The sequence below is a fragment of the Amphiura filiformis genome, chromosome 2, assembly GCF_039555335.1.
Source record: "Amphiura filiformis chromosome 2, Afil_fr2py, whole genome shotgun sequence".
Taxonomy (NCBI): Eukaryota; Metazoa; Echinodermata; class Ophiuroidea; order Amphilepidida; family Amphiuridae; genus Amphiura; species Amphiura filiformis.
This window is the reverse complement of record NC_092629.1, coordinates 50,843,425-50,915,513: the sequence shown is the minus strand read 5'-3', so window position 1 is coordinate 50,915,513 and position 72,089 is coordinate 50,843,425. Positions and strand designations below refer to the sequence as shown.

Here is a 72,089-nt window from a genome sequence, read left to right as displayed (position 1 = left end):
GGGGCTAATTAGGTATTCATGCGGCCATATCTCGGGCCCTCATGATCCGATTCCCACCAAATTTGGACTGTGGATGTTTATCATGCTCCACCGATATATGGTATTCAAAACGCTGAAATGCAAAAAAGTTTTCTGTGACGTCATCACTTCGGTACTCTATACCATAAACGCATGCACATATTTATATTTTTATTGCAACAATTTCTATTGTCCTGACTATGATCTCTCACATTGTACCAATAAGCATATTGTTTTTGCTTCATTTTGGAAATGATTTTGATTATTGTGTCTACCTTGTGTGCTCGTCTCATGATTTTCATACCACTTTTGGTTGTTGTTAAGGTCAGCTGGGGCCAAATCTTAGAATTTCAATAGCTGGACATCTGTAAGGGGTACGGGGCTCAATCTCGGTGACAACAAACCTCGTGACCAAGGGAACATGATGGAACATTTTGCAGGGGTCAGGTCAAAGGTCATCTGGGGTCAAATCTTAGAATTGTGTTATCTGGACATCTGTAGGGGATACGAGGCTCAAACTCGGTACAAACCTCATGAACAGTTTTGAACAGTTTGCAGGGGTCAGCTCAAAGGTTATCTGATCTGGGGTCAAGTCTTAGAATTGCGTTATCTGGACATCTGTAAGGGGTACCCGGCTCAAACTCGGTGACAACAAACCTTGTGACCAGGGGCAACATTCTGCAGGGGTAAGGTCAACCGTCAAAGGTCATCTGGGGTCAAATCTTAGAATTGCATTTTCTGGACATCTGTAAGGAGTACGGGGTTCAAACTCGGTGACAACAAACGTCATGATGAGGGGAACATTTGTGGAACATTTTGCAGGGGTCCCATACTTTCCAAAAACCAACATGCCCAGCAAGTAAGTTATTTATCTTATTTAAACTTTCTTTAGGCAGGGTAGCCCCTTCAATGACAAAGCACTGCTTTCCAAGCAAGTACATAACACTATGTACTTGCTGGTCAGTTGGAACCAATTTTCCCTGTTTTTATATAATTAAAGCGATAAAGCAAAATGTGAGATACTAGAGAGATTGCAAAATTTACGTGAAACGTGATACGGGAACGCCAACCGCATGCTACACTAGTCGAAAATTAGTTAGTATGCCCTCTAGAGGGTGAAAGCCATTGTGAATTGGTCAATCGTGGAATTCCCGTAAGGCGGTTACGTTGCGGTTGTTAGCAAAAAAATGACGTTCCAAAATGACAAAAAAAGGCATTTCAAAATGAAGAAAAATCATGTTTGTCGTGTTATGAAGCAAATCAAAGTATCCAAATAGAGCAAATAGAGTCCGACATGTAATGAAATCCATTTTTGGGGTTACAATTTGACCTAGTATAGACAAGAAGAAGTGAATAAATTTCGTTTTTTTCCGATGCGAATTAAACGGGCAGATTCCCTATTCATTTGTGTGTGGAGAATGCCGTACAAAAATCATCCTGCTAAAAGGCGTTTTAGACAAGATCGTGTCGTCTTACGGCATAATGTGGTAATGAATTGTCTGTTTTGGACAGGCAACAGATGTTCGTGCAACGTCATTTTTCGCCATTGCTATTTCGTTGCGTTAAACAGCTGTCAAAGCGAAATTGTATATGGATACTATTCAGCAAACACCAAAATGTTTTTGAAACATGATAATGCATGTGTTTTTGGTTTTAACTAAAACATTTTGATAACATATCAATGTCGTTTTTTTAAAAATAAAAATCATGAAAACTCTTTTTTAAAACCTAGAAATTTTCTACGTATGAAAAGCATTACTATTGGTAGTATTGTTGTAATTTCTAAGATCTATATATATTAAGCTTTCTTAGGAATTTTAGATTTTAGAAATTAGACGTTTCTAATAGAAGTACAAGATATTGCATAAAAATGGTGAATTCCGAGTTTTGACAAAACAACCTATTCTGAAAATCTGTAAAATTACTAACCGTTCAGCACAACTATGAAGAGATGAAGATGGATTGGTGCCACCTTGAAGGACTCCTGCTGATATCTTGAATGGTTCAGTTTCTCCGTTCTTCAGGAATTGTCATTAATTACCTTTATAGCACTCACAATGATGTCAGGAATACCATATGCACGTCGAACATGCGTTCACGATGAACCAAGTCAAATGCTTTAGAGAAGTCTATGAAAACCATTGCCAATGGGAGATTCCTTTCCCTCATTCCCTTGATTATTGTCCTCAATGCAATGATCTGGGAGATGGTTGAGCGTTTCTCTCTAAAAGCCATTTTGATTCCAATGAAGAAGGGGGTCTACATGAGTGCGTAATCTGTTCAATAAACATACGATTGTATATCTTTGCTTCTATGCAGGAGATGCTGATCCCTCTGTAGTTAGCTAGTTGAGAGATATCTCCTTTCTTGGGGATAGGAATGATGGCACTGTATGACCATTGACTGGGGATCTTATGGTAAATCAATGCTCTGTTGCAGATATCCATAAGATGGCTTCTAAACTGACTTGACTTCCAAAGTTCAAGAGGGATGTTATCCAAACCCAAGGCTCCTCCTGGTTTCGCGTTTTCTTCTAGTGTGAATTCACTGATGTTAATCGGAAGGGAGCCTTCATACACTGGATGACATCAAAGTCAGTGTCAGAAGCTGAAGGTTCTTTTCCTAGGAGGTTCTGAAAGTGAAGCAGCCAGGCAGCATTTCTCTCTTCTGGTGTTGTTTCTGTCTCATTTCTCCCAGTAATGTCATTATTAACTCGCCATGCCTCAGTGCGCTATTTGAATAAGAACCATTCTGTATCTGTGAAATCTTCTCATCTAGCAGGTTTCTCTCTTCAGTGAGATATGCTTCCTTAGGGTTTGATGATGGCATCTCCGTTATCAATTGCAGTTTACTTCTTGCTGCTTGTATGGTCTGGCATTGGGATATGCTTTTGAAGTTCTTCTTGGGTTTTGTGGGTAGTATGTCTTTGGCGACATCCAGACAAGCTGCTGCCAGGCGGTCGTATTTCTCCTGTGTTGGTAGAGTCTTGTGTTCATCCTGTAAAGGATTTAAACGATTGGACACCTCTACAGTATGTCTTTCATGGAGCTGCTTATCCTGACACAAGGCTTTGAAATTCAAGGAGCGAGACCTACTGGTTTTTACTTTCGGAGCACGTAGACCCAGGCGTACCCATGCTGTCACAATTATTCTGTGGTCAGATCCGCTGGAGAAGGAGCTGTATGCTTCCACATTACTGATGGAGTTTCTTTACTCCCTTCTTAATAAGATAAAATCTATCCCCGGGGGGCACTTCAATATGAAATGGATATAGGTGTAGGGCTGGCACTTTCGCACTAAGGGGCATTCGGTGAGAGCAAAATGTAAAAAATATGGGGTCATTGGGTGAGAGCATTATTTTTGGCATTCTTTGAGAGCAAAATGTAAAAAATATGGGGTCATTGGGTGAGAACATGACCTTTTTTTAAATGGAATCTTTGGGTGAGAGCCGAAACAGCGTCACAAAAACCTCGAAAATCGAATTTCTAGTTCTAAATGGCTTCAAATTGCATTGTTTTTTCGAAATAAGTAACAAAATCAGTGATAAATGAAAGTTGCTGTTCAAATTGAACTTGTAAGGGTCTTTGGGTGACAGATCAAATGGAAAAATAGAGGGTCTTCGAGTGACAGAGCATGTGTTCGTAAAAAAATTATGGGGTCTTTGGGTGACAGCGATGCTGAAAAGGGGGGTCTTAACAGCCCTACATACGCGTCACCTCCAAAGTTGGAGTGCCCCCCGGAATCTATCTAAGCTTTGGTGTGCTGGAATGTCTATAACTTGCATGAAGGCTTTCTGAAAGTACTGTTGCATGCTACCGAGTTGAATTTGTTCATGAAGTTGCATAAAAATTTTACATCATCTGGAGCCAACTTAGCGTTGTAATACATTCGGGCGTATTTCTAGTACATTTGGGTGTATTCCGAATGCATTTATAGGGTGGTATAGGGCGCTAAGTTATGGGGCTCAATATTCCTAATATAAGTGTATTCCTATGGCATTTGGGTGTATAATCCTATGACATTTGGGTGTATTCCTATGACATTTGGGTGTATTTCTATGACATTTGGGTGTATTCCTATGACATTTGGGTGTATAATCCTATGACATTTGGGTGTATTCCTAATACATTTGGGTATATTCCTAATACATTTTGGTGTATTCCTAATACATTTTGGTGTATTCCTAATACATTTTGGTGTATTCCTAATACATTTTGGTGTATTCCTAATACATTTGGGTGTATTCCTTATACATTTTGCTGTATACATTTGGATGAACAAACCAATCACATTAAGCCGTTTTGTCTACCAACAACTCTACATTTTATTGTCCATAAAAAATACAGTGCAGTTATAGTACATTACATTTCATCATTTTGTTGCCCTCACAAAAATTCAACTTCTTACGAAAATGCATTGTTGGGCATAAATAATCTATTAATCAATACCAGAGTACAACAAATAATATTAAAGGTAAAGTTCAAATTACATCAATAAGAGTTCAAATTTCAATTAAACTGGGTTCTTCCAGTTGAAATCCATACAATCACTATGGAAGACATGGCCTTAATCTTCTACACAGGGAGTGTGAATTTCAAATGGAGTTACCTGACTCCATTTGAAATCTACACCCCCTGTGTGGGAGATTAAGGTCATGTCTTCCATAGGAGGAGTAAGTATTTCAACTGGAATAGCCCATTAATGGTAAGATTTTTTGTTACACAATATGTTCAAACTTCAAAATGAATGAAAGGAAAATAATATTTTCAAACATACTCAGATTTTAACCTAAATGAAAGATTATATTCTTATTTCTACAGAATACAATGTTTACCATTTTAGCCCAATATAACATTGTGCCCAGTGATACTCATAGGTGAAAGTGTACAAAATAATGCATGCGTACTGAGATGTTAGTGTGTCTAATCAGAGAAGATGAAAACACAAACAGATGCATCAACATCTCAATGGGTGTATTCATTTTTGGGTGTATTCCTAATACATTTGGGTGTATTCCTAAAACATTTAGGTGTATTCCTAATACATTTGGGTGTATTCCTAAATACATTTGGATGTATTTTTAATACATTTGGGTGTATTCCTAAAACATTTAGGTGTATTCCTAATACATTTGGGTATATTGATATTCCTAATACACTTTTCCCAATATATTTGGGTGTGTTCCCAATACATTTGGGTGTATTCTTAAATACATTTGGATGTATTCCTAATACATTTGGGTGTATTCCTAATACATTTGGGTGCATTCCTAACACATTTGGGTGTATTCTTAAATACATCTGGGTGTATTCCGTATACATTTGGGTGTATTCCTAATACGATTCCTAATACATTTGGGTATATTCGTAATACACTGACTTTTCCCAATATTGTTTTCCCAATATATTTGGGTGTGTTCCCAATACATTTGGGTGTATTCCTAATACATTTAGGTGTACTGTATTCCAAATACATTTGAGTGTATTCCTAACACATCTGGGTGTATTCTTAAATACATTTGGATGTATTCCTAAATACATTTAGATGTATTCCTAATACATTTGGGTGTATTACTAATACTTTTGGGTGTATTCTGCATGGGGAGTGCAGTAGACCTATCAACATCTTCGTACTAATGCATAATTTTGTAAAATTTCTCAAGCAACAAGTTATTACGCAGTTTTTTACCTATTTCATACACGAAAACAACATTTTCACTAAAAATTAAGGAAAATATGAGCAAATATAAATGCATCAACCCGCAAGGAAAATTAATCACTCTTAAGCAAAGGGCACTGCATGTAGTACACAGAGTGCATTATACACTAAAACTTTTCCAGCTGTTACATGATTTTATTAACTATAAAGCTCTTTCAGTGCGCAAACAAATTCAGGTACCAGTTAGGTTTACCCCTGTATATCCTAAAAGACAAATATGTCAAAATTAAAACAAACAGCCAATACCTGTACTTTTTAGCTCTGATTTAAGACCTCATTTGTTGAAATTGATCGAGAATTAAAGAAACAGTGATCTAAAACCTAAGGAAGGAACAAAATCAAAAGCTGCACTTTTATGTTCTAATCAATGAAAGCATGGCGTTAGTTTTAATGTGCTAATCAATAGTTCTCTTGTTCAAGAATGCTTTGTGTACAAATAAATAGAGTATGCAATGGAGCAAACTGCAACTTCTGAATTTGCACCTTCCTTGCTGGATCCAATTATGACATAGTTATATCTGTCTTTGTTTAGGATATACAGGGGTGAACATATCTGCATGGAACCTTAATTCTTTTGAGCATGTACAATTACAAATGTATATCACTGGATTATCACCTTTCCTTTCTGAACATGATACTGCTATCACTTTTCCAGTTGAACTATTTAAGGCTTATTCAGTGATTCCATTCAACAACTCGACAAAGCCTCATTCCATATTTCACCCCATGAAAATATTCTTACCATTTTACTCATAAACATTCAATATTTGTATACCATACATCAAAACCATGACCTTAATTTTCCACACAGGGAGTGTGAATTTACAATAGGGTTACCTGAATGGGTGACTCCATTTGAAATGTACGCCCCCTCTGTGGTAGATTTAGGTCATGTCTTTCATATGGGGTGTATGGATTTCAGCTAAAATAGCCTCAATCCTTCATCCTATATACTTTCATATTAAGTTAGTAATATATTATTTTGATATGCACATATAAACAGCAAATAGTTCCACCTATTATTTTTAAAGTATTACCATAATTTATTGTGAAAATATTTGTATGAAGTTGTTACCCACCCATTCTTTGCATATTGTAGACCTGAAACCTGATAGTGATTAAATTATGAGCCCATTATCGACTTCTAAGGACAATTTTGATTGGCTACAAAGAGGGCTATATCACATATTGAGCCAATCAGAGACATGGTAAGAATAGTCAGTAGGACTGAAGGACTAAGAGATGTTATTTCATTGGTTACTCGGATGATTATGTCATGTAATTAACTTCCACAAGACTGACGGTGCCAATCGATGATCAGATCATCCTTCGCCACTCAATCCCAGTCTTGAGTTCGATCACTCCACATTAGCTAGGCTTGTCCTAGGAGGATTGTGTTGTGCATATGTGACAGAAGGTGCTCAAAATGTACAATGTGCAAGTAAAATCCAGGGGTGTGTTTCTTCAGGATTTATCCAGATTTTATGTGGCCAAAATTTACGTAATGTTATTGATTATCTGCCCGTTGCCGGGGTATTTTAGCCCAATTTCATTTTCTACTTCTCCCTGGATATTTCACCAGCTTTAAATCACACCCCTGAAAAACCGATCATGTCTCGTGGCTTTGCCGCTCACCCCCATGATTGTGAGTAGTCTTTGAATTGATGATAGGCTGGGGAGATCCTCTGACCCATAATATAAGACTTAAGGACTTAACCATTATTATGGACCAAATTATTTATTGCATGTATGTTATGCATCTTCATTACTGGATAGTTACCATGGGTACCCATCAGAGAGGGCAGTGACCTCTGAAAAATAATGAGAGGTAGTTTGTTATTGCTCCATCATCGATCGAATATCATTCTATTTGATTGTAGGTTTTTTTTGCTGTGTACATGTATTAGAGTCAAGCGGTAGCATGACCAGCAAGTTTTAAAAAAAACGACTGATAAAGAAGAATAAACAGATGCACCGCGGACTATATTTACACGAAACAAAACGCTATTGTTCTGTGATATTTTTCGCTGGGTACAAAATATATCTAAAACCATGCTAAATCTTATTTACTGCCCAAAATGTAATATTTTAATAACTCATTAATTCAAAAAGTTACACCAATCTTACAGTCAATCCGATTGTTTGTTAATAAACAAACATTCTTGTATTATTTCACGCGGTATTTCATAGCCAAAATTAGTGTAAAATCATAGCTAATCATAGACAGTGACAGCCATACATGGCTGTCACTGTCGTACTACTTTTTGAGATTCACTTTCAAAATATACCCTAGCATTTTCCTGGATACCATACATACAAATTCTGGATCCCATTCGCCAAAAAATCAAGTTTTTCATAATTCTTTTATTCTTTCCGGACCACAGCATACATTCATATTAATAAATACTCCACTTTCACACGTCGTTATATCGGGACGTCCCCGTGGCGAAGTGGTTAAGGCCATGGACTTCTAATACACTTATGAAGTTTTGCCCAAGTTCGAAACTTCCCACCACCTTTTTTTTAATGTTTTATTAACCAATTTATTGTCATAAATCAAGAATAACACCATTTCGATCATCCATTGCTATTGTGATATTATTTTTTTTTTCATCAAACAAACATGTTTGATTTTTTATTCACATTTAGGCCTAGGCCTAGAGCCTACTTTCACCATCCAGATGCTTTCACCATGCCTGACTATCATGATATCTTCGTCATTTAAAACACATTTATCAGTGGCTCTGTTCACAGATCAGACTGAAATTATATTTGGAATAAATATTATAAATTGTCACAAGTTAAAATCACAAACAGCGAAAGATCGCTAACAACTGCCGCTGAATATTGTTATCCAACTAGATTTCCCCACAGGGCTATAGCCTAAAGAACCACAAACCGCGAAATTTGGATATATACTAGATTGCCCTGCAGGGCTATAAAGAATCACACACCACGAAATATGGATATCCAACAAGCTTAAACTATAAATTACCTCCCGATAGAGGGCAGGGCTTGATAAGGGAAATTAAAATCACAAACCGCGAAAGATCGCCGACAACCGCCGCTTAATAGGGATATCCAACTAGATTGCCCCGCAGGGCTACAAAGAACCACAAACCGCGCAATTTGGATATCCAACCAGATTTCCCACAGGCCTATCGATTATAAAGAACCACAATCCGCGAAATATGGATATCCAACAAATTAAGACCACAAACCGCGAAAGATCAACAACAACTGCCGCTCAATATTGATATCCAACTAGATTGCCCGCAGGGCTATAAAGAACCACAAACCGCGGAATTTCGATATGCAACTATTGCCCCACAGGGCTTCAAAGAACCACAAGCCACGAAATATGGATATCCAACAAGCCAGATTATAAAGAACCACAAACCGCGAAATATGGATATTTTATTTGTTTTATGGAGCACATCCTAACCTGATGACATTCCAAGCTTGGAGCTGCTTGGCTACCTTCATAAAAAGAAAAGAAATCTACCAAAAAACGTTGACAACGTAAAGAAATCAGCAAGTTTAAAAAACACACCTCGGCTCACTTTTTGAAACTTGGTCCCATTTTAAACACCAACAGCAAATCAGTGTTTTATTTTATTTCAACAGAACACAGCGTTTCCAACAAGATTACAAGCCTACGTGTTATTTGTTTAATTCAATCATTAATCATGATTATTATAAAACAAAACACAATAGGATATTGGCTTACCATGCAAGAACAAGATAATAACCTTTCAGGTCGTTCCAGAAAGCTTACAAATTAATATCGCATCTGCACATTAAAGATACCTAACACTTCTGGAAATGTTTTAAATTTATATAAATATGATAAAGTTTAAATCAGTAACTTTTACAAATGGGACCAAGTTTCAAAAAGTGAGCCGAGGTGGGTTTTTTTAAACTTGCTGATTTCTTTACGTTGTCAACGTTTTTTTGGTAGATTGTACATTACACTACTCAAGAAGTTTAGTACCGGACACATTATTTATTTTAGTTATTTGGACAAATCGACATTTGTGCCCTAATTATTTGAGATTTGGGAGGTATGCAATGTAACGCATACTGCAAGTTTCCACAGAGCACTATTTTCCAAATCATAGCGCACCATGCCATGCGATGATGGGTAACAAACTCTGTGGAAATTTACCGGGTGATACCGTTGCTGTATGCTTTTTGTCTGTATGCATCTGTTGTCGGGCATAATACATCATGTTTAATATATCAAAGCGGACAATGTTCGCTGTGGAAACAAGGACTTTCCTTTGCGCATCACAGGAATTGCTATCCTGACTTCTGGGTCTTCAGTAAAAAAAACGTACATTAAAGAAAATACATAATTTTTGCATTCAGTGGAAATATGAAGGATAACGGTTTTTGGCATGTCCGTACCCAAAAAATAGCAGATAATTATAATCGTGTGTTAATCAGAGTCCCATTTCTGTATTTAAAATGATTTAAAAAAAGTTGATGGTTAAAATAACAAGCATCGAAGCAGTATCAATTCATGGTCAATCCAAAAATTGAATAAATTTGGTTCTGGTGCGTGAGTGAAACTATAGGTCAGTTAAGAATGGAAGGCGCACCAAATGTTGATTATGTATTTTTTTATGTTTTTAAATTGCAATTTTGAACTAGTTCCAGTTTTGCTATAGATAGGGAGGGCCCGGGGGAAGGAGGGCACTCCCATTGTGGCCTGTACACCATCCGCGATAATCAACTTTTGGAAAGCACCCTAAAGAAGGATTTAACCCTTGGTTAAAACGATACCCTAAACAGGTAAACGCACCTGTTTTCACACCCTAAACAGGGATTTTATTCCTTGCATCAAATTTCATACCTTAAATTTCATTTCCGCATATTAGCAATTGCAATTTTGCCACCCTTTTTTTTCAATTTTTCATGTTTTTGACACCCTAAACACGATACGCGCGTATCGTGCCTACCCACAAAAAATACCCTTTTTACGAGTTTTTATTATCGCGGAGGCCACAATGGGAGTGCCCCCCCCCCGGGGGCAGGGGCATCTAAACAATACTTAGTTACAGTCATAGGGCTCCACTGTCAATTTGTTTTACAAGGTAATCCAATATAATGCCTGAATTTGACAATGAATGAATGCTTACCTAGAGCTATGAATTCAGATTCATGTATGCAAACTTTTGAGACCATGTTTCAGCTATTTTCTTAATGGTTCTCCGAGAGCATACTAGAGGGTACTTTCTGCACTTTTGGGGTTCCTAGTGCATTGGCCAAATATCGTGTCCAGTTCTTATACGTCAGAGCGGCACAGCTCTCGAGTTGACTTGAATTAAACTCGTAGCGATTCGCCGCTTTGGGCAAAGCAGTGGAGTGATTGATATATCGGCTTGCCGCTGGTTATTCAACTACTCTTTCTACCCCTTAAATCTGAATAGTATCGCTCAGAACATGTAAACCATCAGAAAGTGACATAACATTCTGGAAATTAGGAAGAATTGTTGTAATTGTTACATACCATTTGAAATTAATCAAAGAAAAAAAAAAGATTAAACAAGGTCTGAAACTAATGTGCAACATACTCAGTCAAATAATGATGGCATTATTGGATGCTTTATAAGTTACATTTTCCCTTTTCATTCCCATTGTTCAGAATTTTCAAAATGCTAACAGTGATGCTTTACAGCATTTTACCTAAAGCCACGATTTCTCCATGTTACAAAATTTAAAATCTGTGTTACAAATTGGACGATTTCTGTGATTGTCCGTTTTTTCACTATTAAGCACTGAAAAGTTAAAACAAACATGTTTTAAAATTGTCTTTTGTCTTAACTTTTACTGTAATATGGCTAGAATCTTGCATCGCAACCCTAAAAGTATCAAAGATTGGATTGTTTAATATTACTGCTAAATAATCACTTTTCTTTGTTTTATTTTGCAAATCAACACAAAATTTAGATATTTTACAGCAAACCCAGAATTCCGTGAATGTTTCTGTTTTTTCCGTATCGCGGAGAAATTGTGGCTTTAATTTTACCCTCAATTGCAAGATCTGTTGCTTACAAAATTGGATCCTTTTCAGGATTGACGTATGTAAAGCATTGCTTGAAAGTGGTGCTTTAGACTCACAAAACTTCCATCAAACATGCTCAAAAGATAAACACATTTAATCCTAATATTACTGTATTTATGCTCTGATGGTTCCAACTTTGGATCATTGTGAGTTTTGATCTTTGTTAAGCAGGGGTGTGATGCTTTATTACGGTTGGGGAGGGGGGAGATCTCCAGTTTTGGCTATCCCAAAACTTCCATCAAAATTGCTCAAAAGATAAACATGTTAACCCCAAATATTACTGTATAGTGTGACTGTGTTGAAGAAAAATGTGTGTAATTTATTTTTTCCAAAATGTATTACGAAATGTATAGAGTGTGTCACCATTGACAGTTTTTGTGTCACCCTATATATCACTGTATATACTATAATAATGTACATATTGAGTGGAAAGTACATACACAGGTCAAAGGTCATAACTTTTTGTGCAATTACATGTTTAACCAATGTATATATAATATGTATATATATATTATAGGACATAATGCAACTCGTATATTATACATGTATATGTAAATAGCTATATTAATATTATACATAGTCTTTGGATTTCAATACTGAACATTTTATGCTTCTTTTTGAACGTTTCTTGTGATTTTTTGTTCAAACATAATGTGTTTATATTAAAAACTAGTTTTTGGAATATACTGGCCACAAGATTCATTTGGCTCAGTAGAAAGAGTTGATACCCATCATTAACAGCCTAATAGCGGTGAGATTTTCACTGGTCACATTTTTCGGCTAGTGTCAAGTGTTTATTGTAAAGAAATGAGTGATAATAGTCAAATAATCTTATTGTATTGTATTTTATTTCCATCAACATACCAAAATAATCAAAAATACAACCAAATCAGACGGAGTAGTCATAATCTGACCTCAAAAAATAGGGAAAATGTGAGTGGCAAAAATGCATCTTGCGCAGAAAAGAGTTAAGGTCATACAGGGGTCAAATTTCAAAATTGATCAGATCTTGTTATACACGCCAAAGTATTGCTCAGATCATAACGATTCAGAAAAAGTATCGTTTGACCTATGTGAGATGCATGGTTATGGAGTTATAAGCAAAAGCGTCAAAGGTCGCATTTTGGATTGGGGTCAAAACCTTAAAAACACTCTGATTTTCAAAAAAATGGTCTCTAATTGTATGATTTTTCATACCAATTCAAATTAAGAATAGTTTGCACCATCTAGAATGCCTCGTTACATAAGTAACCAGGTGAAAGGGTATGACCTTTGACCTTTTTGCTTGTAAATCGAGAACTATAAGTCGTAGATATGCCAATCAATACCTTATCTGAACCATTCGTCAGCCTGCTATGGTAATTACCCAAGTCATTTTTTTGCAATTTTAAGAAACAATCTGGTTCAGGCACGCATCTGTACATAATCACCTTAATTCGGATTATTCCTTTTCATTTGTATCATCATTTGTTTTTGTGCAAAGATTGGTGAATGTTTAAATGAATGCTTGAACCATATTTTGTACTTTCTCAAACTTACCAAAAAATGACTTGTCAGTTAGCGTAGCAGGCTGCGCTGACGCATTGACACTAGAGGAATATTTTTGTATGGTTTGAACAACATTTGACCAAAATACCCATTGGACCTTGACCTATTTGGCGATGTTCCCTTTGTAACGATACACCCTAGATTGTTCAAACTATTCTTAAATTGAATTGCCTTTCCAAGATGAACAATTTGAAACCATTTTGGTTAAAATCTGAGCATTTATTTTTAGGTTTTGACCCCCCATGCAGCACTAAATCCTTTTTGCTTATAACTCGGGAACCATACATCACAGGTAGACTTAAGTATACTTTTTCTGAATTGCTTTGACCAGATGAATACTTTAATGTGGTTTTGAACAAAATCAATTTTGAAATTTGACCCCTCTGACATTAAGGTCCGTATGCACAAAAGAGTTAGATCCGGTCTAAAGTTAGACCTGGTTTAAATGGAACTTAGTTCCATCAGGAATGATCCTTTACTATTATTTCAATAAGTTCAATAATAATACAAAATAACTCAAGCAAATGTAAAGGAAAATGTCCTTTCTCCTGAGACTAAATTCCACTTAGACCGGGTCTAACTTTAGACCTGGTCTAAATCTTTTGTGCATACGGATCTGAGAGGCTATAACTCTTTTTGGAGCAAGGTGCATCTTTGCCACCAAAGTTTTTTTCAGGTAATTCAAGGTCTTCAGCAGAGTTATAACTTGGTTCCAAGCCTTAATCACAAAACTTACACGGCATATGAAAACGATACACTTTGCAATTGGACGAGAGTTGGTGCAACTGACAGTAATGCCTGAAAATTGTTGCACTCCTTTGTACTAATCAAATTATTAATTTGTATTAGGTGTTGCTTTTAATATACACTATTTACAGAAGCTCTGTGCTTTGTTCAATCATAATTTGAGAGCAAAAACTCTGCTGCAGCATAATATTTAAAGCCATAATGTATGTTTTTTGTTTGTTTTTGTTTGTGTTTTCTCAAACCTATTTTTTTTGGCATATTTGTAATGTTTACACATGTGCCAACTTAGACTTAAAACGGAATCATCCAAATTTGTTGTTTTTTAATTAGGACCAGACGATAGCGCAATTTTTAATTAATGTAAACAATTAAATGGCTTTAAATTGACACAGACGACCTTCCTAACACTTGTTACTAATAACTTTTTATAATTTTGGCAAATAATAATAATAATAAAATAAAAATTTGACCAAAAATCAAGTATTATGGCTTTAAGGTTTCATTAAAAGAATTCCATTTTATGTTTATCTCTAGTCCATGCTCAAGGCAAAAGCATACAAAGGGACAGCAGTGGTACCATCATTCTTACAGGGGAAGTAAATTACATGGTCAAAAATTTTAAAATTGTCCTAAAAATGGGCAAGTATTGTCTACAATAGTGTAACTTGAACCTGTTTTCTGGGTGAAACTGGGTAAAGCCTAAGGAGGTTCCCCCATGCTCCCTAACTGGCGGCATGACTACTAGATAAACAAAAATCACATCTGAATTTCTATAATTGAACTCTATGTACCTGTACATTCTTGTGATTATATTGTTCATTAAAATAATACCAAGGATAACATAAACAACAACTTTTAATATGTGAGTTTCTTTACTTAAGTTGATTAGACCAACAAAAGAAAGGTATATCTTAGTAGGCCATGTGTGTAGCTTTTCAAAATCTTATTTTAACACATTTCTTCTTTTTTTTGGATGTTCTTGATTTGATTTGATTTTTTGTTTTTGTTTTTTTACGCAACACGTCGAAGGTGAAAAACCAAGTTGCTCTCGCATAGCCTTATTCATCTACAAGAAATGAAGTGCTACAGCTTATGCATTTGGCATTTTCTTCCGAGACATACTTTTTTGTTGGTCTGAGGGACTCAGGGGACACACTTTGGTACAAAGAAGATAGTTACAACATCAGACATAAAACTGTTTCCCCCCCCCCGCCCCCAAATATTTTTCTTGCCCCCCCCCAGTTTTGAGGCAAAACCCCAAATTACATAAATTTCCGCTTTTTGCAGCAATTTTGCGCAAAACTTGTTGATTTTGCCACCCCAGAAATTCACTTCCCTGCCCCCAATGCCCCCTGAAAAAAATTCCTGGTGCCGCCACTGACCCTACTTGATTTATAATATTGCTATTTTTACTTTAATTAAAAAGTCACAAAATCCATGGTAAAAATGACATTTGAAGTATTGTGTCATCATAATGAAAACGTCCAGGTTAAATTTAACGTTACTACAACATACTAACAGCGCCAGAGGAATATGTGCATATTATCTTTCCCAAAGTTTATCAAGCTAATATAGCATTTGTGATTATAACTGACGGAAGCCACAGAGTTCACACCGAGTATACAGTTCCACCCGCTATCATGTTCCTTATCGAATTCCTCCTTGATGTACTTGACTCTCTCATCGTTACTGCTATACCAATCACATGCTCTCTTACAGCAATCAAACACGTGATACTCCATCTCTGTATCCATTTCACTGTCTCGTATCATCTTGCGATCATATGGTGAGATATGCGGGTAGGCTCTAGGACTGCATTAACAAAACAAAACACAGAAATGTAATTAAAATTAAGACCTCAGAATGTATTCAGAAAAGTAACATTGAAAAAAAAAGAATATTATTAAAATTAAGACCTCTCAGAACATTATTCGGAAAAGTAACGTTAAAACAGAATATTAATTATGGTTTTATCTCAAACAAAATCTTTAAAATGAGTTTATTTGAAACAAACATACTCCTCATCTTTGCATTGCAGAAAAAATATTTAATCAAGGAAATGCTCTTTAAGTTTAACATTTAGATAATGGTCTTTTTGTGAACTTTGAATTGTTTGTTTTAGGTAAATGTATATTATGTGGGGAAGGGATAGTATACATAGTGGAGGAATTTGTACGTTGTGTGTATACAAAGAAAAATGTCTACATAACTATGCTAATGGAACAATTATCTGTTTAAAAAACGCTCCTTTGGGCAGAGTAAGATTTTCCGTATTAAAGGCCTAAGTACAAGTGTAGTAGGGGTGTGCATGAAGGATGTGAGGGGTGTGTTGGTCGGTTGTATGTACGCTTCGAATTACATTTATAATGGCTTCTTTTTGCTTCAAAAACATTTGTGCAGTTTTTCAACTTAATATTTTGTATTTATAACAACTTCCTTCAAATTTTAAATTTGTCATTATATACTCAAAATGCTGAAATAATACTAGTAATAATTTTTGAGCTGAAATAACGAGGTAAAGTGAAGAAACACTGCTTGTTATTTTGGCTGTTTAACACGCAGTTCTATGGGAGGACATAACGTCATAATTTCTTGAATTATGACTTTATGTCGAACTTTGCTCTGTTTACCTACAAACACAACAAATTTGGCGGATTCCATTTAGGTGCAAGTTGTGACATATGTAAACATTACAAATATGCTAAAAAATCAGGTTTGAAAAAAATTAACCAAATTCATATTATAAGATCGTACATTATGACTTTAACAATTATGACTTTAACAACTTGGTAAAATCTATTATGTGATGTCTTACCCGTATCTGTTTTTGGTTTGTGAGTATATGTGGGGTGGGGGTAGGGGTGGTGTAGGTGGGTCTTTGAATACGAACTGTTTCTTTTTTTTAGACAGACAGAATTATGCAAAGGCGAGGCCAGCAAGTTTCCTACTTGTTACTATTAAACCGTTACAAGCTAGACTTACCTTGGTTTTGGTTCTGTACCAATTCTGTATCTGAATAGGTATATGCCATCGTCTCCCATTGTGAATCTTATCTTGCATCCAGGATCACATTCAGTATAACAGGTGTATCCCTTGCCTACAATACAATGCCAGTTTGGTGGTTCGTATTTCTTGTCAAATTCATCTTGGATGTAGTCGGCGATACCTCCCTCAGTCTTGCCTCGTCCTTTGGCGCTGACAGCACACCCTATGGCATAGTCTACCTTCTCGTCATTAGCAGTTGTGGTTGAATGGTCGATTGTAATACCAGCAAAACTAGCATATTCCAATCAATCAATAAACAAATAAATATATATAAGGAAATAAATAAATAAATAAATAAATAAATAAATAAATAAATAAATAAATAAATAAATAAATAAATAAATAAATAAGAAATCTAACATATTTTGGCCCATGTTGCATCTGTCTCTGGTTCATGACTAGGCCTTTTTTTTTTTTTTTTTTTTTTTTTTGTAAATTTGCATTTAAATCTCATTATTTTAGTTCTTGATTTTTCGGTCAAAGTGTAGAGAATATACACATACATGTATACGCATCTGAGTTTCAGTACTATAACTTCACCATGTTCACAGCCGATGAAGTTAATTGAGTATTGACGCAATTTGGAATTCCCGGAAAATAATAATCAAGAAACAGGTCATACTATATCCAAAGAGCGTTATAACTGGGCAGCGTTAAAATAATTATGTTACAATTGCGTTACAATGTGTTACAATTGCGTTACAATGTGTTACAATTGCGTTGCAATGTGCTACAATTGCGTTGCAACGTGTTACAATTGCGTTACAACGTGTTACAATTGCGTTACAACGTGTTACAATTGCGTTACAATGAGTTACAATTGCGTTACAATGTGTTACAATTGCGTTACAATGTGTTACAATTGCGTTACAATGTGTTACAATTGCGTTACAATGTGTTACAATTGCGTTACAATGTGTTACAATTGCGTTACAATGTGTTACAATTGCGTTACAATGTGTTACAATGTGTTACAATTGCGTTACAATGTGTTACAATTGCGTTACAATGTGTTACAATTGCGTTACAATGTGTTACAATTGCGTTACAATGTGTTACAATTGCGTTACAATGTGTTACAATTGCGTTACAATGTGTTACAATTGCGTTACAATGTGTTACAATTGCGTTACAATGTGTTACAATTGCGTTACAATGTGTTACAATTCTCGGTATTCGCAATAAGGGCGCCGCCAGCGGTTTGCGATGTAATCGTGATGTATCATGGGAAAAGGTCGACATCCAAGTCCGCGCAATACGAATATTACCATGCTATTACATAGGAACACGTGACAATATTTTTTAGTTTGTCAAAATAAAGGTGTTACACGCGAATCGATACTCAATAATACTTAATAATGTGATTTGAAATGTGCACAATTAATTTTTCTCTATCGATTTGCGTGTAATACCGTTATATTGACAAACTAAAAAATATTGTCACATGTTCCTATGTAATAGCATGGTAATATTCGTATTGCGCGGACTTGATGTCGACCTTTTCCCATGATACATCACGATTTTCCCATGATACATCACGATTACATCGCAAACCGCTGGCGGCGCCCTTATTGCGAATAGCGAGAATTGCGTTACAATGTGTTACAATTGCGTTACATTGTGTTACAATTGCGTTACAATGTGTCACAATTGCGTTACAATGTGTTACCTATCGAATAAGGTTACAGGTCGGTAGTCCGACGGGTCATTAGTCTAAAAACTCAATAACATAGTATAAACTATAACCTTTACCCAAACCCTAAACTTAGCCCTAACCATATTCTATAACCATATAATCCTAACCTTAAACATAACCCAAACCGAAAACTTTACCAGAACTCTAATCCTAACACTTACCCTAATTTTATACCTAACCTTGTCCTTAACTCTAGTCCTAATGTTTACCCTAAACTCATCCACAATCCTAATCCTAAATAAAATGTCCTCTATTGATTCCAACCGGTGTTATTTTTAACACCCGATTTTATGAAGTGTAGGCCTATATACTCATCATCATAAAAGGGGGAATGTTGTGATTTGAGAGAAATACTAAACATCCCATCACCGGAGGTATGCAAAGAAGGAAAGAAGAAAATAAAGAAGAAACTGCTGAGAATTAATTGATGAAATTGAATAGACCAATGAAGGACAGTTTAATAAAATGTTAACTTTTGAATGAACCCGTTGGATAGAAGGAAAAAAGCACGGAGCCATGTGATACGGGGCCAAAATTTTACCAGTATTTTGACATTCATCACCCTTGTAGCTGTATGAAATGTTAGTATGGTAAGTGTTACGAAAAAAATATTTCAGCTATCAGCTATTTTTGAGGATTTTGGATTTTTTCTTTCTAGCAAAAAAATGTGAAGCAGCACATTCCCATATGCCTCATATATCGTTAAGAAAGAAAGAAACGATAGAAAGAAAGAAACGAAAGAAAGAATCGAAAGAAAGAAAGAAACGAAAGAAAAAAGAAACGAAATAAAGAAAGAAACGATAGAAAGATAGAAACGAAAGAAAGAAACGAAAGAAAAAAGAAACGAAAGAAAGAAACGAAAGAAAAAAGAAACAAAAGAAAGAAACGAAAGAAAGAAAAGAAACAAAAGAAAGAATCGAAAGAAAGAAACGAAAGAAAAAACGAAAGAAAGAAACGATAAAAAGAAAGAAACGAAAGGAAGTGAAGTGAAAGCAAGTGAAAACTGAAAAAAAAATGCTTTTTAAGTTTGCTTCCATAAACGTGGGATACATTAGTGTTCATTTTGTTTTACAAAATATCTACTTACCCAGTAGCCCCACTCATCGTCAACCTGTAAAGATATTAATGTAGGAAACAAATATGACGATCATCAAAAGCGCCAAATAGACGCCGTATTGTAATAAGCAAAATACATATAACCAAACACAACTGTTTAGATAGATATTTGCTTATGTTAGACTTTGAAATGTGTACTTTTCATTTCATTCTACTATCTGTAAGGACAAATACAGGGTCCACAAGATATTATTCCCCTAAAATTGTGGTCGGTGTTATTACTACAATTAGTGTTAAAATACGACACACTTCTCATTTTGCGCTCACGCTCTTAGGTCTGATATTCTACGAGCCACACTCAACTGTAAAATACAACAAAATATCATTCACTGGTCTTCAAAAACTACTGGGTAAGGTACGACAAGTGTTAAGGCCATCATCTCAGCGATTGCAAAATATAGAGCTACTTAGGAACAACCCAAAGTTCGATGAAGCCCTATAAACGAAAGTCCTTTCGTTAGGGGAGGGGGTCAGAAAGTCCGATTACGTTTGTAAAAAAGTAGTTAAAACATCGGTCAAAGGTTATCTTTTTTAAGGATTTAAAATATAATTGTCAAATTTTAGTATTTTCCGAAGTACGATATTCAGATTTTACAGTGGTTTCTTCAAAATGATTTCAAATCAATATGGAGTGCAGTACCCTCAACCCGCAAATTTTTAAAGCAACTGTCCGAGCAAACACAAAACGTTTAACGTTTTAAACATGTTATATTTTCGGGTTTTGGTTTTGGTAAAAACGTTTTAATAACATTAAAATATCGGGTTATATCAGGGAAATTGTGGGATAGGCTTTTACGACGGGAATTCATAACAATTAGTGAGTTTTTTTAGCGGGTTCGCCGTCAGACAAGTTTAGAACTGTCAAGCTTTCGTCAGGAGTAGCTCTGACTTCTTCAGGACAATGAGACATGTAGACCGCCCCTTGCCTACTGATGGCTCTGAAAAGAGCCGTTCACTGAAGACTGTCCCTTGTCATCAGACAACAAGCATATCTCGCCTATCTGCTAATTTAAAAGGTTTTGGTGGCTTTGGAAAGAGCCGTTCACTGAAGACTACCCCTTGTCTACAGAAACAAGCAGACCTCGCCTGTCTGCTGATTTTAAAGGTTTGGTGGCTCAGAAAAGAGCCGTTCACTGAAGACTGCCCCTTGTCAACAGAGATTAAGCAGATCTCGCCTATCTGCTAATTTAAAAGGTTTTGGTGGCTCTGAAAAGAGCCGTTCACTGAAGACTGCCCCTTGTCTACAGAAAACAAGCAGACCTCGCCGATCTGCTAAATTTAAAGGTTTGTTGGCTCTGAAAAAGAGAGCTGTTCACTGGAGACTGCCCCTTGTCAACAAAGAACATGTAGACTGCATATATTGTAATAGAAGTATACGGCTTACCAGGAACAGTTTGGTCATCACTAAGGGGCGCACCATTAGATTTCCAGGGGGGGCATGGGAGTTTTTTTAATAAATAAACTTTGCCCACTAGTGAGAAAAAAAAAAACTTTGCCCACTAGTGAGACGAAAAAAAAATTTTGCCTCACTGATGAGAAAAAAAAAAAAATTTCCCCCACCCAACTTTGAAAAAAAATGTACATTAAAATTGAAAAAAAAATAACTTCGCCGCCGAAGGCGGCGAAAAAAAAAATTTCTGCTCTTCGAAGGCTCAAAAAATAAAATAAAATTACACCGGCGAAAAAAAAAAAATTCTGCCTGACCCAAACTCCCATGCCCCCTGAGAATCTAATGGTGCGTCCCTAATGGACCGATTAGGGAACTTCGAACTTGGCATATCATTTCTTCTCAAATTGTGACCTAGGTCCCGACATTTAACCTGAGCAGTCTCATCTCCTGGTTATATAAACGTCATTTTTACCGTCATGAAAAAACGTTATGTATGAAAACATACTACAAAACTATTTCTAAAATGTTTTCAAAAAGTTATTGTAAAATATTGTTTAAAGAACATTATGTTAGAATATTTGCAGGAGGTTATCAAAATGTTTTCAAATCTTTAATATGAAAATGTTTTTTACCCTTTATATACCCTTTATATAAAGGGTTCACAAAAATAACTCCCCCTTAAAATTACGAAACATTTCTTTGCATAACTTGACATGCTTTTCATTGATTTGAAAAATTTAAAAACCTGTGAATAAAGGAATCATTTTTCTACCCTCCTGAAGTTCTTTTTTTTTAATCTGTTTGTTTTGGCCAAAAATAATCACATTTTCCAAAAATGATGCTTTCAGAAAATGTTGCACTTTTCCACATCCTATACATGTAATGTACAAAAACATTATCGATATAAATGTTTTGATTGATTTAATGGTGTTTTTGTTTTCTTTATTTTTTTATGTATACGATAACCCAATCACCCATGCAATCATCTTGCAATTTAAAACAATCATTCATTGACATGTTCGGGGTATTTCTAGAAGATTTTATTGAGCCGGTGTTTCAAAAATGGTAAAATCAATTTAAGAATTACAAAACACTTCTTTGCATAACATGACTTTCATTTTGTTGATTTGAAAAATTTAAAAACTTGTGAATAAAGGCATCGTTTTGCTACCCTACCAAAGTTATCCCTTCTTAAATTCTTTTGGTTTTGGTAAAAAATAATCACATTTGTCAAAAATGATGCTTTAAAAAATTGCACTTTTCAACATCCCATACATGTAATGTACAAAACGTTCTCGATATCAATGTTTAATTGTTTTGTTTTCCTTAACCTTCTGTCCCTGATCCCTTAGTCACCCATGCAACAATCATGTAATGCAAAATAATGATTTGTTGAAGCTAATTTTGACATAAATGAGGATGATGAAAAGTGCAACTTTTTCTAAAAGCATCATTTTTGGAAAATGTGATTATTTTTGGCTAAAACAAAAAGATTTTTAGAAGAAAAAACCTTGGGAGGGTAGAAACACGATTCTCACAGGTTTTTAAATTTTTCAAATCAACGAAATACATGTCAAGTTATGCAAAGAAATGTTTTGTAATTTTAGGGGGGAGTTATTTTTGTGAACCCTTTATAACCGGACATTTAAACGTTTTCTGGCCACTTTTTCTAACATTTGGCGAATGATGTCGAAAACGTTTTGTGTTTCATACCACATTATTTTTTATTTGAAAATCTAGCAAGTCCTATTTTTTTCCGTGCCAAAAAAGAAAATGAAAAAATATGTTTAAATAGAATGCAATATTCGTTTCTTCCATAAACATGATCAATATCCTAGCATTGTCGCACCCCTCCACAACCCCATGCACCATTATAGCGACGGCCCTGTACCCTACATATGAATATACGGGTTGGAATTTTCGATATTTGTCACTTACGTTAGAGGGGGGGGAGGGGTTAGCCTTCTAACGAAAGGACTTTCGTTTATAGGGCTTCATCGAACTTTTGGGTTGTTCCTTAACGCAAAGAATTATAAGTTCATCGCCTGAATAGTTCAAATAATTAGCGCTGCTCGACTGGTATATCAGTTGTTGTATAAAATAATCATGGTAAATAGAAATAAATAAACCCTTGTTTGATTAAATCATATCTCATCATTACTATTTATGACCCTATCCAGTACAACCAAATGTTTAGCTAATAGTTTAATGCCGATTCCGTTATCTGATAAGTTCTTGAACAAGTTATACAGAGCGATTCACAAGATTATGATATACCTACTTTGCTGTTTTTTCCGACATCTGATCAACGCTTGATGAGGCACCTGCAGTGGACGATAACAACGAAAACAACAACAGCACCAATAATAATAATAATAATAATAATAATAATAATAATAATAATAATAATAATAATAATAATAATAATAATAATAATAATAATATTCAAGCTTAAACTATAAAACAGCCCCTATAGAGGCAGGGCCTAAAGAATGGGGGAATTAAGGAGCAAAAGAAAATGGATGACCTCTAATAGCGATCAAGCTTTAACTATAGAAAATAGAATGGGTGACTGGCTGTCCATGAAATGACTAATAATTAAGGGGAAAGGTCCTACTCGTCCATCTTGGGCAGATGCAGATGATGAAAAGACCTCGCAGCCAGTTCCGAACAGAGTAATGATTGTACACCCTGCCGTGGCCCCTGGGGATCTTGGGAGAACAGCGTTTCAACACTGAATAATTGACACAGCACAGTCTGGACAATCACAATGAATTCATGTTTGTTTGTTTTTTGTTGTTGTTTTTGAGTCCGTCCGAGCATATCAATTTGTAAGCGCTCTTTTAGCAAATTCACAGTTCATTGAATTTACAACCGTATGACAAAACAGGCGCAAATAGTAACTTTTTGCACAAGATTTGCAATATAAAGAGAATTGGCCATTGCTCATTCTAGTGATGCTACTATATGGACAATATAAGTGTGCTTTTTCATTTGATGACATAAAATTTGAAAAAATATTGTAAGGAACACTTGAGGTTTTGACTTTTTAAAACCTACATTTTGGTGGTGAAAAATGTGCTTGGATAGGAAGTTTTCAACAGATTTACCACATTCGCCTTGCTATAACATTAAATTGCGTTTTCTCTTGCTTATCATGTTCATGTCATTTTGTAGTAGTTTAGGTTGTAGTGTAAGTTGTAGTTAGCGCTTAGAAACCTTTGTATTTTGCGCTTTAAAAATGTTGTTAATTATTATTATTATTATTATTATTATTATCTGTTGACCTAGTGACAAAAAATGTTTTTAGGGGGAAGTGTTAGCTTTCGTTTGATATTTTAAAACAAAATCTGATTGGATGAAGGGAACACTTGAGGTTTCGACAAAAACCAATCAAAGAGGCCTATTTTTTAGCTAGAAGCTCCACAGCTCTTCGATGCTATGCACTCAACCGTGTAGTGTAATCAAAGACTGTAGTGGAGACAATCACTGCTTGCTTGCGAGCTCTTAGACGAAAATGTGTGCTCAGGTGTATCGAGGTGGAAACTGTGCGCATGATGGTTTGTAAGAGAATCGTTTTGTATAGAAACTTTTCCATATGGTTGTGGGGGTGATAGACCTTTCTCCCTATTTCCCATCATGGACTATTCCAGGGGGTACTTCCGCCTGGGAGTCGGGTGTCGCAAAACTCAGGTGTACAGAGTTCTGTTCATTACATTCTGGAATACGGACATTTCGGCTGGTGCCGTCATCGGAAAAAGGAATCACGAATAATGGCACACGATGACTAATACCTTTCGGGAGGCAAAAACATTTCTAGGCGTTATTGACATGGGGTTGTCAGAAAACAGGTTCCTCTTATTGAAACCTAACCTTTAGCACGTTTTATAGACCTAGAGGTGAAAAACTAATGACAGGACACGCAGTGACTTTCGGCCGGAGTCCGTTTAATTTTTTTTTTCAGAGACGAAAAAATAAAAAGGAAACAACAAATCTTACACAGATGTTCTACATCGCTCTATAACTGCATCACTCGTGCATTTAATAATTTAATAATTAGCAACATCGATGGTCTTTACGAAAATCCTATATGGAATCAGTATGCCCATATGAAGACAAAATAATTGCCAAGACCATCGGATGCACACGATCTATGAGGTTGATGGACTACGTCATACCACGGAATAGGCCTGGAAGCGGCGCTAGAAATTAGCATGAAGCCGCATTCATATGTAAATAGCATATTGTTATTTAAATTTGCGCCCAGACGTATTGAGGGCGACAGTCATGTTATCCAGACAGAGAATGTCTTGATGCGCCAGGCATGTCAAATTGCTGAGTGAATGTGTATAAATCCCCTTTCTGTATAGGTAATAAGCTAGTATATTTCGTGTTCCAGTTTGTTATAACAAAAAAATAAGTATTATATTAAATATATTAAGTGTATAAACTTTAAAATTGACGTGAATTTGAAATGCAGAGCTCCAAATCTAGCTAAATCGTGTAGTGTGAAATTATGCTGTGTGACCCCCTCTGCGTGGTAGAATTATATTCATAAAACATTGAATTTAACATATAATATGGGCAGCCAACCACGATTTATCAGCATTTAAAAGATATATTAATTAATATTAATTAACAAAGATAAATAATCAATAGTACAAATGACAATTTAACTAGTAAACAAGTCTGAAATCAAGGACTTCGCTCTCAACATGCTCACCCGGCATGCTCAACAAAGGCTATTGATTAAAACGAGTTGGAGCTACTTGTGGGGTCCTAGCGATAAGCTGCTCAAACAACCATTCACAAAACAGATGAGATATTATAGGAGTAACATTTCTGTAAAGGCCAGGCCGACAAACGTCTCGTTCTCAATTTCCCTTACGATGAGTTCAGTACGCTACTTTGATTTTCCACTCGTGTGATAAGCTAATTGTCGGACTAACAATATAGCCGTGTCTAAACCACAGAAAAATCTCTCAAGAAATATAGTGATTGTCAAATAGCGGCCTTTATATAGGTCACTTCATACTCCGACGAGTAGTGCGTGCGTTTTTTCTGTTGTGCGCGACAGACGTCGCTTTTTCGGTTGGTTGTCCGCTGTGACCTTCTGACACTGCTTCTGCTCAAATGATTGCCTTTGTTCGGGACTTTGTTCATCGTGTCGACGTCATCTACAGCGCAAGACAGAACGGACCAATTTTAGCCGCAGCGAAAAACGCTACAGAAAATTAGCCGCTGCATTTGCCGTAAGGGAAAAACGCCAGTATCCTTTATGGCCAGTCTATAGTCCGACAGTGGCGTAGGCAGTGGGGGCCAGGGGGCCGGTGCCACCCGCTCACCCTTGCCGTCGGTTCATCTTAGGGCTTCGGTAGACGACGGGCCTTGGCTAAAAAATAGTACAACAATAGACAAATTTGTGTGCACATGGCACTCAAATACTTCAAATCTTGGATATGACTCTCCTTTTTGGCTGTTTACGTTAGCATGTTGGTTAGTACATTGAAGGATATTGAGATATAAACGCTTTTAAAATTTGTGGCAAATTTTACCCGCGACCCCCCCACACACACACACACTTTTTAGATTTTCGAGGACCGCACTGGCCCAAAAAAATTGGGGTCAACAATTCTCAACTTCAGTCGGCAAAAAATATTTCCGTCGCTACATTTACAAGTTGTGCCCCCCCCCTCCCCGTTACGAAAACCTGGCTACGCCACTGTAGGCTGATGTATTTCCGTTGTGGCAGACGTCGCATTTCAGTTATCCGCAACGATTTTCGGTACTCGGCTTTCGTTTGCCAATTATATGGTTAGCTTTGCTCATTGCCGGCAAAGTTTTTTGTTATTTTGTTCAGCCGATGACATTAGCTGATGCGGAAGACGTTGACAAAAATAAACCTCTGCATCTGTGCTTTCGACCAAATGTCGAATTATTATAGCTTGTCCCGCCCTTAAGGGCCTGCATCATAGTCTAAGGTTTTTGCGGGCGTTCTGTCGTTGCGTCAGACGTCCCGTTTTCAGTCGTCCGCTACGACTTTTTGGTTGTTTCCGCTCAAATTACCAGGTTTGTTTTGGCCTTTGTTCGCCTTATTTATTTTACCCACTGCTAAAAACGATGCGGGAAAAATTAGCCGCTTCGTTTGTCGCAAAGTCAAAACGCCCACAAGAGGTTGGAATATAAACAGGCCATAACGGCAGAGTATAGTCCGATTTTTTGCGGGCGTTTTTCCGTTACCACTGTTCGCTTTATTGACGTCTATCGCGGACAAAGTGAACGGCCAAACGCCCACAAAACGCCGGACTATAGACATGATAGGATGATCTAGATTTAAGCGTATAGTATACTAGTAAAGTACCTGGAGAATCCAGCACTTGAATCAGCACAGCTGTTGGTATCACTGAATTCCTGGCTGATAATGCCCATTCGATAGTTTTGTTGTCTATTGGGGGGTCGATAGGATCGGATCTCCCGATGGTTTGAGGTCCTACTATGAATTGGTCAGGCTTAACCCGAACTTGTAGCACTGTGCGTACGTAGACATGACGGCCCATACTCTGTAGATACATTCTAGATTAAGAAATATGAAGAATATTGAGAATTTGGCAGACCCAAGTTTTCATGTGACATATTGTTATTCAAATGACTTACGGCAATGTAAATTATTACGATCAATGAGTAAACAAAATGGTGCGGGTGTGCAAAACGAAGGATATTTTGCAGGGATATTTATGTAGAGTGATAATTTGTATTCCATGATGACACGAACAACCAGATCAATATGACGCAGCGACTTGTTGCCTCCGGGTTTAGATGTGGAAGGTTGTAGGAATGTGTGGCCGAAGGTTGAAGGTGAAGTGTTCAAAGGTTTCAAAGGTTTCGTAACTTCAAATACTACCTGCATATCTTGTAGACCTATGTCACGCATATCTGATTATTAAATCCCAAATTTGACAAAAAAAAAAAAAAAGTGTTTTCCTTTCAAATTCTTAAACTTTCTTAGCAGATTATTAATATCCGGATTATGCCAGCCCGTTTGAGGGTTCCCTGCAAACTCAAATGAACAGGCAAAGTTTGCTGTATTTTCAACCTTAATCATAGTTTTAAAAATACCTTCCTTTCTTGGCATAGACTTCACATCCGGAATACTTAATGGATGGTGACAGGAAGACTTGCTTTGTATTAAATCCATCTGGTTTACTGTCATCGTTGAAATGACCAGCAACCTCACGTAGGGTTTCTCCATGCATGGTTTTATCTCCTGTCAAATCAAACGAAATATTTCCGTCTAGTTAAAATGGCATTCGACTATGATGCGAGAGCGGTTGCGGATTCGAACCCTGGCGGTAGTTTATACGCTCTCGTGAACAAATTGAGTTAGCTTGAAATTCCCCTGGCCAAGGAACTGAATGCTAATAGTCTCATTAAAACCCGTACGACACTCGGTGAGCTGATCCTGGTTGCAAAAGCTAATTGTGGAATTATTATGGTGTGCGCTATTAAGCTGTTCAGCGACAACCTGTAAAATGTGCTAAGGCTTGTGGTTCAACGTCTAGGCGTAACACACTATAAATTTTCTGTTTTTCCGCGTTTTCTGTTTTAATTATAAACAAACAAAATCAACCTAAAATGTACATCTAAATCGCTTTACATTTTTAATTTACAACGATCGTAATTAATATTAAATGACTCCAATATCTTTGAAACTGTGCGACTAAAGGTCAAAGTTCATCCCCAAGCAACTACCATTGACTCCTGTTGACAACTGCCTGGTACCTGGCACCTGGTAGTCCCAAAGTGACCCGGCATCACTAACAATCATAACATGAATTGGCTTATTTTTCATTTTTCTAAAGAATAATGGTGTAGTGCTTGTCTTTCTATAGTTACATTTACGATTGTATTATCATCACTTCAGTTTTGAATTATAACCTCTTTACAAAGGTTTGCCTACGCACAGTGTCATCGCCCCGATTTCTTCATGGCATAAATCGCCATGGTTGAATCCACAGCCACGCATGGCCATTTTGTTCCGACCTGTTTAATAGTTTTGAGAAACATAATGGGCCGAGGGACATCCGACTAAGGCTATTGACAATAGCCTGGTGACTGACCTCTGTAGATGTCAGTGAGCATGGTAAATACGTCATGACGTCATCTGCTTTTAGACTGCCCCCACCAGTGGCCTACGCTGCGCTATAGTACCGGGTATCTTTCCGTGACCCGAGTGTTTACGAATGAGGGCAGCTGTCGGTATTTTTGTTCGGAACATAAAAAACAGAATTTTCGTCAGTTTTTGAGTTCTATACGCGCTGTTCTTTCTCAATACGCAAGCTAACGACTATCATATTCTTTCAACACATATATTCAAGTGCAAGCCTTGAAATCGGCTTCTTTAGAATAAACAAATTACGGGAGATATTCATCATTTTCTACCCCAGTATCCAAAGATATATCGTCTGAATATCAAATCGTGCATAGCACATACATGTGTATCGATCCCGGTATTGATTTTAGTGTCTCTGCTGTACAATGTAATTATTAATAAATTTTGGATTTATAAAGCGCCTTTCTCCAGATCTTAGAGGACTCAAAGCGCTGTAATTTCGCTGCAATGATGAATCATCACAATCAGATCGCATCAACTAGGTTGCTGCCGAACGGCGCACACCTATCCGCATTTAGATTGTAACATCCACCAATTTTCTGTGCAGCTCCCCAAATTCCATTGGGTGAAGGAAGTTTTGATAACCAAACAACTAATCACCGATTTTTGCGATACAGGAGGAAACCGGAGATCCCGGAGAAAACCTGCGAGAGCGAGCATGGAATCGGGATAAACCAAGTGCACGTGAGTCCTTGGGCCGCGCCGGAGCTTGAACCCGGGACCTCAGTGGTGCAAAGCGAGGGAACTACCGCTGCGCTAACTCGCCCTCCCATTATTTACCAAGCGATGTCGGTGTGTTACGTACGAGCACATTTGATCTTTTTGAGACTTATGCTTGCGGGCTAAATCAGGACGGGGTCATTTCCATGAGAGTGCATACAGGAGATCCACTTTCACATGTCGTTCCTATCGAGGGATAACACCAAAAGGCGGACTTCTTTCTCTCATAATTTGTGTTTACAGCTCACTCTTTAAAACATTTCAATCTCAGTGAAAGAGTAAAATTAATTAAAAGTGTGTATAAATTGCCTAAAAGTGACAAAATAAATCATTAATATTGTCATTTTTTTAAATGAAAAAATCGGCAAAAAAGGAAAACAACAATATTGACAAAGTTGAAGCACCATTCAGACACATATTTTCTCTTAAGTAGAAAAATTATAGAATCATAATATAGAATGTCTTATTTTGTCTTTAATACACAGCTTTCAGCTTAACCACCAGCAGGCTATATGTTAGCACATCTATAATTTTTTCCACTAATAAATGTGCCAAAAGCTGAATTTTGATGACTTTTACGATCCTCCGGATGAGCAAATCACCGAATAAGTCTTTAATAAAGATATTTTGCTCAATCAAAGATGATTCATTTATAAGGTAACATAATGTCAAGGTCATGGGGTGGGATGTGTTAGTGACATTTGGCCTGTAGAGTAGTAATTGCGCTTGCCTGGAAATAGAAGTTCACCGCCCTCCACAATTGGTAGTATTATATCCGGTGCTGTCCCATGAAATGCTGCATTCCATTTCTTGAAAATGTTGAGATGCTCGGCACGTGGTGGCAGGCTGAGCATTATTCTTCCCCATCCTACGGGCTTCGTGTACAAATTATGCGATCCAGGTCCATCCCTAAAGGAATACGACTCCCCTCGTCTCGTGTGGCAATCGTCGCAATAGCATTTGTTGACTCGGCTTTTAAGATCTAGCAGCTTATCTGATGATGTTAAATAATAGTTATGTATATTTAATTATGCGGGAATAATTTATATAATCATCGAATTCTGCGATCAGATGGAATGTTGACTCCTATTAATCAACAACGAGGTCACTTGACCACTAGATCTTGACCTTTGACCTTGCATATGTTATCGTCGCAAATGTTACTGTACCAAAAGTCATTTAGTTCTCAACCCCATCAAAATACAACAACGTATGACGGAGAAATTAGCAAATGTTAACCAACTCTGCCCTAAATAAAAAACAATTACATTACTTGAAACTTATTGACCTATGACCTATTCTAAACCACTTTACATTACATTTCACTACGGCGAAGCATCGAGTCATTGCAAGAAGAAGAAAATAGAAAATTACAAATATTCTTCAACCGTTACCTGATAAATTGAGCATCCGTGTTACTTCCAAGCATTGTTTGTAATAGCTGCACCGAATATCTGAAGAAATGTTAACGAAATAATATAAGAAAAAAACAAGAGAAAACAAGAAAGAGTGTAGGCCTACTGTTTACTAAAATACAACAAAAGAGATGAAAATATCAAAAAACTATTGTTAATAGATTAATATTTCAATAGTTAAATATTAATTGTAATAATATGTTCACTAATATTATTTACTATTTTATCTATAATATTTACCGTTAGCCATCGTGTGTTTTTGTCAATGTCGTGTCTCTACACTGAGTTGTTTTGCAAAAGTTACTAACAAGTCATGAAGGATATAAAGCTGAAAAGAATTATACAAATGTATAAAAATCACACTTCCGACAATTAATGCACTGAGCACACAACTTTGACAACGATGCTTTGACATACTCGAGAAGTAATAAGGATTCTACACGTAAGATATAAACTCGCGGACAACGCGGAAAATGCACCAAATGTATACGTTTTACAATATATGCATATTAATGATATTCAAAAATATCGAACGGGATCTAACTATTAATATGATCCATTTTAGATTCAAAAAGTGGTACATCACTGATGTACCACTTTTTGGCTTCTACCTTTAAAAGCATGTAAGCTATATCGATACCGATGCCACCAATAGAACGAGAAAATTTGCCCTTTCATTTTGCATACCACTTTGTCAATTTTTTTTCTCATTTCTTCACAAAATGCAAACAATTATATTATATAGAAATCAACCCCGGGCCTAATTTTCAACAATTATCCGACTCTTTATTTAATGACTCTCACGCATCTGCATCCGACTCTACGTTCAACTCTTCTGCATCAACCTCATCTACAATACCATGTAATCGAATTACATCCCTTTTCTTTAATTCCCGCAGCATCATGAACAAGTTACCAGATTTCCATACCTTACTAGATGTAGAATCTCCTGATATTGTTGTTATTAATGAAACTTTCCTGGCAGAGCACATATTTGATGCTGAGGTTATCACTTCCCTTATGTAGTTTTTCGCCGTGATCGTAACCGCAACGGTGGGGTGATATGGTTGCAGCCAGAGACTCTCTCAAACCTACTAGGGATCCGGAACTTGAACATGATAATATCGAGCTCATATGGACCAAGATCACATGCCGCAAAGGAACATTGCTTTATGGTACTCTATACAGCCACAAAAACCCTAACTTGGCCTTTTTCAATGATTTAAATGAATGTGTTTAAAAGTTCTCGAGCATGCCAGTTCGTATTTAGCTGTGTTGCTCGTTGTTGACTTTAATATTGATATTCCACATACACAACCATCTGGGAGATTCTCAGAAGGAGATACTAGACTTTTTAATCTCCTTTCGCAAACTTTAGATCCATTAAACCTTACTCAATATGTTGACTTTATCACAAGAAGATACTCTGATGAAGATGTGGATGGTACCATTATTGATCACCTGTACTGTAACAACCCAAATATTATTCAAAGGGTCTCTCCTCATGATGGTATAACTGGCAGTGATCATTTTGGTATTCATCTCACTCTCAGTGTTGTTACTCCTCCCTTCCTCCTGGCACATTTGTTCAATATTCCAAGGCTGACATTGATGGGCTTAGAAACGATGAATAAAATCAATTGGCATGCACTTATCGAGGATAAATCCATCAATGATGCTTGGTGTGCTTTCCGGGACAAATTTCTTGCATGCATTCACAACTTTGTTCCAAAAAGGAAGGCTAAGAGGAATCCAAAGAAACCTTGGATAACATCAATCTTGCCAGAAGGAAGCGCAAGCTATACCGTTCTTACCGTAGATCACCTAATAATGTTACCAAACTCAACAAATACAAGCAGTGCCGAAATAAACTTAAATCCCAAGTAAGAAAAGACTATCATAATTATCTTGTTGATATTGCTGCTGATGACTAATAATGGGACTAAATTCTGGTCCTTTGTCCGGGCATCAAAAGCTAAACAGTGTGCTAACTCGTTTAAAGTTGATAACAATCATATCACAGATCCAACCTTAATTGCCAACACTTTTAATGAATTTTTGCCTCAAACTTTACAGATGCTGATTCTGATTGCAACACCATTTGTGAAGGACACATTGGTTCTCATCAACTGTCATCCATTAGCACTAATGCCAATGAGATTTTTGATCTCATTAACCGCCTTAAATCTGGTAAGGCCCCTGGTTCTGATGGAATTACATCCACCATGCTTAAGATTACAGCCGGTGAGATTGCTTTGCCTCTTACGTTGCTGTTTAACCGCTCTTTAATAGAAGGTATTATTCCGGATAACTGGAAGAGAGCCAATGTTGTACCGATTCACAAGTCAGGTGACATCTCTAGTATCAAGAACTACCGACCTATTACGTTGTGCTCTGTGGTTGGAAAGCTGCTGGAGAGGGTGGTTACAATTTTACAAATCAGATGATTGTTTACATGCGAGACGTAGGTTTAATTTCTAAGCAGCAACATAGCTTTGTCGCAGGTCGATCTTGTACAACCCTCCTCAGCTCAGTTTGCCACCACTGGGCTCAACTGCTTGATGTGAGATCCCATCCAGTTGTTGACGTCATCTTCCTTGAGTAAGGCATTTGATAAAGTCAGTCACTCAATTCTCAGTAAGTTGCACAATTATGGTATTTGTGGCCCCATGTGGTACTGGATTTCTTCATTTCTCAATCAGCGTTTTTAATGTGTTCAGTTTAGAGTGTTTTCTTCTTTGGTTGCCTGTGTTATCGGGAGTCCCTCAGGGTTCTGTTTTAGGTCCTCTTTTATTTAACCTGTTTGTTCTTGATTTACCCAATTTTGTTCAGTCTAACCTCCCCCAGTATGCTGACGACACTCTGCTTTATAGGCCCATCCACTCGGAAGATGATGACTTTATCACAGGAAGATACTCTGATGAAGATGTGGATGGTACCATTACTGGGCTCAACTGCTTGATGTGAGATCCCTCCAGTTGTTGACGTCATCTTCCTTGATTGGAGTAAGGCATTTGATAAAGTCAGTCACTCAATTCTCCTCAGTAAGTTGCACAATTATGGTATTTGTGGCCCCATGTGGCACTGGATTTCTTCATTTCTCAATCAGCGTTTTCAATGTGTACAGTTTAGAGGGTTTTCTTCTTTGGTTGCCTGTTTTATCGGGAGTCCCTCAGGGTTCTGTTTTAGGTCCCCTTTTATTTAACTTGTTTGTTCTTGATTTACCCAATTTTGTTCAGTCTAACCTCCCCCAGTATGCTGACGACACTCTGCTTTATAGGCCCATCCACTCGGAAGATGACGTCACCATCTTGCAGAATGATCTTGATAATATAATTTCTTGGTTTACCACAAATAAAATGTGTTTAAATGCAGCTAAATGTAAAGTAATGAGGCTAAGTAAAAGGTTACGTGTGATGGCACTTCTCCTTCATACAAAATTTCCAACTCAAGTTTAAGTGTTGTTCAAAATTATAAGTATATTGGTGTTATTATTTCCTCTAATCTCAAGTGGAATGACCATGTTAATCATATTGCCTCTAGAACATTTCGGCTTGTTGGTTTTATTAAACGCATTGTCCGTTGCAATGACCCTGTTATTTTAACTAGGCTTTTTAAAACCCTGTGCCGCCCCATTCTTGAGTATGGTGCTCCTGCATGGCTGCCCTATCAACAAAGTCAGATAAACCGTCTTGAAAATGTTCAGAAGAGGTTGGCACGTTCATGCATTCCAGCACCTAGGGGGAGCTTGCTTAAAATTCAGACTGGAAAAACTAGGACTTTCATCACTTGAAAACAGATTTCATTACTTAGCCATAGCTTTTGTCAGTAAATGTCTCTATCGTGTGTATGATGTGGATCCTTTTGTTTATGTTCAAATTAACACTCGGCATACTGACACTACAAAATTTCACCACAATTTTGGTAGGACAGATTGTTTCAAATATAATGTTTATACCCGTTTTCCCGTGCAATTCCAATCATTACCTCTCCACATTAGAGATAAGTTGAATATCAGTCTTTCTAGCTTTTTATCTAACTGTAAATTACATTTTAAACAATCCAGCTGGCTGGTTGATTCTTAACTAAATGTAAATGTAAATATAATTTATTATGTGCAACATCATTATTTTCTTTTTCTTTAGATTTGGAGCCTTTGGATGAGATGGTTGGAGAACAGCATGCATGCACTTTTGTTCTGTTTCGAAAGTGGCATTTGCTGTTATTTGGTCCAGGGCACTCTTGTTCTTGTTCGTCCCTATGTTCTTGACTTGTATCCTGTTCATCTACACACCTCACCCAAATGCTCCCCCTTTTTGCTGTTGTTATTTTATTGGTAGGAATGTCAATTTATTGTTTAATTAAATTTAATGATTGTATTTAATTTAAAATCGATTTCCCTCATTATTTTCATTTTTTAAAGTATTTTATCATGATTGTATTGTACTTTTATATTGTATGAATTTTGTTTTGTATTATGTGTTTTTTTTCTGGCAAATGAAATGAAATGAAATGAAATGAAAAAATGATAATCACTGTAGGGTTTCATCAATTTACTATTGATTTTGTTTTGTTTTGTTTTGTTTGTTTGTTTTGTTTTGTTTTTAATACTATATTTATATTCGGTATTTTTGTACCTAAGTATTATGGCGAGTACTGTGAACCTAAGGTACAAAAAATGGAATCAACCCATAATTCCACGTTGCACTTCCCTTCCCGTGATGCATTTACTTCAATGATAATCCTAGACGGGGCCCAACGTAATGGTTTCTAATCATGGATGAACTTCTGTCATATAAAAACCACTTTTCTACACCGATCAAGGGCCATGGAGTCATCTGACACCACTTTTTGACATCAAAAAATTTTGGGCCCAAAAAATTGCATTTTTAGACATTCGAGATTAGAAATTAGACATTCGTTATTCCGCAGAATTTCGATCTAAAATCCACTTTTTTACACCGATTACGTGTCATGGAGTCATTTGACATTTTAAGACATTCGACACCACTTTAGACATTCGAAAAATATTGACCAAAAAATCTCAATTTTTTTTTTTTTTTTATTTCGCAGAATTTCGATATAAAACCACTTTTCTACACAGATCACGTGTCCAGGAGTAATATGACACCATTTTTGATCTTCCTGAAAATATTTGACCCAAAAATTGCATTTTTAGACATTCGAGATTGGAAATTAGACATTCGTGATTTTCGAAAAGTGTCATATAAAAACCACTTTTCTACACCGATCAAGGGCCATGGAGTCATCTGACACCACTTTTTGACATCAAAAAATTTTGGGCCCAAAAAATTGCATTTTTAGACATTCGAGATTAGAAATTAGACGTTCGTTATTCCGCAGAATTTCGATCTAAAATCCATTTTTTTACACCGATAACGTGTCATGGAGTCATTTGACATTTTAAGACATTCGACAAAACTTTAAACATTCGAAAAATGTTGACCAAAAAATCTCAATTTTAGACATTCGTTATTTCGCAGAATTTCGATATAAAACCACTTTTCTACACAGATCACGTGTCCAGGAGTAATATGACACCATTTTTGATCTTCCTGAAAATATTTGACCCAAAAATTGCATTTTAGACATTCGAGATTGGAAATTAGACATTCGTAATTTTCGAAAAGTGTCATATAAAAACCACTTTTCTACACCGATCAAGGGCCATGGAGTCATCTGACACCACTTTTTGACATCAAAAAAATTTTGACCCAAAAAATTGCATTTTTAGACATTCGAGATTTGAAATTAGACATTCGTTATTCCGCAGAATTTTGATCTTAAATCCACTTTTCTACACCGATCACGTGTCATGGAGTCATTTGACATCATTTTTAGACGTTCGACACCACTTTAGACATTCGAAAATTTTGACCAAAAAATCTCAATTTTTAGACATTCGTTATTTCGCAGAATTTCGATATAAAACCACTTTTCTACACAGATCACGTGTCCAGGAGTAATATGACACCATTTTTGACCTTCCCGAAAATATTTGACCCAAAAATTGCATTTTTAGACCTTCGAGATTTGAAATTAGACATTCGTGATTTTCGAAAATTGTCATATAAAAAACACTTTTCTACACCGATCAAGGGCCATGGAGTCATCTGACACCACTTTTTGACATCAAAAATTTTTGGCCCAAAAAACTGCATCTTTAGACATTCGAGATTAGAAATTAGACATTCGTTATTCCGCAGAATTTCGATCTAAAATCCACTTTTTACACCGATCACGTGTCATGGAGTCATTTGACATCATTTTAAGACATTCGACACCACTTTAGACATTCGAAAAATATTGACCAAAAAATCTCAATTTTTAGACATTCGTTATTTCGCAGAATTTCGATATAAAACCACTTTTCTACACAGATCATGTCCAGGAGTAATATGACACCATTTTTGATCTTCCCGAAAATATTTGACCCAAAAAATTGCATTTTTAGACATTCGAGATTGGAAATTAGACATTCGTGATTTTCGAAAAGTGTCATATAAAAACCACTTTTCTACACCGATCAAGGGCCATGGAGTCATCTGACACCACTTTTGACATCAAAAATTTTGGGCCCAAAAATTGCATTTTTAGACATTCGAGATTAGAAATTAGACGTTCGTTATTCCGCAGAATTTCGATCTAAAATCCATTTTTTTACACCGATAACGTGTCATGGAGTCATTTGACATTTTAAGACATTCGACAAAACTTTAAACATTCGAAAATGTTGACCAAAAATCTCAATTTTTAGACATTCGTTATTTCGCAGAATTTCGATATAAAACCACTTTTCTACACAGATCACGTGTCCAGGAGTAATATGACACCATTTTTGATCTTCCCGAAAATATTTGACCCAAAAAATTGCATTTTTAGACATTCGAGATTGGAAATTAGACATTCGTAATTTTCGAAAAGTGTCATATAAAAACCACTTTTCTACACCGATCAAGGGCCATGGAGTCATCTGACACCACTTTTGACATCAAAAATTTTGACCCAAAAATTGCATTTTTAGACATTCGAGATTTGAAATTAGACATTCGTTATTCCGCAGAATTTTGATCTTAAATCCACTTTTCTACACCGATCACGTGTCATGGAGTCATTTGACATCATTTTTTAGACGTTCGACACCACTTTAGACATTCGAAAAATTTTGACCAAAAAATCTTAATTTTTAGACATTCGTTATTTCGCAGAATTTCGATATAAAAACCACTTTTCTACACAGATCACGTGTCCAGGAGTAATATGACACCATTTTTGACATTCCCGAAAATATTTGACCCAAAAATTGCATTTTTAGACCTTCGAGATTTGAAATTAGACATTCGTGATTTTCGAAAATTGTCATATAAAAAACACTTTTCTACACCGATCAAGGGCCATGGAGTCATCTGACACCACTTTTTGACATCAAAAATTTTGGGCCCAAAAATTGCATTTTAGACATTCGAGATTAGAAATTAGACATTCGTTATTCCGCAGAATTTCGATCTAAAATCCACTTTTTACACCGATCACGTGTCATGGAGTCATTTGACATCATTTTAAGACATTCGACACCACTTTAGACATTCGAAAATTTTGACCAAAAATCTCAATTTTTAGACATTCGTTATTTCGCAGAATTTCGATATAAAACCACTTTTCTACACAGATCATGTCCAGGAGTAATATGACACCATTTTTGATCTTCCTGAAAATATTTGACCCAAAAATTGCATTTTTAGACATTCGAGATTGGAAATTAGACATTCGTGATTTTCGAAAATTGTCATATAAAAACCACTTTTCTACACCGATCAAGGGCCATGGAGTCATTTGACACCACTTTTTGACATCAAAAAATTTTGGGCCCAAAAAATGCATTTTTAGACATTCGAGATTTGAAATTAGACATTTGTTATTCCGCAGAATTTCGATCTAAAATCCACTTTTTTACACCGATCACGTGTCATGGAGTCATTTGACATCATTTTAAGACATTCGACACCACTTTAGACATTCGAAAAATGTTGACCAAAAAATCTCAATTTTTAGACATTCGTTATTTCGCAGAATTTCGATATAAAAACCACTTTTCTACACAGATCACGTGTCCTGGAGTAATATGACACCATTTTTGATCTTCCTGAAAATATTTGACCCAAAAATTGCATTTTTAGACATTCGAGAATGGAAATTAGACATTCGTGATTTTCGAAAAGTGTCATATAAAAACTACTTTTCTACACCGATCAAGGGCCATGGAGTCATCTGACACCACTTTTTGACATCAAAAAAATTTTGACCTAAAAAATTGCATTTTAGACATTTTTAGACATTCGAGATTAGAAATTAGACATTCGTTATTCCGCAGAATTTTGATCTTAAATCCACTTTTCTACACCGATCACGTGTCATGGAGTCATTTGACATAATTTTAAGACGTTCGACACCACTTTAGACATTCGAAAATTTTGACCAAAAATTGCATTTTAGACATTCGAGATTAGAAATTAGACATTCGTTATTCCGCAGAATTTCGATCTAAAATCCACTTTTTTTACACCGATCACGTGTCATGGAGTCGGGTGCAGGGTGTCAGTCCGAAACGTCCTTAGTCCGAAACGTCTTCAGTCCGAAACGTCGTCAGTCCGAAGTGCAAATTTACTATATCTGGGGGTTCGTCAGTCTGAAAGTCATTTTAGGTTCGTTAGTCCGAAAAAAAGCTTCAGTAGTCCGAAAATAAAAAACATGTCTTTAGTCAGACACTTCATCAGTCCGAAGTCTTCAGTCCGAAACGTCTTTAGTCCGAATCGGAAAAGCACGTCTTTAGTCCGAATCTAAAAAGCGCGTCTTTAGTCCGAATCTGAAAAGCACGTCGTCAGTCCGAATCTGAAAAGCACGTCGTCAGTCCGAATCTGAAAAGCACGTCGTCAGTCCGAATCTGAAAAGCACGTCGTCAGTCCGAATCTGAAAAGCACGTCGTCAGTCCGAATCTGTAAAGCACAGCATCAGTCCAAATTTGACAGCCACGTCAATATAATAAAATAAAATAAAATAAAATAAAATAAATGGAAAACAAAATTGAATCCTCGCTTAATTTTTGTATTGAGTTCACAGAGATAAGATATGAAACATTAGCCTAACCCGAACCTTAACCCTGCCCCTAATCCTTACCCTAAACCTAACCCTAACCCTAACCCGAACCTTAACCCTGCCCCTAATCCTTACCCTAAACCTAACCCTAAGCCTAAACTAACCCTAACCCTAATCCTAGGTTCTTAGGAGTTGTTCCGGTGCCTAACCATAACCCTGACGCGAACCCGACCCCTAACACTAGACCTAACCCTAACTTCTAAACCAAGCCTATACTAACCCTAAGCCTAATCCTAAACCGAAGCCTACCCCTAACCCTAAGCCTTCCCCTAACCCTGAGTTATTTCGGCGTCTAATCCTCACCCGAACCCTAAACTTAAGCCTAAGCCTAACCCTAACCATTACCAGGGTACACCCGTCAATCCGAAACACCGTCAGTCCGAATAACCGTCAGTACTATTTTTTAGGATTACTAACCCTAACACTAACCCAAAAAATTCGGATTGACGGTGGTTCGGACTAACGGTGTTTCGGACTGACAAGGAGACCCCCATAATCGATAAGCCGAAACCTAACCCTAACATTAACCCTAACCCTGAGCCTTACCTTAACCCTAGGTTCTTAGGAGTTGTTCCGGCGTCTAACCCCAAACCTGACCAGAACCCTAACCTTAACTGTAACCCTAATCCTTACCCTGACCCTAGTTTCTTAGGTGTTGTTCCGGCGTCTAAAAATAACCATTACCTGAACCCTAACCCAAACCTTAACCCTAACCCTAATCCTAAACTTAAGCCTTAACCTAACAATAACCATAACCATAACCCCACGCCTAACCCTAACCCTTACCTATATCCTGACCCTAATACTAAGTCCAACAATGAGCCAAACCCTACCCTTAATCCTAGTCCTAAATTTAAGCCTAACCATAACAATAACCATAACCCTAACCCATACCCTAATCTTTAACCTAACCCTTAAACCTAACCCTAACCCTAACTCATGCCCTAACCCTAATCCTAACCCTTACCCGAACCCTTACCCTAACCCGAGCCTAACGTAGGCACCATCGAGTATAATTGTGCCTATAGCGCCAATTATAAGGCTATCAGTATTAAGGAGGTCAAGTTTTGACAACAGGTTAAGATTCTTAGGTGTTCTTCCGGGGTCAAACCCGAACCCTAACCATGACCCTGATCTTAACCCTTACCCCAACGCTAAGCCTAACCCTTAGCCTATAATCCTAACCCATAGCCTACCCCTAACCCTAAACCTAATCCTAAACCGAAGTATTACCCTAACCCTAGGTTCTTAGGAGTTGTTCCCGTGTCTAACCCTAACCCTGACCCGAACCCGAATTCTAACCCTAATTCTAAACTTAACCATAACCGTAACCCTAAGCCTAAACTAAAGCCTTAACTAACCCTAAGCCTAAGTCTAACCATAATCCTATACCGAAGCCTAACCCTAAGCCTTACCCTAACCCTAGGTTCTCAGGAGTTGTTCGCGTCTAATCCTAACCCTGAACAAACCCAAACAAGAACCCGAACCCTAACCCAACCCCAACCTTAACCCTAACTCGAACCTATACCCTAACCTTAATTTAACCCTAATCCTAAACTTAACCCTAACCCTAACCTATACCCAAACCCTAATCCTAAACCTAAGCCTAAACTAACCCTAAGCCTAAGTTACCCTAATCCTAAGTCTTACCGAAGTCTAACCCTAAGTCTTACCCTAACCCTAGGTTCTCTACCCTAGGAGTAGAGGGTGATCTCTGACCAAAGTTTTAAAATACTTGTGGAAATAATTGTAGTGACATTGTGTGAGTGGGAAAATAACCTTTATTTCGTTTGATTCGGGCATTTTACCCCTGGACATGGCTTCTTGCGTTTTTGCTCATTTTAGTACATTGTAATGCATAGTGTGTTAGCTGATAATAGTTTATGGGTGGCTTCAAACCTCAACAGCCGGTTGACCGGCAGTTAGTGGCGGTGAACTGCATTCCATAATGTTTAGAACAATAGAAACCGGCTATAAGGCGAGTCTGCACATTATCGCCTCCCACTTTCGTGGTGACCACGAGCCCTTCGTCGTTAGCTTGCCACCGCGTCGATTTGTATGCTTGGCCACTAGCAACTACTAGAAAGCTACAGCAGTGGACGCCGTTCACCAGTATTTCTAAAAGGCTGCTAGAATAAGAAAACATTTTGATGCTCTTTTCTTGCACATGCTGAGGAAGCCTGATTACCTTTTTAAAATAGCCGAGTGGGAGGGTTTTCAATGAAATATTTTGTGTGTAAAAACTGAAGCATCATATGTATAAAAAAATATTTGAATATTAACTGTACATCATGTATGACGATTCATGATACCCAATGGTGCTACAGTTTATGTGGTTTAGAAAGCAGAGAATTTTATTTCAATTTTATATACGCCAAAATATTTTCTGAATTTAGTGGAAATTAACTATGTAAAGTCCCCACTAAAAATTACTGGTTCGTCTTTATGGGAATCTAATCGCCAATATCTGGGAGAAAATTTTGAGGACCTACAAGGACTTCTCCTATAAATTGCAAAAATCCAGACCGTACGAAAAATGGTAGGCTCCATACTGACCCGGTATAATATTGGAGTATAGCACATGCGTTCAAATCGATAATGTATTGTGCATGTATAGCTGCCCATTTTATTGTCGGATTTCTGTATGTAGAACACGCAGTTATCAACAATTGAGCCAGGTGGTGGCCGCATTGCATTCTCTAAATTCAGTAAATTTTCATCGTCAACCGTGTAATTGAATGGGATTATTTTGAAATTTTAAAACGCTTGAAATATCACAAACAAATAGGCCTATGTTGATAAATAATATAAATACAAGCTAAAACCGTTGGGGTTCGATAATGAACCCCACAAAACTAACCGAGTATATTGGAAAATGCCATACGGCCGGGCGGTTTCACAAGTTGCCGGCTCGATCGTGTCATCCGCCGCCTGAATTGAGCGCTATACACATTAATGTTTTTAAACATATACAATTCCAAAATATGGTACGTTACTGCATACATGATAGCGGCGCAGTGCAGCGTGGGTTCAAGCCCCACCTCTGCCGAAATTTAATTTCCTTTTTTTTAATTTCATATTATGTTAGGGAAATATGGCTGCGAGAAGTTATGTATGACGAAGAGTGGTGTGCTAGAAAGCTATGCTTTCCTCACCGGCTTACACAACCTAAAATACTGGTACTTGAAAACTTACGACTCTCGTTGGTGTTGATATGTCGACTATTGTCAACTGAAATTAAATTATAATTATCCCGTCTGTGATGAGCATTATCATGATAAAATATTCTATGCATGGCAAACTTGAGAATAATATGGTTGGTTTTTCTTTATTTGATTTGTGATAATTGCCTGAAATGAACGTTTTTATTGCATTAATTGACTTGTTTGAACTGTCGTAGGCCCTACACTTCCAGGCTGTTCTTCAGCTGTAACTTCTTTGATACATTTAGGAAGACACTAATGTAAACAAATATCTGGACTGACGGTTATCATTGTTTTTTTAATACAACAAATTAGTTAATAATTATGCTTATGCTAAAATAATTATATAATTTTTTATAAAGCTTTCTTTATGTCTTTCAATTATATTAAACTGGTAAGAAGTATACAGTACATGAGAAAATTGTGGTGTGTTTTTTACTATTATTTATTCTATGGTTTTCTAGCCACTTATTATAAATCTGACATATTTCTGGTGAGTTTTGTAACTTTTTATTTTTTGATTTAATTTTTAATGCTATACAGTAATGATAATGTGATAACCGTTACAGTTTGTTAAAAAGACCTGACTCAATATGTAAGACTCATGTAATATGTAAATATTACATTATTACATGAACCCATGCACGTTGATAGGGAAAACATTTAACCCTTCAACAAATATCTACGTGCGTTCTTTTTGACAATAACACGCAACAGATGTTGACCATTAATTCTGTTTAAATGATGCTGTAGTACATGTAGAAATATTCACATAAACGATCAATTAAATACTTTGATAATGTCTATTTTATGGATAAATTAATGTAAATGTTAAATAATGTACATGTAAGATCCGTGTTGTTGAGTTTGTATTATCGACTATGCTAGCTTATGCTGACGTGTAGAAAACGTCATTCGGACCAGCTGTGTACAAAGAGTTTTGCAATGGTGTGATGTGTAGATCTGAATCGTGGCAATATGAGCGTGTTTAGGCTATATTATAGTAAATTTGCTGAATTTTAAGTACATCTTTGACGATTATCTTTAATTTATCGCTACGGCTGCTGTTTATAGCGAATCAAATTTACCAAATTTAAAATAACTATTCCTCCCTCAAATGGTGAGATAGGCCTAATAACTGCAAACATGGGCATCAATCCTGGAAGACAGGGAGACATAAATCCCGGGGGACAAGGGGAGTGGATATCCCTCATGTTTTTAGATATATGACACAATATCAAATCCCTCCATGTTTTGTCAAAATGCAAAAATTTCATGTCAGTATACGTATACAGAATTACAGTAGATCAACCGATAAGCAAACATTTGGAAATTATTTGTTAGTAATGACAAAAATTCACAAGCAGTTTCACATTTACAAAACAGAAACATAAAAAAAATCGAATTTATGTAAATTATGGAAATCATGTGGCATGATAGAGGCAATGCTCTTGTATTAACAAAACTGTCTACAGTCATGAGCATAATTACAACTAGAGCTGCTTGACATTGACCTCAGAGGCGGATTTAAGGAAAAGGGCCCTGTCAGCAAAATATCCCGGGGCCCGGGGCCCAATGGTAAAGAGTTGAAATCAGGAACGTACCTGAATTTTGTCGGGAGGAGAGTAACAACAAAATTTGATAGTGATCATTAGTTCGGCCCAATGTTATAAGATACGTGCGCGTAGTGCGCAAACATTCATTCCATTTCATACTATTTGAAGTAAAAGTTGATGTAGGCCTATATTATTTCGGTAAATTACGCAAGAAGCGCGCGAAAATTTGCAATTTCACACTATTCTATACCCAATTCGAGGGTTTATCAGATTTGTGAGTGTTTCATACTGCAGTTACTGTCCGTTTTCCTATACACAATACACAGTGCTCTTACCATTGACGCGTAACCTCTACAAATAGCGTATGTTAGAAGTATGGGTAATTGCCTAGTTAACGTCGCTGTGTGAAAAATAACCGGCCAATATTAAAAGTACTCTTCTAAAATTCTAGAAAATATAGTTTTGTAACATGTCCTAAATTTTTAGCTAATTTAGATGTTTGGAAATATTCGTACTTTGGTGTTTTAGGAAGGATATGTAAACGACAGATAACACCAAAAAATATGAAGAAATTATTTCCAAACCGTGTTAAGTCTGCAAACCACCATGCTTCTCATTTTCAAGAACGCTGGTTAACAATAAGCAGAGTATTGTCTCATTTCGTAAACAAAAGCCCACACAGAATTGTTCTCTAGCGTTCGCTTTATAATCGTTCACCCAACTGAAACTATAATACCAGCTCATTGCTCCATTGTACATGTAAAGCAGACACATATGTTGTGTGGATTTAACCAGAGAAGATATGATTTAATCAGTTGAGCTGTTTTCAATGAGTGTTATCTTGGTTTAATAGCTTTTAATGGGGTTTAAGTCCTGCAAAGGTCGTGGTGAATTCTACTGTAGACATGACTGCATCATGTAAACGGTACTAAAGAACAAGGAATATTTCCTTTTCTATTTTTTTTGCTTGATAGTCAAGAAGCAAGCAAAATCCCAGATTAATGGTCATAATCTGATCTCAAGGAATACGAATCCAATACGTTGGTACGCGTGAATTTTGACATTAGGGGATGGGGTTGGAATAAATTTTTTAAATCCAGGGCTTTTTGGCGAAAAATTTAATTTATGACACAAATGCGCGCGAAGCGCCCGAAAAATGTTGCCATTTTGAAACAAAACTGTTAAAATATGGTGCAAAAGGGGGATTTATCCCCATCCCCACACCCCCGGATCTACGCCTATGCACCTTAGGGCCGGATTTGCCTTTTTGGGGCCCTGGGCCCGGCCAAATTTGGAGGGCCCCAAACTCACTGTAAGGAGGGCATATACGAGCGCGTATGCACTCAAGTGGCTTAGTTTAATTTGATTTACGTATAAGATTGCGGCAGAAGCATAACAATTTAGAGAGAGTCGGGCATATTTTGTTTTCAATTTTACTATGACATTTGCGGGTGATCGAAGCACGAAAAAAATGAAGGTGAATTTTGCTGTAATATAGGGCCAGTGCGCGCTTCGCGCGGGCAAAATTATGCAATTTTACCCTATTTTGGCCCAAAACATGATGTTTTAGGTCTAAAAAGGCAGGTGCACAGGGCAATTGGGAGGGAGGCACATTTGGGGGCCCTGGGTCTGGGCCCATTTGGGCTCTGTACCCAATAATATTTGACATTATGAGGCTCATATACCCATGTAAAGGTACACTGCCAAGTGCTGAACCATGAACTGATATTGCTTTAAATTACTTTTTATAAACATTTTAGACCCCGGGGACCTATAATGTTTGACCTTTGGAACTCATGAATAGTTATTGAGAAACGACAGACCTTTGTATTGACATTTTGGGCCCCAGGAACTCTTGATCTTGGGTATCCGGGCCAAAATTGGCAAAAGTCATATCTAAGGGGAAAGACCTTCAGGCTCAAAGTGCATCACGGTCCACATACGGAGTCCTTTGTAGTTTTAGAGCCAGCTTTGATGGTACGCTTATATCATGGACCCATACTAGATGACCTACTTGTATTTTGAGAATGTGTAATGCACCAATTCGTAGTCCTGATTCTATAGAAATTGTGTTCCCAAATATTAAATTTGGACAGCTAGGGCCCTTGACTTTTAATTTAATGAAACTTTTCAAGAATCATAAATGCAGGCATAAATAGAATGTCCTCTGCATGCACGGGCATATATAGCCTTTTCAGTACTATTCTACCCACCGGACCTTTGAACTTTGCAGAAACAATTAAAGCAAAAAAAACAAAACAAAAACAACAAAATTTGGCCAAAATAACAGGGGGCCTTGTCAGCACTTGCTGACAGCTTAAATCCGCCACTGATTGACCTCACGCATTATCAGACACGGGGGGGTGGTCGTAGGGTCTGTGAAAATTAGTGCTGGCACATTTTGTCACAAAATTCAGTACTAAGAATGCTGACTTCAATATCAATCCATGCATGCTTTGTAATTGTGAGTCTCAAGTCTTATAAAGTGTCAGTGGACCAGTGGACTATTAACAAAATTGCACATTGTGTGCGAGCCCTTATATTTTTAGTTGAAAGCAATGATAAAAGTGTAAAAATAATGCACTTTTCTACACCGATCAAGTGTCATGGAGTCATCTGACACCACTTTGACATCAATTTGGCATCAAAAAATTTTTGTGGTGTCGAATGTCTAAAAATGATGTCCAATGACTCCATGACACGTGATTGGTGTAGGAAAGTGGATTTTAGATCGAAATTCTGCGGAATAACGAATGTCTAATTTCAAATCTCGAATGTCTAAAAATGCAATTTTTTGGGTCAAAATTGTTTGATGTCAAAAAGTGGTGTCAGATGACTCCATGGCCCTTGATCGGTGTAGAAAAGTGGTTTTTAATTTTCGGAAATCACGGATGTCTAATTTCTAATCTCGAATGTCTAAAAATGCATTTTTTGGGTCAATTATTTTCGGGAAGGTCAAAAATGGTGTCGTATTACTCCTGGACACGTGATCTGTGTAGAAAAGTGGTTTTTAGATCGAAATTCTGCGAAATAACGAATGTCTAAAAATTGAGATTTTTTGGTCAAAATTTTTCGAATGTCTAAAGTGGTGTCGAATGTCTAAAAATGATGTCCAATGACTCCATGACACGTGATCGGTGTACTAGGAAAGTGGATTTTAGATCGAAATTCTGCGGAATAACGAATGTCTAATTTCAAATCTCGAATGACTAAAAATGCAATTTTTTGGGTCAAAATTTTTTTGATGTCAAAAAGTGGTGTCAGATGACTCCATGGCCCTTGATCGGTGAAGAAAAGTGGTTTTATATGACACTTTTCGAAAATCACGAATGTCTAATTTCTAATCTCGAATGTCTAAAAATGAAAAATTTTGGGTCAAAATTTTTTGATGTCAAAAAGTGGTGTCAGATGACTCCATGACACTTGATCGGTGTAGGAAAGTGGTTTTTATATGACAATTTTCGGAAATCACGAATGTCTAATTTCTAATCTCGAATGTCTAAAATGAATTTTTTTTGGGTCAAATATTTTTGGGAAGGTCAAAAATGGTGTCGTATTACTCCTGGACACGTGATCTGTGTAGAAAAGTGGTTTTTAGATCGAAATTCTGCGAAATAACGAATGTCTAAAAATTGAGATGTTTTGGTCAAAATTTTTCGAATGTCTCAAGTGGTGTCGAATGTCTAAAAATGATGTCCAATGACTCCATGACACGTGATTGGTGTAGGAAAGTGGATTTTAGATCGAAATTCTGCGGAATAACGAATGTCTAATTTCAGATCTCGAATGTCTAAAAATGCAATTTTTGGGTCAAAATTTTTGATGTCAAAAAGTGGTGTCAGATGACTCCATGGCCCTTGATCGGTGTAGAAAAGTGGTTTTTATATGACACTTTTCGAAAATCACGAATGTCTAATTTCTAATCTCGAATGTCTAAAAATGCAATTTTTTGGGTCAAATATTTTCGGGAAGGTCAAAAATGGTGTCATATTACTCCTGGACACGTGATCTGTGTAGAAAAGTGTTTTTTAGATCGAAATTCTGCGAAATAACAAATGTCTAAAAATTGAGATTTTTTGGTCAAAATTTTTCGAATGTCTAAAGTGGTGTCGAATGTCTAAAAATGATGTCCAATGACTCCATGACACGTGATCGGTGTACTAGGAAAGTGGATTTTAGATCGAAATTCTGCGGAATAACGAATGTCTAATTTCAAATCTCGAATGTCTAAAAATGAAATTTTTTGGGTCAACATTTTTTGATGTCAAAAAGTGGTGTCAGATGACTCCATGACACTTGATCGGTGTAGAAAAGTGGTTTTTATATGACACTTTTCGAAAATCACGAATGTCTAATTTCTAATCTCGAATGTCTAAAAATGAAATTTTTTGGGTCAAAAATTGTTTGATGTGAAAAAGTGGTGTCAGATGACTCCATGGCCCTTGATCGGTGTAGAAGAGTGGTTTTTATGACAATTTTTGGAAATCACGAATGTCTAATTTCTAACCTCGAATGTCTAAAAATGCAAATTTTTGGGTCAAAAAATGTTCAGGTAGGTCAGAAACGGTGTCATATTACTCCAGGACACGTGATCTTGGTAGAAAAGTGGTTTTTAGCTCGAAATTCTGCGAAATCACGAATGTCTACTGTCTGTTCAATTAGCTTAGATTCTTGAATTTTTAAGATATTTGAAAAATAAAAAATTCCGGCCAAAGTCATCAAAGAAAAGTGTTAGCACAGCCTTAGACCCAACGTGATTAATACTTTTCAAATTCCCAAGTTCAATTTAAAACCCCATTTCTTTTCAATTTTGCCTCATTTTAGGCAGTTACTTGGGTCCACCAAAAGGGTTCGCGACCTTTTTACAAATCGAGTGGGACGGTCCATTCTCAACTTAGGGCATATAGACCCTATCCAATTTAGCAAAACAATCTGTCCACCAATCTGTCCTGCCATTTCAATTGTTATACCGTTCCGGTTATTGGATAGGTTCTATATAGGTGATGATGGTCCACCGGTTTTTGTTACACAGAATTATATGGCGCAATTACGTTTTATGCATAACATTATTCTGAGCATTATTTTTTCCTAAACAATGACATTAAAATTATGGAATTATTTCGTTCTTATTTCAACTGGTTTACAATGTAAATTGAGTTTTGTTTAATACCATCATTCCTTCCCAAGAATATCAGCATTCGCTTGACATTTTCAGATACAGTGACTTTACAAGAATTGTTTTCTATAACCTGATTTTTTAAAATAATATTTTCTTGTACAAAAGTTCTTTTGTTTCCAAATGTCCTTCTCATAGTTTGTATTCAACAAACAAAACGAAATAACAAATTGAAAATAAATGTGTAGTTTTATAAGGCCTATAGGCTTACACCTTCGCAGGCCCATTCGCAAAATAAATAAATAAATAAATAAATAAATAAATAGATAAATAAATAAATAAATAAATAAATAAATAAATACGCAAGGAATGTATTTATATAAGCTGGGCCTATTTTAGAAAACTTAGTTCATAAATAATAACGTAATGTTTTAACAGTAGGATTTCAACACAAATTAGGCATACATGCAAATATAGCTATTTTGCTGGACAACACTTTTTGATGCGGATGGTCGAATAAATGCTACCTCAGCGCATTATGACATTCGTCTCCATTGCTCGAAATGGATTTATTCAAAAAAGTTTATGGTACCCGACGTTCTACGGCTTGTTATAAAAATATCGCGGGAAAAGACGAAAATTGAAAAGAAATGGGGTTTTAAATTGAACTTTAGAATTTGAAAAGTATAAATCACGTTAGGTCTAAGGCTGTGCTAACACTTTTCTTTGATGACTTTGACCACAATTTTGTATTTTTTCAAATATCTTAAAAATTCAAGAATCTAAGCTAATTGAACAGACAGTAATTTCTAATTTTGAATGTCTAAAAATGTAATTTTCTGGGTCAAAAATTTTTTGATGTCAAAAAGTGGTGTCAGATGACTCCATGGCACTCGATCGATGAGGAAAAGTGGTTTTTATATGGCAATTTTTGGAAATCACGAATGTCTAATTTCTAACCTCGGAATTTGTTTGGGTCAAAAAAATTTTGATGTCAAAAAGTGGTGTCAGATGACTCCAGTGCCCTTGATCGGTGTAGAAAAGTGGTTTTTATATGACAATTTTTGGAAATCACGAATGTCTAATTTCTAACCTCGAATGTCTAAAAATGCAAATTTTTGGGTCAAAAAATGTTCGGGTAGGTCAGAAACGGTGTCATATTACTCCAGGACACGTGATCTTGGTAGAAAAGTGGTTTTTAGCTCGAAATTCTGCGAAATCACGAATGTCTAATTTCTAATTTTGAATGTCTAAAATGCAATTTTTGGGACTCCATGGCACTCGATCGATGAGGAAAAGTGGTTTTTATATGGCAATTTTTGGAAATCACGAATGTCTAATTTCTAACCTCGGAATTTGTTTGGGTCAAAAAAATTTTGATGTCAAAAAGTGGTGTCAGATGACTCCATGGCACTTGATCGATGTAGAAAAGTGTTTTTTATATGACAATTTTCGGAAATCACGAATGTCTAATTTCTACTCTGGAATGTCTAAAAATGCAAATTTTGGGTCAAAAATGTTCGGAAGGTCAAAATGATGTCCAATGACTCCATGACACGTGATCGGTGGAGGAAAGTGGGTTTTAGATCGAAATTCTGAGGAATAACGAATGTCTAATTTCAAATCTCGAATGTCTAAAAATGCAATTTTTTGGGTCAAAAATTGTTTGATGTCAAAAGTGGTGTCAGATGACTCCATGGCACTTGATCGATGTAGAAAAGTGGTTTTTATATGACAATTTTCGGAAATCACGAATGTCTAATTTCTACTCTGGAATGTCTAAAAATGCAAATTTTTGGGTCAAAGATGTTCGGGAAGGTCAAAAATGGTGTCCAGGACACGTGATCTGTGTAGAAAAGCGGTTTTAGGTCGATATTCTGCGAAATAACGAATGTCAAAAAATTGAGATCTTTTGGTCAAAAATTTTCGAATGTCTAAAGTGGTGTCCAATGTCTAAAAATGATGTCAAATGACTCCATGACAAAATGGTGTCAAATATATGTAGAAGACTTGAAGTATACATAAGAGTTGTTTTAGGTCGAAATTTGGCCAGATAACGAAGATACAAAATTTTGAATATTTTGGCCAACATTTTCGGATGTCCAAACATGGTGTCAAATATATGTAGAAGACTTGAAGTATACATAAGAGTTGTTTTAGGTCGAAATTTGACCAGATAACGAAGATACAAAATTTTGGGTATTTTGGCCAAAATTTTCGGATGTCAAAAATGGTGTCAAAAGACTTAAGAAGACTTTAAGTATACATACCAATCGTTTTTAGGTCAAAATGTGGTTAGATAACGAAGATACAAAATTTTGACATTTTTGGCCACATTTTTTCGGATGTCCAAAAATGGTGTCAGAAGATTGTAGAAGACTTAAACTATACATTTCAGAGTTTGATTTTAGGTCGAAATTTGGCCAAATAACGAAGATCCAAAATTTTGTATATTTTGGCAAAAGTTTTTGGATGTCCAAAACTAGTGTCAAAAATTGTAGAAGACTTGAACTATACATAACAGTTGTTTTTAGGTCGAAATTTGGCCAGAAAACGAAGATATAAAATTTTGAAATTTTTGGCCAAATTTTTTGAATGCTCCAAAATGGTGTCAAAAGACTTAAGAAGACTTAAACTATACATAACAGTTGATTTTAGGTCGAAATTTGGCCAGATAAGGAAGATACAAAATTTTGAGTATTTTGGCCAAAATTTTCGGATGTCCCAAAATGGTGTTAAAAGACTTACGAAGACCTGAACTATACATTACAGTTGTGTTTAGGTCGAAATTTGGCCAGATAACGAAGATACCAAATTTTTGAGTAATTTGGCCAAAATTTTCGGATGTCCAAAAATGGTGTCAAAAGACTTACGAAGACCTGAACTATACATAAGAGTTGTTTTAGGTCGAATTTGGTCAGATAACGAAGATGCAAAATTTTGACATTTTTGGCCAAATTTTTCGGATGTCCAAAAATGGTGTCAAAAGATTGTAGAAGACTTAAACTACACACAAGAGTTTGATTTTAGGTCGAAATTTTGCCAAATAACGAAGATACAAAATTTTGTATATTTTGGCCAAAATTTTCGGATGTCCAAAAATGGTGTCAAAAGACTTACGAAGACCTGAACTATACATAACAGTTGTTTTTAGGTCGAAATTTGGCCAGATAACGACGATGCAAAATTTTGAGTATTTTGGTCAACATTTTGGATGTCCAAAATGGTGTCAAAAGACTTATGAAGACCTGAAATACATAAGAGTTGTTTTAGGTCGAAATTTGGTCAGATAACGAAGATGCAAAATTTTGACATTTTTGGCCAAATTTTTCGGATGTCCAAAAATGGTGTCAAAAGATTGTAGAAGACTTAACTACACACAAGAGTTTGATTTTAGGTCGAAATTTGGCCAAATAACGAAGATACAAAATTTTGAATATTTTGGCCAAAATTTTCGGATGTCCAAACATGGTGTCAAATAACTGTAGAAGACTTGAACTATACATATAAGTTGTTTGTAGGACGAAATTCACAAAAATAAGGAATTTCAAAAATTTTATATTGAACGTATAGAATTATTCAATTGCGAATGTCTAATGTCTAATCTCTAATCTCGAGCCAACTTCACCTCGCTCTCATATCAGTTAAAATTCCGTATGTCAGCATTGGGCAATTAGATACGACGTGTTGAAGTTCATACATAGGTCACAATTTTAAATGTGCCAAAGTTCAATTCATACACTCTTAGATAGCGAGAACCAATCCCGGGAACCAATCAGAGCAAGCGTTAGAAAAATCCAAATCATGCATTGATTGTGTATATGCACGGGCACGCACTCCGAGTACTACGCGCAGCCCTTTCGACGCGTTCATTTTTTGCGAGTTGATGCATTTGTATTTGCTTGTATTTTCCAACACTTTTAGTTGTAATTTTTTTAGTTATAAAACAGCACAAATCACGTGTTTTTTCTTCTCGTGTATGAAATAGGTTAATAAACGCGTATTACTTGTTGGGAGAGAAATTAGACAAAATTAAATAATGCACGGGCGCTGATGTTGAGGCGTCTAATGCACGAGCCCCGAAGGGGTGAGTGCATTAGACGCATCAACATCAGCGCTAGTGCCTTATTTGGTCTAATTTCTCTCAAAATGATGTTAAAACATCACCAAAGTATTCATCTGGTCATAAGTATCAGGAAAATAGTGTTTACTTATCTGGGTTGCATCATTCTGGAGTTATCATAAGAAAGGTAGATGCTGATATTTGTTGACCTGGCAAATGATGACCGAATTTAACTAGTTTATACTGTGTAGAATGTTTCGTTACATGGTGCACATAGCAAAACATGTCATTTCTGTTATCATACATGAAAAATAAGACCCTGGACGGTCTGGAACCAACGACCAAATCTCCCTGGCCTAATTTTCGAGTCTTTTACAATACGTAACGTGTTCCGACAAAAACTGTTTGTTATATATTTATTACCAGTGGACTTCGGTTGTATATATAAATGCGCATATATAAATGCGCACGTGACCAGATGGCCAGTGCCATGTTCGTGTTACCTCACTGTCAATCACTGAAATTGCGACCACAGTTCCAGGTGGTGGCCGCATTGCATTCTCTAAATTCAGTAAATTTTCATCGTCAACCGTGTAATTGAATGGGATTATTTTGAAATTTTAAAACGCTTGAAATATCACAAACAAAAAGGCCTATGTTGATAAATAATATAAATACAAGCTAAAACCGTTGGGGTTCGATAATGAACCCACAAAATTAACCGACTATATTGGAAAATGCCATACGGCCGGGCGGTTTCACAAGTTGCCGGCTCGATCATGTCATCCGCCGCCTGCACAGTTCTGACCTTAAAGCCAATCATGTCCCCTTTCATACTTTCATGCCGTTGCGACAAGAGGCATGACTTATCAACCATTCACAAGTCTTGATTGTGTCTGTTTGTCTACAATGCGCGTGTGTCACGCCGCTCGGCGGCAAGCAGCATGATAGTATGAAACCAGCACTACGTCATAGATATTGCCAATTGGCACAGGTGGTGTATGACGTGCAGTCCCTAAATTCAGTAAATTTTCATCGTCAACCGTGTAATTGAATGGGATTATTTTGAAATTTTAAAACGCTTGAAATATCACAAACAAATAGGCCTATGTTGATAAATAATATAAATACAAGCTAAAACCGTTGGGGTTCGATAACGAACCCCACAAAACTAACCGAGTATATGGAAAATGCCATACGGCCGGGCGGTTTCACGAGTTGCCGGCTCGATCATGTCATCCGCCGCCTGAATTGGCACGCCCATTTAGCACGGAAATTATGAAATATAAGTTTGTAAATCAGCTATATCTAGCTTTTCCGTAGTTATTTTTTTTCCCGTGATGGAAAACGTTAATAAAGAGGGGAAAGAAGAATTACGCATCGCACACTAGCACAATTAAACATGAATTTACAAATGGAAACATTACATGCATAGGCAGATATACCAGAGTAAAAACTCCGGACATACCTGCCTGTGCGGGGACTCGAACCCCAGACCTCTCGCTTGTCGGGCGAGCGCTCTAACCACTGAGCTACACAGACTGTCCCTGATAAACAGGACTCAAGTCTGGTACTTATGGATATGAGCAGTCATGCGGTGCAATCAGTACAAACAACACATTACATACCAGTGTACGAGATCAATTAATGATGCTTACCCGCCGGCCTAATATAATCATGTAAACAAGGGAAGAGGCCTACGCATCATACACTGGGACATGGAAACATTCAAACATTACAAACTAGCGCACGAGATCAAATTAATGATGCTTAATCGTATTCTTAATATATCAATAAACAGGGGAAAGAAGAATTACGCATCGCACACTAGCACAATTAAACATGAATTTACAAATGGAAACATTACATGCATAGGCAGATATACCAGAGTAAAAACTCCGGACATACCTGCCTGTGCGGGGACTCGAACCCCAGACCTCTCGCTTGTCAAAGGAATTAGTAAGATATTAATTTATTTAATTATGTCGTATTTGCAAAACCTTGAATGTCTGTATCACATAACGATGTATCTACCGACCACCTATATTGCGCAAGCCCAGTATGTAGTATCTGCAATTGGAAGAATTTGCCGTTTCACATAGTGACGTATTTGCGCGATTTTGTCAATGCACGGTGAAATTGCTGTTTTGTAATTTTCACATACTGACGTATTTGCGCAACTCTTTCACATAGTGACGTATTTCATTTAATATTGATATCTTGTAGAATAAGTTATACTTACATAGTGATAAGTTTATAACATGTTATTTGCATCACTTTAAACCAGGTTTTAATCAACAATAATGTTTTAATCAAGATTATGCAACAAATGAAAATCGTTAAAAATTTTGCAAATAGGGGCCTATGTCAGTTTGTGATACGGCCGACGAATTGTATACTCGCATTCTGGGTGTATTTCCTCGTTGTTGTTACCTAGCCGGGACACCGGCTAGGTCTTGTGATGCTATCGGATCTTTCTTCTTAGTCCAGCCGAGCAACGGCTGGACTCTTGCATCCCAGTGGTTTCTGCTTCTTTCTTTCTGTCAACATTTGACATAATTGGCTCTAGCTCCCTAATTATTTGACCGATTCTAACCAAACTTGGGCAAAGGCTCCACTACCCCAGCCTTTACATTTGACATGACCTATTTGGGGTCAAATGTCACGCATGAGTAATTTTGGCTAAAAATGCGAATTTTACCAAAAATGCTTCTTCTTTTACAGATTACATGGTAGCGCAATGAAACTTGGTCATCGGCATCTACTATAGTTGGAGCATAGATGAACTCCTGGATGGGGCAGCTTTAATTAGCATGAGGCCACATTGATATGTAAATAGCGTATTGTTATTTAAATTTGCGCCCAGACGTATTGAGGGCGACAGTCAGGTTATCCAGACGGAGAATGGCTGCATATGCCGGGCATGTCAATTTGCTGAGTGAAGGCTGATAATCACCTTTCTGTATAGGTAATAAGCTAGTATATTTCGTGTAACAGTTGGTTATGACAAAAAATTAGTATCATATTAAATATATTAAATGTATAAACTTTGAAATTTACATGAATTTGAAGAGCAGAGCTTCGAAATGTAGCTAAGTCAGGTGATGTGAAATTCTGCTGCGTGACCCCCTCTGCGTGGTAGAATTATATTCATAAAACATTGAATTTAACAGATATCATGGGTAGCCAACCACGATTTATCAGCATTTAAAATATATGTTAATTAACAAAGATAATAATAAAGAGTACAAATGGCAATTAACTAGTAAACAAGCCTGAAATCTTAAAATGTTGCCACGTGATTTCCCGAACACATGATATGTTAACATGTGACCACTATTCAGATTTACCGTAAATATTTGGAGTATGCTTGCACATCATGCACATACACTGTGCATTTCTTTACTTCCGTATAAAATCAATAATTCGTGCTGGGAGCCAAGTAACATTGTCTGCTCAGAGCAGATTGGTATTTTATTTTACTTGAGAGCATAATAGAAATACATAAAGACGAATAAGGCGCCATGATGGAAGGTCAGGTCGGGTATCAAAGGTTATTATAACTTAAATACTACTTGTATTTCTCACCTTGCCTCTGTCACATATTTCCTTCATATTATTGACAGCAAGTCCTAATTTTGACTTTGCTATTGCAAAATGTCATTTCATATCAAATTAGTAGACTTTCTTTGAAAAAACATATAACTGGTGCCTGATGGGAATACCCGTCCGCCATTTCATTAAACTGGATCGTTTTCGCCTGTTTTGCGCCCAGATGTATTGGGGGCGCGCTATACTCTCATTGAACAGGCAAAGTTCGCAAAACTAACAACGTTGTTATTTGCCAAACTCAATTAACATGATCCAAGGGGTCGAACATGAATTATTCATAACGAGCTATAACGGATCGATAACTGGCCTCACTTTCTAGCTAGTAAACCAGCTGAATTTTTCATAGATTTTGCGTTGCTAATAGAACAACCGTGAATTTAGTGTCACCCCTTGGTTGGAGTCTATGGGGTAAACACAGATTTGGGGTCAAAGGTCATTAAGGGATTTTTTCTGCACATAACCAAATACTTTCAAAATGCTTCCTTTCCTACAGATTACATAGTACAGAGATGAGATTGACACGTATGCACTGACATTAGCACGGTCTATAGGGTAAACACGGATTTTGAGTTCAAGGTCATGAAGGGGTAAAATAGGGTTGATTACTGAAAATCACCTTAAAGTTCACTTTTTCATGCATATTAAGTGCTGTGATCATCAGAATAATGCAATGACTATAGCATTGGGTGCATATAGGGTTATAATCAGATTTGGCTTGGACATGGGGAGGGGTCTCTTTTGGGGTCAAAAGGGGTAAAATTTTGAAATTTGCCCAATTCAATTGAAAATTAGTATATGTAATCACGGTAGGATTCAAAATATGATGGAGGTCATTTCAAGGTCACCAGAGCTCAACCAAATGTCAAAAGGGGGGTAAAATTGAACATTTTATCCAATTTAAATGATTTTAAAATGAAAATTGCAATTTCGCAAACCAAACACTTTCTAACGGTGATTGTAAAACAATTTGCCTAACTTAACAGCCAATATAACAGAGTTAGGCACTAATGCAGGCTACTCTACACACCATTAAAAATCATAAGATGTATATAAGATGTATAGTTAGGCAAAAATTTGAGAGCATACCGCACTAAACTACAGACTAGATCACAAGTTATTGATACAGTTACATAATCATCTTATAGACAACTATTCACAGAAGATAATCTATGAATGTAGATTGTCCCGCTTTGGTACACAGATAATAGTCCTTTCTATTCAGAGGTTCTATTTACTCTTGGTCAGTCATACATGTTAATAATACTAAAGAAATTGACTTGAGGTGTTTCATTCCCATTTTTAATTCCCATAGAGTGCTTGCACGGAAGGTCATTAGTTCAAATCATCCTACAGACACGCTCCAACAGATATGCAAATGCATGGAGTGCAAAATATTTACTTTGATCAAGACCAGTTAAACAGGTGATTACCTAGCTGGGGGTTTTCAACCCCCGAGCTAGTACTGTTTTTCTATCCGATTCCTCTTCTTTCTTTCTTTCTTACCTAGCTGGGGGTTTACACCCCCCAGCTAGGTACTGTAATGCTCTCCGATTCTTCTTAGTCTAGCCGAGCGGCGGCTAGACTCCTGTTTCCCAGTAGTTTCTTTCTTCTTCTTCTTCTTCTTACACAGCCGTGACGTTAGTCACGGCTGTGTCTTTTTTCTTACAGGTTCTTTCTTCTTTCTTTCTTTCTGCCGACCACTACATTTGCTCTAGCACTTACATGCTTACACCGATTTTAACTTAACTTGGTCACAACAATCATTGACCATGCCCCTACATGTCATATGAAACTCGTGGGGTCAAAGGTCACGCAGGGGTCATAGGGGTCAAAAACGTGATTTCAACTCAAAATGCTTCTTCTCTCACAGATTACGTAGGACAGTGACACCACTTGCACACATGCATTGTTATTATCTTGTGTCTATGGGGTCCTCACAGATTTGGGGTCAAAGGTCATTAAGGGGTCACTTCCGGTATAAAACGAAAAACTTCAAATTTTTTATTTGCTAAGAAAAACATTGGACAGTAACGGTATGTTCACACATACATTGTAGTTACCCTGTGTATATGTGGTATTTTTTTATTTAGGGTCAAAGGTCATTAAGGGGCCACTTCCGGTATGAAACGAAATACCTTTAAAATGCTTCTTCTCCCACAAATTACGTAGGGCAGTGACAACACTTGCACACATGCATTGTTATTACCCAGTGTCTATGGGGTCCTCACAGATTTGGGGTCAAAGGTCATTAAGGGGTCACTTCCGGTATAAAACGAAAAACCTTCAAAAATTTTTATTTGCTAAGAAAAACATAGGACAGTAACGGTATGTTCACACATGAATTGTGGTTACCCAATTCATATGTGATATTTTTTTTATTTGGGGTCAAAGGTCATTAAGGGGTCACTTCCGGTCTGAGACGAAAATGCCCTTCTGTCACAAATAACATAGCAAAGTGGTGCCACGTGCACCCATATATTGACATTAGCAAATGTCTATGGGCGTTTTATATATTTTGGGGTCAAAGGTCATTAAGGGGTCACAACACGGCTGTGTTCGTGGTCTTAGACCACAGCTAAGTCTAGTTCTTCTTCTTTCTGTCAACATTTAACATAATTTGCTCTAGCTCCTTTATTATTTGACCGATTATGACCAAACTTGGGCACAAGCTCCACTACCCCAGCCTTTACATTTGACCAGACCCTTTGGGGTCAAACGTCATGCATGAGTAATTTTGGCTAAAAATGTGATTTTTACCAAAATGCTTCTTCTCCTACAGATTACATGGTACAGTAATGAGATTTATACATTGACCTTGGCTATAGCCGGTGCCTATGGGGTCCTCACAGATTTGGGGTCAAAGGTCATTAAGGTGGTAATTCCGGCACATAACCAAATACCTTCAAAATGCTTCTTTTCCTACAGATTATATGGTACGGAGATGCGACTGACACATATTCATTGGCATTAGCTGGTGTCTATGGGGTCCTCACAGATTTTGAGTTCAAGGTCAAACAGAAAAAAAAAATGGTTGATTACTGAAAATCACTTTAAAATTCAATATTTTCTGCATATTACGTGCTGTGATCATCAGAATAATGCCAAAAGGGCTCTAGCATTATGTTCATATACGATTGTAATCAGATTTGGCTTAAACATGGAGGAGGGTCTGTTTTGGGGTCAAAAGGGTAAAATTCTAAAGTTTGTCCAATTTAAATGAAAATTAGTATATGTGATCTTGATATGATTCAAAATATATTGGAGGTCATTTCAAGGTCACCAGAGGTCAACGAAAGGTCAAAAGGAGTCAAATTCTAATATTTGTCCAATTTAGATGAAAATTAGTATATGTGATCTTGATATGATTCAAAATATATTGGAGGTCATTTCAAGGTCACCAGAAGTCAACTAAAGGTCAAAAGGGGTCAAATTACAAAGTTTATTCAATTTGAATGAAAATTAGTATATGTTATGTGGATATGATGCAAAATGTGGTGAAGGTCATTTCAAGGTCATCAGATGTCATTTCAAGGTCACGGCTAGACTTCGCAGCCTTACTAAGGATGCAATATATCTAGTTTCTTTCTTTCTTTCTTTCTTTCTTCTGGCAACAAAAATTTCAAAATGCTTCTGCTCCTACATGTTACACCCTACAATTACGTAACTTGCACATATGTATCGGCTATATCCAGTGCCCATAGGGTGCAAACAGAATTGGGGTCAAAAGTCATTAAGGGGAAATTACCGGTATATAACCAAATATCTTCAAAATGCTTCTTCTGCCACATATTACATAGCACAATGATGTCACTTACACATGTGCATCGGCTTTACCAGTGTTCATACCTTGCACACAGAATTGGGGTCAAAGGTCATTAAGGGGTAAAATCTTACAATTGCCTTATCTCGACATCTGTAAGGGGTGTGGGGCTCAAACTCAGTGACAACAAAACTCATGACCAGGGGAACATTTTACAGGGGTCAGGTCAAAGGTCATGCAGAGGTCAAATTTTAGAAATGCATTTTCTGGACATCTGTAAGGGGTACAGGGCTCAAACTCCGGGACAACAAACTTAATGACCAGTGGAAAATTTTGGAACACTTTCCAGGGTCATGTCAAAGGTTAACTGGGGTCAAATCTTATAATTTAATTTTCGGGATATGTGTATGGGGTATGGGGCTCAAACTCAGTGACAACAAATCTCATGTACAGGGGAACAGTTTGCAAGGGTCAGGTCAAAGGTCATGCAGAGGTCAAATTTTTGAAATACATTTTCTTGATATCTGTAAGAGGTACGGGGCTCAAACTCTGTGACAACAAACTTACTGACCGGAGGAACACTTTGGAATGCTATGCAGGGGTCAGGTCAAAGGTTACCTGGGTCAAATCTTAGAATTTAATTTTCTGGGCATCTGTAAGGAGTATGGGACTCAAACTCGGTGACAACAAACTTCATGACCAGGGGAACATTTTGCAGGGGTCATATACCTCCAAAACACCAACATGCCCCAGCTAGGTTTGTGGTCTATGACCACCATTTGCCACTAGTTCTTTCTTCTTTCTGGCAACAAACTTCAAAATGCTTCTCCTCCTACATGTTACACCCTACAATTACGTAACTTGCACATATGTATCGGCTATATCCAGTGCCCATAGTGTCTAAACAGAATTGGGGTCAAAGGTCATTAAGGGGGCATTACCGGTATTTAACCAAATACCTTCAAAATGCTTCTTCTGCCACATATTATATAGTACAATGATGTCATTTGCATATATGCATCGGCTATACCACGCGCCTCTAACTTGCATACAGAATTGGGGTCAAAGGTCATTAAGGGGGTAAAATCTTACAATTGCATTATCTGGACATCTGTAAGGGTATGGGGCTCAAACTTGGTGACAACAAATCTCATGACCTGGGGAACATTTTGGAGGGTCAGGTCAAAGGTCATGCAGAGGTCAAATTTTAGGAATGCATTTTCTGGACATCTGTAAGGGGTATGAGGCTCAAACTTGGTGACAACAAACTTTATGATCTGGGGAACACTTTGCAGGGGTCAGGTCAAAGGTCAAATCTTATAATTTCATTTTGTGGATATCTGTAAGGGATATGTGGCTCAAACTCAGTGACAACAAATCTCGTGACCAGGGGAACATATTGCAGGTGTCAGGTCAAAGGTCATGCAGAGGTCAAACCCTAGAAATGTATCTTCTGGACATCTGTAAGGGTACATGGCTCAAACTCAGTGACAACAAACTTGATGACCAGGGGAACATTTTTGGAACATTTTGCATGGGTCACCAGGTCAGGTCAAAGGTCATTTAGGGTCAAATCTTAAAATATTATATAGTACAATGATGTCATTTGCATATATGCATCGGCTATATCCCATGCCTAGAACTTGCTTATAGAATTGGGGTCAAAGGTCATTAAAGGGGCAAAATCTTACAATTGCATTATCTGGACATCTGTAAGGGGTATGGGGCTCAAACTCGGTGACAACAAATCTCATGACCAGGGGAACAATTTGCACGGGTCAGGTCAAAGGTCATGCAGAGGTCAAATTTTAGAAATTAATTTCCTGGACATCTGTAAGGGGTACGGGCTCAGACTTGGTGACAACAAACTTAATGATCAGGGGAACATGTGGAACACTTTGCAGGGGTCAGGTCAAAGGTTATCTGGGGTCAAATCTTTATAACTTCATTTTCTGGATATCTGCAAGGGGTATGGGGCTCAAACTCAGTGACAACAAATCTCATGACCAGGGGAACATTTTGCAGGGGTCAGGTCAAAGGTCATGTAGAGGTCAAATTTTCTAAATGCATTTTCTGGTAATGAGTTACGGGGCTCAAACTCCACAACAACAAACTTACTGACCTGGGGAACATTTTGGAACACTGTGCAAGGGTCATGTCAAAGGTCATCTGGGGTCAAATCGTAGAATTTCATTTTCTGGATATCTGTAAGAGGTACGGGGCTCAAACATGGTGACAACAAACCTCAAGACCAGGGGAACATATGGAACATCATGCATTATAGGTCAGGTCAAAGGTCATCTGGGGTTAAATCTTAGAATTGAATTTTTTGGACATCTGTTAGGAGTACGGGACTTAAACTCGGTGAAAACAAACCCCATGACCAGGGGAGCATTTTTGGAACATTTTGTAGGGTCAGATACCTCCACAACACCAACATGCCCCAGCTAGGTTTGTGGTCTATGACCACCATTTGCCACTAGTTGGTATTGTACTGCGTGAATCTGTATGTCTTCTGGAGCGTGTCTGGAGGATGATTTGAACTAATGACCTTCCGTGCAAAACCCTATGGCACTGATCGATTACCATCACTTTAATAATTTTCTAAAGTCGGACGCCATATCACATTTTTTTTATTGCAACACATTGCTATTTGCTATGAGCTCTCGTATAAGGTATGTACATTTTTGCTGTGTTCTTTTTATACCGTCTTTCAAGGAAAACAACAAGACGATTACGCCTTATATTAATGTTGGAGATAAACTTCATATGACTAAAATTAGCGTATATGGGATCGAAGGCACCATTTTCAAACACTGTCAGATAACTGTGAAGTCACCTAAAGGTCACGGCTGGACTTCGCAGACTAACAGGGATGCAATATATCTAGTTACAAGCCGACGACGAACGTCGGCTTGTTCTGTCTTTTGCCAATTCTTTACCTAGCCGGGACACCGGCTAGGTCTTGTGATGCTATCGGATCTTTACCTAGCCGGGACACCGGCTAGGTCTTGTGATGCTATCGGATCTTTCTTCTTTCTTCTTCTGCTTCTTTCTTCTGGCAACAAATTTCAAAATGCTTCTTCTCTTACATGTTACATCCTACAATGACGTCACTTGCACATATGCATCGGCTATATCCAGTGTCTATAGGATATTCACAAATTTGGGGTCAAAGGTCATTAAGGGTCATTTCCGGTATAAAACCAAATATCTTCAAAATGCTTCTTCTCCTACATGTTACATCATATAATGACGTCACTTGCACATATGCATCGGCTATATCCAGTGCCGATAAATTATTCACATAATTTGGGTCAAAGGTCATTAAAGGGGTCATTTCCGGTCTGAAAGCTAAAAATATTCAAAAAATCACTGTCTTTACAAATTACACAGCAGAGTGTTGTCATTAGCACACATGCATTGCTACCAACCAGGGTCTTTGGGGTGTCTACAGTTTTGGGGTCAAAGGTCATTAAGGGTCGCTTCCGGTCAAAAACCAAAAATCATCAAATATGTTCATTTTTTATATCTCAAAACATAACCAGACCAGAGTGACATTAATTTCATATATGTATTAGTGATACCCGATGTATGCACGGTATTTTTATTTTTTTGGTCATTGGTCATTTAGACGTCATTTCCGTTTTTAAGCTAAATAACTTCAAGAATTTTTATCTCCATAACTAAGCATAGTAGATTTTTTTAATTTAAACTGTAACAATACATTTTCTCGGTGTATATGAGGTTTTTTTTATATTGGGGTCAAAGGTCATTAAGGAGGTCAAAACGTCAAATTTGCAAAAAAATGTTTAAAATTACGGAAAAGTAGCTGTATCTCAGCCTATGGAAGACGGATAAAGCCCCTACATGCTACAGTGATGCACCATTAATGGTGTGAGATGTCCATAATAGCCGGTCAAATGTCAAGCTTTAAGTTAAGACTGGCATTTCCGACCCCGGCTAGGTCCAGATCTGTAACCAGATCTAGTTCTTCTTTCTTTCTGGCAACACGTGCGTGACTTGCCACGTTTCGCCCTAGCTCTGTTATGCTTTGACAGTTTTTGACCATACTTGGTCACAAACACCACTGACCATGTCCCCACATGTGACATGACATTGAACTCTATTTGACCTTTGACCTGCTCACAATGGCAAAAATGTGATTTTTACTCTAAAATGTTTCTTCTTCCACAAATAACATGTGATGGTGACATGCTTAGGTCATGTGACTTGACTTTGGTCGGTGTCTATAATTTATTCACAGAATTTGGGTCAAAGGTCATTAAGGGGGTCATTTCCGGTCTGAGAGCTAAAATATTCAAAAATCACTGTTTTTACAAATTACATAGCAGAGTGCTGTCATTAGCACACATGCATTGCTACTAACCAGGGTCTTTGGGGTGTCTACAGTTTTGGGGTCAAAGGTCATTAAGGGGTCGCTTCCGGTCAAAACCCAAAAATCATCAAATATGTTCATTTTTTTTTATCTCAAAACGTAACCAGACCAGAGTGACATAAACTTCATATATGCATTAGTGTTACCCGATGTATGCACAGTATTTTTATTTCTTTGGTCAAAGGTCATTTAGACGTCATTTCCGGTTTTAAGCTAAATAACTTCAAGAATTTTTATCTCCATAACTAAACATAGTAGATTTGTTTAATTTAAACTGTAACAATGCATTTTCTCGGTGTAAATGAGGTTTTTTTTATATTGGGGTCAAAGGTCATTAAGGAGGTCAAAACGTCAAATTTGCAAAAAATGTTTAAAATTACGGAAAAGTAGCTGTATCTCAGCATATGGAAGACGGATAAAGCCCCTACATGCTACAGTGATGCACCATTAATGGTGTGAGATGTCCATAATAGCCGGTCAAAGGTCAAACTTTAAGTTAAGACTGGCATTTCCGGCCCCAGGTTAGGTCCAGATCTGTAACCAGATCTAGTTCTTTCTTTCTTCTTTCTGGCAACAAATCAAAATGCTCTAGCTCTCTTATGCTTTGACAGATTTCAACCATACTTGACTCAAATGACCACTGGGCTAGACCAAACAATCCATTTGACTTTGACCTGGCTTTGACCTTTGACCTTGACCGTATGGTCAAAATGTTGATTTCACAAAAATGCTACTCCTTCCACAAATTAAATGCAATGATCATGTGACTCATGCATATGAATCAACGTTAACCAGTGCTCAAAACTTGTAAACAGATTTGAGGTCAAAGGTCATTAAGGGGTCATTTCCGGTAAAAGTCTGAAAAATTTGTAAAAAATATTCAAAAAATCACTGTCTTTTCAAATTACATAGCAGAGAGTCGCCATTAGCACACATGCATCGCTACTACCCAGGGTCTTTATGATGCCTACAGTTTTGGGGTCAAAGGTCATTAAGGGGTTACTTCCGGTCAAAAACCAAAATTATCAAAAATTTTCAAAAAAATTTTATCTCTTAATGTAAACAGACCAGAGTAATATAACCATCATACATGAATTAATGCTACCTGATGTATGCATGGTATTTTTATTTTGGGGGTCAAAGGTCATTAAGGGGTCACTTCCTGTTTTTAGCTAAATAACTTCAAGAATTTTTATCTCAACAACTAAACATAGTAGAATTTTTTAATTAAAATTGGAACAATGCATTTTGTTGGTGTACGTAAGGTTTTTTTTCATTAAGTTCAAAGGTCATTAAGGGGGTCAAAAGGTCAATCAAAAATTTAAAAAAATCAAAATCCATGTATAAGTTCCGATTAAGCTGAAATTCACCAGGAATCTTTCTTATGACATCCTAAGCACAATGCAAGAGCAGTTGACCCCATCCGTGACCCAAGGATCAAGTTATAGGGGTCAAAGGTCAAATTTCGAAATTGGTCCAATCGAGCTCAAATTCAACAGGAATTATTCTTACGACATTCTAAACATGTTAAAAATATTTATGACCCCAAAGGTCAAAGTTTAGGGTCAAAGGTCAAATTTCTAAATTGCTCAAACTTGACCCATCAACAGGTCGGCTTGTGTGTCATGTCTCGCATGACAATTTCTATATAGCTCTTGTTAGTCTAGCCGAGCGGCGGCTAGACTCCTGTTTCCCAGTAGTTTCTTTCTTCTTCTTCTTCTTCTTCTTCTTAGTCTAGCCGAGCGGCGGCTAGACTCCTGTTTCTGGGCGATTTCTTTCTTCTTCTTCTTCTTCTTCTTCTGTCAACATTTAACATAATTTGCTCTAGCTCCTTTATTATTTGACCGATTATGACCAAACTTGGGCACAAGCTCCACTACCCCAGCCTTTACATTTGACATGACCCATTTGGGGTCAAACGTCATGCATGAGTAATTTTGGGTAAAATGTGATTTTTACCAAAAATGCTTCTTCTCCTACAGATTACATGGTACAGTAATGAGATTTATACATTGACCTTGGCTATAGCCGGGGCCTATGGGGTCCTCACAGATTTGGGGTCAAAGGTCATTAAGGTGGTATTTCCGGCACATAACCAAATACCTTCAAAATGCTTCTTTTCCTACAGATTCTATGGTACAGAGATGCGACTGACACATATGCATTGACATTAGTTGGTGTCTATGGGGTCCTCACAGATTTTGAGTTCAAGGTCAAACAGGGGACAAAAATGGTTGATTACTGAAAATCACTTTAAAATTCAATATTTTCTGCATATTACGTGCTGTGATCATCAGAATAATGCCAAAAGGGCTCTAGCACAGTGTTTACTCTCTCTGGAAATTGAGTGCGCCAAATGAAGCATTTCTCCCCAAAATTGACTCAATTTTGTCTCAGTAATTCCTCAAATTGACTAATTGTAATACAGCATTGCAAATTGTTGTGGGCCAAATATAATTTTCACTGGGCCCAATTTGAGACATACAGCCTCTGAGTAAACACTGCTCTAGCATTATGTTCATGTACGATTGTAATCAGATTTGGCTTAAACATGGAGGAGGGGTCTGTTTTGGGGTCAAAAGGGGTAAAATTCTAAAGTTTGTCCAATTTAAATGAAAATTAGTATATGTGATCTTGATATGATTCAAAATATATTGGAGGTCATTTCAAGGTCACCAGAGGTCAACGAAAGGTCAAAAGGGGTCAAATTCTAATATTTGTCCAATTTAGATGAAAATTAGTATATGTGATCTTGATATGATTCAAAATATATTGGAGGTCATTTCAAGGTCACCAGAAGTCAACTAAAGGTCGAAAGGGGTCAAATTACAAAGTTTATTCAATTTGAATGAAAATTAGTATATGTTATGTGGATATGATGCAAAATATGGTGAAGGTCATTTCAAGGTCATCAGATGTCATTTCAAGGTCACGGCTAGACTTCGCAGCCTTACTAAGGATGCAATATATCTAGTTCTTCTTCTTCTTTCTGTCAACATTTAACATAATTTGCTCTAGCTCCTTTATTATTTGACCGATTATGACCAAACTTGGGCGCAAGCTCCACTACCCCAGCCTTTACATTTGACATGACCCATTTGGGGTCAAACGTCATGCATGAGTAATTTTGGCTAAAATGTGATTTTTACCAAAATGCTTCTTCTCCTACAGATTACATGGTACAGTAATGAGATTTATACATTGACCTTGGTTATAGCCGGGGCCTATGGGGTCCTCACAGATTTGGGGTCAAAGGTCATTAAGGTGGTATTTCCGGCACATAACCAAATACCTTCAAAATGCTTCTTTTCCTACAGATTCTATGGTACAGAGATGCGACTGACACATATGCATTGACATTAGTTGGTGTCTATGGGGTCCTCACAGATTTTGAGTTCAAGGTCATACAGGGACAAAAATGGTTGATTACTGAAAATCACTTTAAAATTCAATATTTTCTGCATATTACGTGCTGTGATCATCCGAATAATGCCAAAAGGGCTCTAGCATTATGTTCATATACGACTGTAATCAGATTTGGCTTAAACATGGAGGAGGGGTCTGTTTTGGGGTCAAAAGGGGTACAATTCTAAAGTTTGTCCGATTGAAATGAAATTTAGTATATGTGATCTTGATATGATTCAAAATATATTGGAGGTCATGTCAAGGTCAGCAGAGGTCAACCAAAGGTCAAAAGGGGTCAAGTTCTAAAGTTTGTCCAATTTAAATGAAAATTAGTGTATGTGATCTTGATATGTTTCAAAATATAATGGATGTCATTTCAAGGTCACCAGAGGTCAACCAAAGGTCAAAAGGGGTCAAATTGCAAAGTTTGTTCAATTTGCATGGAAATTAGTATACGTTATGTGGATATGATGCAAAATATGTGGTGAAGGTCATTTCCAGGTCATCAGAGGTCATTTCAAGGTCACGGCTAGACTTCGCAGCCTTACTAAGGATGCAATATATCTAGTTTCTTTCTTCTTTCTGGCAACAAATTTCAAAATGCTTCTTCTCCTACATGTTACATCCTACAATGACGTCACTTGCACATATGCATCGGCTATATCCAGTGTCTATAGGATATTCACAAATTTGGGGTCAAAGGTCATTAAGGGTCATTTCCGGTATAAAACCAAATATCTTCAAAATGCTTCTTCTGCCACAGATAACATAGTACGATGATGTCACTTACACATATGCATTGGCTATATCCAGTGCCTATAAATTATTCACAGAATTTGGGTCAAAGGTCATTAAGGGGGTCATTTCCGGTCTGAAAGCTAAAAATATTCAAAAAATCACTGTTTTTACAAATTACATAGCAGAGTGTTGTCATTAACACACATGCATTGCTACCAACCAGGGTCTTTGGGGTGTCTACAGTTTCGGGGTCAAAGGTCATTAAGGGGTCGCTTCCGGTCAAAACCAAAATCATCAAATATGTTCATTTTTAAAATCTCAAAACGTAACCAGACCAGAGTGACATAAATTTCATTATATGCATTAGTGTTACCCGATGTATGCACGGTATTTTTTATTTTTTTTGGTCAAAGGTCATTTAGACGTCATTTCCGGTTTTAAGCTAAATAACTTCAAGAATTTTTATCTCCATAACTAAGCATAGTAGATTTTTTTTTTTTTTTTGTAACAATGCATTTTAGCGGTGTATATGAGGTTGTTTTTGTATTTTATTTTTTATTTTTTTATTTATAACATTCGGCCGAAGCCAGGCTAATCCCAATAGTGCTCAGAGGCTACTAAATTTAAGGGACGCCATCCGGATATGATGGGACAGGGATATGGGAAGAGGTCCGATTTTAGATGCAGGAGGAAAACCGGAGCACCCGGAGAAAAACCTGCGAGGACGAGCATGGATCGGCAACCAAACTCACATGTGGCGCCGCGGGGAATTGAACCCCGGCCACAGTGGTGAGAAGCGAGTGAGAAGACCACTACACTAACCCGCCCCCCCCCCTGTATTGGGGTCAAAGGTCATTAAGGAGGTCAAAACGTCAAATTTGCAAAAAAATGTTTAAAATTACGGAAAAGTAGCTGTATCTCAGCCTATGGAAGACAGATAAAGCCCCTACATGCTACAGTGATGCACCATTAATGGTGTGAGATGTCCATAATAGCCGGACAAAGGTCAAACTTTAAGTTAAGACTGGCATTTCCGGCCCCAGCTAGGTCCAGATCTGTAACCAGATCTAGTTTGTACTTTTTTTATAAAGTCACTTTTGACGTCATCTTTTGATTCTTTATCTGTATCGCAACGTTTCCTTGGCATGTGGGGTGTCAAGAATTTACGTTCTCCAAATGCGAAAAACATACACTAGAAAACACTCTCCAGCTTGATATCCCAGAATACAATGGAAACCGTTTATCAATGACGGTTAAGAGTTAAGCAGCCAGAGAAATCGATTTTCATTGTCTAAATCAATATAATAAAAATTACATAATTCAAACTTTTTAGCTTGACAAATCCATTAAATGATTACTCACGACTTTAGCTTTCGCCATCAGGGCTGATGGCTTGATCACAAGTGAATA

At 37.0% G+C, this 72,089-nt stretch overlaps 1 protein-coding gene and 1 non-coding gene across 2 annotated transcripts; both read right to left on the bottom strand.

Annotated features, from left to right (window-relative positions):
- Positions 1–15,453: 15,453 nt before the first annotated feature.
- Positions 15,454–31,984, bottom strand: LOC140136200 (uncharacterized). The gene is made up of 9 exons (XM_072157918.1): positions 31,894–31,984; positions 31,633–31,692; positions 30,969–31,232; positions 28,465–28,612; positions 27,710–27,921; positions 23,630–23,672; positions 19,930–19,953; positions 17,084–17,377; positions 15,454–15,913 (listed from the first exon to the last, which is right to left on the bottom strand). Exons 1-9 carry the CDS (start codon positions 31,901–31,903, stop codon positions 15,616–15,618), a joined length of 1,353 nt encoding a protein of 450 aa, XP_072014019.1. The 5' UTR covers positions 31,904–31,984; the 3' UTR covers positions 15,454–15,615.
- Positions 31,985–56,234: 24,250 nt separating this feature from the next.
- Positions 56,235–56,307, bottom strand: Trnav-gac (transfer RNA valine (anticodon GAC)). The gene has a single exon. It is a non-coding gene; the product is annotated as a tRNA-Val (tRNA).
- Between the last annotated feature and the right edge of the window lie 15,782 nt (positions 56,308–72,089).

Coding starts and splice junctions, on each gene's coding strand:
- LOC140136200 (XM_072157918.1), bottom strand. Junction 27,922..28,464: donor GTCTATGCCAAGAAAGGAAG/GTATTTTTAAAA, acceptor TTCTTAATCTAG/AATGTATCTACAGAGTATGG. Junction 19,954..23,629: donor ATGTCGGAAAAAACAGCAAA/GTAGGTATATCA, acceptor ATATCTTTACAG/GTTGACGATGAGTGGGGCTA.